At 41.5% G+C, this 60,948-nt stretch overlaps 1 protein-coding gene across 1 annotated transcript; it reads left to right on the forward strand.

Annotated features, from left to right (window-relative positions):
• Window positions 1-25,801: 25,801 nt before the first annotated feature.
• Window positions 25,802-60,423, forward strand: MTNR1B (melatonin receptor 1B). Its single transcript, XM_086481720.1, has 2 exons — window positions 25,802-26,012; window positions 59,555-60,423. Exons 1-2 carry the CDS (start codon window positions 25,802-25,804, stop codon window positions 60,421-60,423), a joined length of 1,080 nt encoding a protein of 359 aa, XP_086337846.1.
• The last annotated feature ends 525 nt before the right edge of the window (window positions 60,424-60,948 follow it).

Here is a 60,948-nt window from a genome sequence, read left to right on the forward strand (position 1 = left end):
TCACTGCCTTGAATAGCATCTCTGAACCTAACTCTGTCTGACAAGACAAAGTCACAGGCACACTGTGTGTGGTGGAGACAATAAAAATAGATAGCCATAACGGTGTGATATATCACATGGTGATAAAGCAGAGCCAACAGCTGCTTGAACCCTTCACAATGAAAGCACAGCTGTGGCCTATCAATTTTCAGATGACTTTGGGAGCAGTTTTACAATCCATAACTAAAATCCTATAGAGGGGAAACTTTTATCAGTTTGGTTTCCCACAGTTTTTGGAAAAACTTGAAACTGTAGTGTGTAGTCTAGGGAAATCTGCAAACCCACATTAAACAGCAGAGTTTATGGACCTGCTGTATGTTGCAATGCTGGGAGCTCAGAAGAAAGTCTGAGGGGTCCTCTGAGTTTGGCAACCACAACTATAGGATATTCTCACAGAAACCATTGCCTTTCAGAATCCATCCTCCTAACACTTTGTTTAAAGAAAGATAAGCTTTTGAAGACACAGGAATTCAAAATTCAGTTCTTCTGATCCAGCTACTATCTAATCTCTGCACCTAGTAGATAGGGAATGTGTCTTATTAAACAGACTGCATGTAGGTGCATCAGTCTGTGAAAATGGGTGTGATTAAGCAGAGGAATTGCATGAATTCTGCCATTGACAATACTGATCTCTTGCCTAAAGGTAATTAGGTAATCCTTTTAGCATATTAAAATATATGAGAGAACAATCCAGGATATGTAATTTGGACCTTAGCATTAAGCAGCCTCATGAAGGGATTGCTCATTGGAGCTCATGGCCCTGCTCTGAGGCATTCAGATCACTACCAAGATCACTACTTACCTCTTATCAAGGTATTCAGTCACATAGTCAAACTAAAGCATATTCAAACTTAAATACTTCTTTTCTGCAACTAAAGTATTATAGTATTTAATGCAACTAAAGTATTATAGAAATCTGCAAGGTTATTGGAGTTCTGTATTTACTTTTTCACTGATTGCAGTACCAATTGCTTAGTTGCAAATTTTAAAAACAATGGGTTTTTTTAATTGCAAATCCTGTTTATTCAACAGGGTGTCCCAAAATAAGGTGAGGTTTGTCCTTGCTAATGACATTTATTACAATAAATTCAGAAATGTCTTCATGGAGAAAACACGAGGCTGTCAGAGCAATGTTATAGGTGATGAAAAGAGCACAGCATGGTCGTGTTAATTTTAAAGAGTTTTATTAGCGATGGTGATAATCGGGAAGTCAGCAGCCCAGCTGATTATCAGAATTGAATTTGAGTTTGCAGGACTAAAAATTAGATTTTTTTTTTTTGTGGGCTCAGCAGATCTTCTGCTGAGTCACTGGGATACAGAAATATGGCACCTCTTTATTTTTCTCTGACAGTAATTTTTTCAGCCCACCCATTGTAAGCACTTAATGGATCTGATATAATGGCATTTGAAAAGGGAATCAAAACTGTATTGCAACCTGCGTATATCTTACCATTATGTTACCAAAATAAGTTTTGCTGCTCCTAGAGCAGTCAGGGAGTAAAACATTAGAGTAATTGTAGCGTGCAACAAGACAGGTGAGACTATTATTAGCATGGTCAAAAATGAAGCTAGAACATTTTTGGTGGTGGTTCAAGCCCATTAGGGGTAATATGGCCTCATTTAATAATTAATAACACAGTAACCAGTTTCACTAAAATTTATCTGCAGTAGGCTGTGAAACTGATGAAGGAATTCAAGAACCTTCAGCCATTCGTGAAAACCTATAGATTTAAAATTATAAAACTCTCTTGCCTTACTGATCAGGCAAAAACTTCACTTTTTCTTATCAGTTGTGCCACTGAAGTCTCACAACACCTATTCAGATTTGTATTGCACTGAAATACAAGTTAATCTAAAATTAACCTTCCTCTGCCATTTTTGGGCATGCTACATAAATATTAATATGTGAAAGCATTCCATTTATAATCAGTTGCACTCCCAAAACCTGGTGATCTCTCCCCACACACATCCCCTCTGACAGCCCACTGCTGACCTCACTGACAGAAAAGAAGCAGGTCAGAAACCTGCTGAAGACAGAAACAGCACTTTGCTCACATTGACTTCACTTCTCTGAGATCAAATACTAGCTCCTCTTTGCACACCTTCTGCCGCTCAGCCTGGCCATTTCTGTTGGGATGTATTTTTCATGGCAAAACCAAAGTCCAAGTGTTTGAGAGGGCACCAGTGCAAGAAAGCAGCATTTTCTTGTTCTGGTTGTGAGACAATGTGCAGGCAGGACTGAATAGCTGCCTGAAGCTTATGCACATCTCTGTGATGCACATGCTTCTTTGCATCTAGGACTGAGGCAATTCCTGTAACACTGTTGGACTAGAACTTGATTAGCCTTCTTGTGAGGATGCCACCAGTTCCCGGGTACTTGGTGGCAACTGCTTAGGTGCATTCAAATGACCCTGGTCAGAGGAGCCATTTTAGAAAGACAGGCTTGAGAAGTTCCAGATTTACCATTTCCAGACAGGAATCTAGCTACGCAAACTAGAAGGCTGTTTCTTCATTGTGAAATGTGTTTCTGATTCGTGTCAATATGAAACAATGCTAGGATCACAAGGTGGAATGTGACCCTTAACCATTCTGTTTATTCCTGTGTAACCGCAGGCTATGGGGAAGCAGGATGGTATGTATATAGTCCCTGCTTCCTGCAAAAGCCACCTAACGTACATTTTAAAATAGCAGTTTAAAATTATTTTGCTATTATCTGCGCAGTGTTAAGTGAGAGATCCTAAAGGAGAACTGAGACATTTATCATAGGGTCAAATGATGATGCGAATGGGGTGACCTTTAGTTTGTATAAATATAGGGGGTATTGAAATAATTGTATATAAGTAATTTGTCATATGCAGTTGTTAAAAGGGAAGTGTCTGTTGTGTTTCATTGTTGAACTTGCTTAAATTTTAAAAACCACAGCTTGTATTGCGCAAAATGTCGGTCACTGCACAAATTGTCTGCTGCCGCGCCCGAGCAGTAAGGGGCTTAATCCAAAGCATATTGCCCAAAAGACCCCTCAACCACTGAGGAGAGTTTGAGAAGTTTCTAGAAGAATTACTACGCCTGCACAGCCCGGAGGTGGAGAGTTTTTTGGAAGAACACGCCTATTATGAATATATAATTAATGTTAGACTATAAAAGAAGTTGCTTTTGCTTTTCACGGCGTGCGTCTTGGTGGAGCAGAGACTCCCGGCGCACCCAGCACTGTTTGCTTGCCTTTATTTGCTTGATAAATTATAAACTTTAATTGGAATCCTGTTTTAGACTAAATCATTTATCACATTCATCCTGTAAATACAAATGGTGTAAGAAGGCTAAGTAAATCTCCTAGTGATACAAAATCCAGAGCTTCCAAACCCCGTTGCTTTCCTTTCTAACGCTCCTCACCGAGGTGGGAGGTTCGGTGCGGCTGGGTGAGGATTCCGAGATGAAAACTCAATAACAACAGGGTGTTATGAAGCAGGCATTCTTTATTGCAGCGCTGGGCAGCACTGGGGATGTTCCACCGTGAGTGCTCCAACGGGCTAGCAAAACACATCAGTTCATACACACAAAAATCGTACCTATTCATCAGATTTCCTGAGAAGGGCAGTCTTATGGTGATGAGTTCCCGGAATTCGTTTACATAGTCCAAGCATGCACAGTAAATTTAGGGTTAGGGTCTTTTTATCCTCAGGTAGTCGCTCATAGTCTTTCTCACACTAGTTGAATCCTTCTTCTTCAGCACAAGCCAGGGCCCCTTTTCTGATGCAACGTTCTCTTGTAACAGGCAGTCGTGTAGATGTTTGCTGGGCGTCTCCTTAATGTCTGGCATGTGTAGATAGCTTTGTCTCCTTGATGTCTCCTTAATGTTTCCTTGATATCTGGAGCCTTGTCTTCTTGATGTCAGGCAAGATATTATCTATTTACCAACTTTGCTCAGCAAATAGCTAAAACCATCCTTGTGGGGGAAGAAAACTCAGGAAAACAGATGCAAGGGATACTAAACAGATCACAGTGAGGCCTTAGGGATTGTCAGGGTTTAGGTCTTTCATTCCCTCTTTTTCTTTAAACTTTGTAAATTCTTTTACAAAGGTTCTAAGTTTTCATACTTCATTACCTTCGGCAAAGCCCAATCTCTCATAGCCAATCTCTTTAGCTTACACCACAAAAGGCAAGTGACAACTGTTAGTGCAATGACAAACACCAGCAATATTAAAAGTGGGTGAATTAAAACATTCAATGCCTTTTCTGCAGAGGGCGAGTATCCTGAAAAGATGTCCCACCAAAGATGGGTGGTACCGGATTTAATTTGACTAGATAGTCCAACAAGTCTGTCTCCAGCTATCACTGTTCTAATGATAGACTCGGCTAGTGTTTTATTTCACTTTTTTATGGTTCTCGAAGTTCCTGGGATTGATTTAAGATCTTATTCGGTTTTCTCAGAGATAAACTTACATGACTCAATTTTAAGCTCTCATAATGCCAAAACATTGCTACTTGTTCCTCTGTATATGAAAAAAAATGAATATGTTTGTCCATGCCAAGTTAGATGCGTTATATTTTTAAGACATTCTATGAATGGGGTGGTCACGTTGTATTCTCCGACTACTGATCGATTGTTAGTTACTAAGCACACATATCTAGCATTAACCTCTACAAACATTTCAAACACATGGGGAGACAGGATTGTCCGTTTGCAATTGTTAACAGAATGTTCTAATAAGCAGGGTTCATATAATTGGGATTGTTGTCTACACAAGGCACCTTCAGAGGTGGTTTCACAAAGATTTGAATCGTATGTTTTATTATCATTCCCAATGTACTTCACTTGGAATTCTGGGAAATATTAATTTACCTGCACACCATCTATCATAATACTGCACAAATTGTGAATAGGCCTTTATCCGATGTTTAGGATGGACCCATTGTCCAAATAATTTCCTCCCCATAAACTCATTATTGTTCATCAAGTAGGACTGTACCTTATTCTTTTGTTCCAATTGCCACATAGTTTTTAGGGTGCAAACAGTCCAATCCATAAATTCTGTCAATTTTTTAAGTGATTGTACCTGGGCAATTATACTTTTATTAAAGAGATATAAGGACTCCTTATCATACTTTAAAGCCTGCATCTGAGGATTAAAAGTGGTTGGCATCCATTCAACCTGAATCTTGATTGCTCGTGCTACATCAAATCCTGCTGTTCAGACTTTGTTCCTTAAAGTTTCTAAATCCACTGAATTTATGAGTCCTATTCCAGCTCCTACACCCTCAAGGCAAAGTATCATACCAGGCTCGTTTTGCTCTACAAGGAGGTGTGACTGGAAAGGACATGTTAAAAAACAACATATGTTTTTGCCTAATTCTTGCCACATTTATACAAGTGGATGGTAATCTAATTAGTTGATCCTGATTTATGGTGGGCAGTGGATTTAACAATGTTAAGGAGGCTGCCATTCCAGCAATTCGACTAGCAGTTAGGTTTGTACACATTAGCGTGTCCCAGCCATCGGTTTTCCAAGTGTATGTGTGTGTCTCATTTATTACAGGGTTTCCCTTTTGGAGAAAGCATTTCTTTATTTGCAGTGGAGGCCCTATCCCTTTAACTGTGCAGCATTTTAAGGTGATGTTTGTTTTTACAGTGATTTTTGTCAAATTTGAACATAATGCAAAGGACATTCCGTGCCATCCCGTCAATTTACTACTTCTAGTATAGGGTTTCCATAAAGAACAGTTATCAAAAAAGAAATTGATGTCTCAGTGTTACTTCCCCAAATCCACCTGAGACCGTCAACAGATTCACTTTCTCTTTGCAAGGGCTAACTGGGAGTAAAAGCGCTTATCAGCCCGAGACTGAAGCATAGCAACATTAGTATTTGTTTCGGACCAGTCTTACAGATGTGGGTCCTATGGGTTGGGACTTCCATGATCCACTGGGCACTTTTTAATTCTTGCATAGTGGATCCAGGCAGCGTGCTTCTCGAGCTTGACTGCAGTGTAAGTCGTGAGCAGAACTTGGAAAGGGCTGCTTCACTTCTCTTTGAGAGGATCACCTGAAATATTTTTGACATAAATCCAATGCCCAGGTTTAAACAAATGCACCAGGGAATCTAAACACCATGCTCTGGTAGATATTACTAATCCATTTACTTCTTCTAATTGTTTCCCTAATGCAATCAGATATCGTTGTAGATTAATCTCTCCTACTTGGGTGAGATCTTGCCCTTGATATCTAGTTTGAAATGGTCTTTCATATAGAATTTCAAAAGGACTTAAGTTTTTCCTTAGTTCTTGGTTTGACTTGGAGCTTAAGTAATGCAATAGAGAGGGCTTGATCCCATCTTAAATTGGTTTCAGGGCAAATCTTACTCAACTCTGTCTTTATTAAGTGATTCATATTTTCCACCTGTCCGCTTGCTTGTGGGCAATACGCGGTATGCAATTTCCAATTAATTTCTAAAAATTTACTAACTTGTTGAACTATTTGTGACACAAAGTGTGGTCCTCTATCAGAGGAGATCACTTCTGGCACTCCAAATCTAGGAATTAATTTCTTTTAATAGAGTTTTTGTTACCTCCCGGGCTTTATTTGTTCTGCAAGGGAAAGCTTCAGGCCATCCAGAAAAGGTAGCAGTTAATACTAATAGATACTTATACCCCCCTTTTCTAGGGAGTTCTGAGAAGTCTATCTGCCAATTTTGACCTGGGACATTCCCTTTATCAATACTTCCAAATCTTACATGATTTTCTACCTTTGGATTATTTTTCAAGCATATTTCATATCTATTAACCATGGGTTTTATAGTTTGAAACAAATTTCTGGCTACTATTTGCTTCATAAGGGAGTTATACAAAGCTTCTGTTCCCCAATGAGTCTTGTCATGTTCTGTTTTTACTAGTTTCCGTAATATTGTAAAGGGAACTATTATTCTATTATCTTTTAATTTTGCCCAACCTAATGATTCAATCTCTGCCTCCAAGTCTTTAATTAATCTAAGATCCTTTTCATCATAATCAACCAACTCTGGTAGCGGCAAAGCTTTTTCAGGAATCAAACTTAATACCTCACGTTGTTTCGCCGCTCTTTTTGCCTCGTAATCTGCCAATTTATTCCCCATTTCCTGGGCAGTGTTACCCTTTTCGCGCCCCTTGCAGTGCATAATTGCAGCCTCCGAAGGCAACTGTACTGCATTCAAAAGCCTTAAGATCATGTCAGCATGTTTAATATGTTTTCCTTGGGCCATCAGAAGTCCATGTTCCTTCCAGATAGCTCCATGGGCATGAACTACACTGAAGGCATATTTTGATCTGTCCAGATATTTATCCGGAATCCTTCAGCAAGCTCTAGTGCTCTTACTAGAGCGATTATTTCAGCTTGTTGTGCAGATGTGCCCTTAAGGAACAGCTTTGCTTCCACCACTTGGGTCTGTGGTGGTCACAGCATACCCTGCCATCTGAACTCCATTCTTTCTAACACTACTCCCATCAGCATACCAAGTGTGGTCAGTTTGCTTCAGCGGCTCCTCCTTCACATCAGGCCTGCTTACATACACAGTCTCAGTGGTCTCTATGCAGTCATGCACAACAGTCTCCGTCTCCTGCTTATCACTTAGGAAAGAAGCAGGGTTGATAATGGTAGATGTGACAATTTCTACATCATCTTGCTCCATCAGGACTGCTTGATATTTCAGGAACCTTGATGGCGAGAGCCAGTGTCCTCCTTTTAGTTCCAAAATGGAAGTTACAGCATGGAAAGTGTGCACAATCATCTTCTGTCCCAAGGTAAATTTTCGGGCTTCTTAAATGATCAAAACAACAGTGGCCACTGCCCAAAGGCATCCAGGCCATCCTTTACTGACTTCGTAATTCTTTGAATGCCCTCTTGGCTTCATCAGTCCATGTTAATTGTCTGACGATTTCTCAAAATCTCATACAAGGGTTTAACTAGAAGTCCATAATTATAATTCCATAATCAGCACCAACCTGTCATTCCCAGAAAGGTTCGCAGCTCTTTTACTGTGGTCAGTTCTGGGGTGCCGCAGATGGCTTCCTTTCGGTCATTCCTGAGCTGTCTCTGTCCTTTAGAAATCACAAATCCCAGGCAGATGACTTCTTTCTTCAAGATATGGGCTTTCTGCAACAATACTCGATAACCACTTAGTACAAGAAAGTTTAACAAACTCACAGTCCATTCCTTACATTCTTCATCCTTTTCTGTAGCTATCAAAATAATATCCACATACTGCAAAAGGATGCCATTTGCTGGAGGTCTTTCCCAGGCCTCTAATTCTTTAGCTAGTTGACTTCCAAAGATTGTGGGGCTATTTTTAAATCCTTGAGGTACCACTGTCCAGGTTAGTTGGTTTTTTCGTCCTGAGTGAGGGTTTTCCCATTCAAAGGCAAATAAATTGCGGCTTTCGGGGGCCAAGGTGAGGCAAAAGAATGCATCTTTCAGATCTGATACTGTTGCAGAAAACACCAGATTTAGGATTTTAAGATACTACTTAGAAATCCCCTTACTTTTCCCATCTTGATTTAAATATCAAGAATTCTAATTAGTGGATAGTAGTAAAAGGGACTAATGATTATTTTCGGAAAATAAGTCTCAAATGGAATAAATGATCAAATATAAAATAGAATCTGTATTGCAAATGCTGCTGGCATACTCCTGTAAAATTCCAGACCTAAGGCATTCATTAACCAATAATCTGTTAGTGGTTAGAAACAAGGACAATATGTTGTCGTCCAAGATGTCTGCACGACAGGATTTATTACGGTACCCATTGTGTATAATCTTTGAATCATGACCGAAACAGGTACAAGCCAAGAGCCTGTGAGCCAAGGACATGTTCCTTGGCCAAACATGGTCAATTCGAGGAGTGGTCGAGACCTCCAACTCATGGACCACCTACCCAAATTCCACCACCTACTCAACAAAAGAACAATAAAAGACTACAACAGAGGCTGCACACTAATTTACATCAGAAGCAAGAAAACAAAAACCAATCATTAAGCAGATGAAATTGAATATAGTGTATAGACTGAATATGTATGAAATTAATATATAAATATTTGTTGATTGCAATGTGCAGGCGGACATCTTTGGGAAGGATCTCATGTCCCCGGTGCTTATTGTTAATAAAGGACGTCTCTACTTATCTAACTTTGTGTAGAGAAGTTTTTCTTACCACTACAGATTTGCAACAATACTGTGAACCATTCATAGATTTCTTTTAAATTAGTCAATAAGGTGTATGGGTTTGCCACTACCGGGTACAAATCTTCAACTATCTGATTTATTGCCTGCAGATCTTGCACCAATCGATAGGTTTTGCCATCAGGCTTCTTGACAGGCAGAACAGGAGTGTTATACTCTGAGGAGCATTCAATTAATAATCCAAATTTTACAAATTCTCCTATAATACTTTGCACTCCTCATCTGTCTTCCAATTTTAAAGGATATTGTTTTATCCTTACGGGTCGTGCTCCTTCTTTGAGTTTAACAACAACCAATTCTGCATTTTTAGCCTTTCCAGGTATTCCTGAGGCCCATACTCCTGGGTATACCTAGTCTTTTATTTCTTGTATAATTTCTTGTTCTCTAATTTGGGGTACAGTGAGAGCCAAACTTAAGATTTCAATCTGGTTTTCTTCTGGTATTTTAAATTCAATTTCTCCATTGTTAAATTTTATTTCAGCGTTCAATTGCTCTAGTAAGTCCCTTCTCAAAAGTGGTTTAGGAGCTTCAGACAGGTGGAGGAATTCATGAACCCCTACACTTTTCCAATTTTGAATTTTAATGGTTTCAGAAAGCAAGCCTTCTCAACCTGCTTGGTTGCTCCCACAATATTAACAGTTTGCCTACTCACAGGTAATAAATAAGGTCTAATTTAATACTGGAAATATGGCACCTGTATCTATTAAGAATTTTACAGGTTTCTCTTTTTTTTTTTCCTAGCTGAACTTTTACCAAGGGTTCCGCTAGGAAGGATTCCCTTGGTCCCAGTCAATCTTCTTCCACGTTGGCAATTGTCACTGATTTGCCCAATCTCGGGCATTCATTTTTCCAGTGCCCCATTTGCTTACAGTAAGTACACTGTTCCTTTAAAAGAGGTTGACTTCCTCTAGGTGGGGGCGCTTGCACCACTTCTTAAAGCTCTTAGCCTTATTCAAAGGGAGTTTCTGACCTCCTGCGGTGCGCGAAGCAGCTACAGTAGCGTTAGCAATTGTTTTGCCCATTATTCTCTCTTTCTGCACCTTCTTTTTCTGTCGAGGCAAATAATCCTCCAGCCTTTCATTCTGCAAGCCAACTTTTAAACATCTCTGTCCAAAGCTACATGCCGAACAACACCTTTTTATTTTCTCTTTTTGCTTATTTTTCTCTTTTTCTGTCGCCAGAACCATAGGATCCCGGGGCACTAGATTGATTCCACATTCCTTTTCGGTGTAGAAATAACATGAGTTGCAACAAAGTGTTATATTTCAAAGTTCGTTAAAAGGCCATTTTTCTCCATCATCTAGCTTATATAAAGGCCACCACTGATTACAATATTTTATCAAGGTTTTTACGAGCCACACTCCCTCCAGGTGGTCCTCCGATATCTTTCCAGTAAGCTAAAATGCAGCCCAAAGTGCTCCTTTTTAAAACTCCTCCTTGTCAGTTCCCCATTCTAAGATTTACACAACACAAAGACAGGAACTAGGGCACCAACACCACACACAGCTCACAATTACTACTACAGATGCAATAACAACTTCTATCCCCCAGATAACAAACCTCAACGTAAGATGATCAAATATTTTCAAATATGCGTATACCAGACATATGAGTGCATCACGCACGCATATGTAAACCAAAAACAGATACAAATGCACAAACAAAGGCCTGCGCTAATGAAATGATCAATACAACCATGCAACGTAGCAACCAAATGACCAATACAAATCGTACATGCAGTTGTACGCCACCCGGCGGGGCTCTCACGAACCGCGACTTAATGAGCAGCTTCAAATGACCGGTCCCCAAACCCAAACAGAATGCCTTTCTTACCAGTGGTCCTTGTCTGCCCCCGCACGGAACTGCCAAATCGGGGAGTCCCTCCAGAGAAGTCTCCGGGGCCGGCCAAGGGAGTCTGCGACTCAGGGGTTCCTGCAGCCGGACAGTGTGTCCCATCTGGGTTGCCAAAACTGATACAAAATCCAGAGCTTCCAAACCCCGTTGCTTTCCTTTCTAACGCTCCTCACCGAGGTGGGAGGCTCGGTGCGGCTGGGTGAGGATTCCGAGATGAAAACTCAATAACAACAGGGTGTTATGAAGCAGGCATTCTTTATTGCAGCGCTGGGCAGCACTGGGGATGTTCCACCGTGAGTGCTCCAACGGGCTAGCAAAACACATCAGTTCATACACACAAAAATCGTACCTATTCATCAGATTTCCTGAGAAGGGCAGTCTTATGGTGATGAGTTCCCGGAATTCGTTTACATAGTCCAAGCATGCACAGTAAATTTAGGGTTAGGGTCTTTTTATCCTCCGGTAGTCGCTCATAGTCTTCCTCACGCTAGTTGAATCCTTCTTCTTCAGCACAAGCCAGGGCCCCTTTTCTGATGCAACGTTCTCTTGTAACAGGCAGTCGTGTAGATGTTTGCTGGGCGTCTCCTTAATGTCTGGCATGTGTAGATAGCTTTGTCTCCTTGATGTCAGGCAAGAGGTTATCTATTTACCAACTTTGCTCAGCAAATAGCTAAAACCATCCTTGTGGGGGAAGAAAAACTCAGGAAAACAAAGACACAAACGAAATTAAACAGATCACAGTGCGGCCTTAGTCAGGGATTGTCAGGGTTTAGCTCTTTCAAGCCAAATAAGAGCACAGAGGTGTATGTGGGGTTGAAAAAGTTGTTAGGTTTTGTCTATGGTTTTCTGAACAATAAGGCAGACAAGCCCCAGGTTATGACTAGGTCACATTTAAAAAAACTGTTGTGGATAGCTTATCCCTAGGGCTAAGGGTCTGCAATTTTAGGATCTATAATTGCGGAAGACAGTATAGAATAAATTAAGAGCTTGGTTAAGAGACACAGCAGTGGTATGGGAAAAAGTAAATGATAGTAACATAAGGAAAAAAAACTAGGAAGAGGAATGATTTAGAAACTATACAGACTGTAACCTTTGACAGTATAACTCCCTGAAGTGGCAGAATAGCATAACTCTTGAGGTAGTGATAAGAAATAACACAGCAGAAAGCACTCAGCAAGACCAGATATATAGAAAGTGTTTCAGAATGATGGCTACGATCTGAATTGCTGGGATAATGCCCCAACAAGCATTCTGCTGTAGTGCTTGTAGGAGATCTGTGCAAGGGAAGAGGAAAGTGGGCCCTGTATCCTCTCCCTCCTAGCGATAGTCTTGGGAGTCCTGTCCCTCCTCTTCCCATGGCTCGAAGTCAGATTGGAACTGGATCAGTGGAGAAGGCCCACCGTTCTGGTGGAGCTAAGGGGTGATCAGGAAACCAACTGCCAGGTATGAGCACATCCATCAATGTAACAAAGAACACTTGAATACCAGGGGCAGGCTGTGCCCAATGCAATCATGAAGCTACTCTGATGGAAAAAATGCAAGAACCGGGTGAGGTGCTAAAGGGTTGTTTGTGGATTTTTTACAGAAGGAGCTACAAAAGAGAAGTTGAATATTCCATTATAATCAGCCAGGCTGCTGATCCCTGCATCCTTCTGCAGGGACTGACCACAAAGGATGAGAGAAACACACCGGGGCCCTGTAAGCACCGTTTCAAAGTCATAATGGGTTTGTTACAGCTCTTTGGGAGACCCGGGACACAAGGATGAAGTGAGACAGAGCGATCCAGAGTCATCCAGACTAGGGACTAATAATAATTGTGCTGGGGAATCTGGAAAAGAACAGTTACTCAGCATGCTATGCATTGTAAAACCAGCTCTGCAATATAGACAGATGTGCAGAGTAAACCAATGGCTCTCTTAATCGTCAAGACTGTAGTAAAAGGGCAGGGCTAGAGATGTAAAAGCAAATTGCTGTCACAAGGAATTGAAGTCCCAGACAGATTAAAGCAATAACAAAAATGACAGTGCTCTTTAAACGGGGATACCTCTGTGGAGTGATGGCTTAAATGAGAGAAAACCCTTGGGATGGCAGTATGGGAACCTAGCTTGAGCAGCAGCAACCACTGAATCAGACTGGTGACCATTTCTTTGGTTGGATTAGCACAGAGGTTCCCATAAGCAAGGTAATTTTTAAAGGTAAACAAAAGGCTCAAAGGGATAACGAACACAGGAATGAATCAGGGCTTTAACGTTTGCTAACAATGATCTCCAGCAATCGGACCTAAGAAAGAATGATAAGAATGAAGCATTGTGTAAATAGGAGACCCAAATACAGCATGATCCCCAGAATTAGAAAGCAAGAAAAGAAAAGGCAGCATCAGCTTTAAGGCTTCTCTAACATGCATTCTGAAAAGTTCTGGAAGAAAGAGAACCACAAAACCAAAAGAATACCTACATGGTAAAATAGGTAAAATGTTTAAAACTGCAGAACAAGCCAAATAAATGCAATACAATTAACATGAAAACAAGCGGTTCAAGCTCACAGATAATGTTGAATTCAGAGAAGCATGTGAGTATGTGCATGAAAGAAACCTTGAGGGGGGTTTCCATTGCCTACAAAATCAGCAAAGAAAAAAAGAGAAAGACAAAGGACAAGTCTGAAAACAAACACCAACCAAGTGCTACTAGCATCTAAGTATTTAACACTTGAAAGACTGGTGGATTAGGTGTGACCCTACTAAGGCAGAGAGAGAGAAGTATCAGGTATTTTATTGAACTAGAGAGACCTAACCCTTGAAAAATGAAGTTAACGCTATAATATATGATTTTAAGTGATATGTGAGAACTAGTATTTTTTTTTAGAGTACAGAGAAGGAAATGGAAAAAAAAAAAAAAAAACAAAGCAACAACTAAAACAAGGAAAGATGGTAGAAATCTATGCATAAGTAAGAACTGCTAATTTAAACTAAACCAAACTTATTAGTTACAAATAGTCAATAATAGATGGATAATAAACATGAATTGAGAACTTATAAATGATAATATGAGGATATTAGCTGATGAATTATATGAAATGAAAAAAGCAAAAATGCAGTTAATCAGGCCTTTAACATCACTAGAAAATCCTATGGAGGGAGATACTTAAGCTGGAGTAACCAGGAAAACTATTAATAACAATTCTTTCTGTTTTATCTTCCAGAGGTAGGACAGAAAAGTAATCCGTTCCAACTCTATTAATATTAATTATAAGTTGCTTGACTTTATTTCATTTTAATTTAATTTTATTATCATATCTGAAATGTGATAGATATAATACTTTTATAGGTCAATTGTCCTGTCTGAAGATAAAACAAGAGAAAAACATGAACAGGTGAAAGTAACTGGGAAAAATGGATCCACATCAAAGATGTCTCTATCTCAAAACATAAAAAACTCTGTTTCTCTCAGTAATGATTGATATATTGTATTTATTAATACTGAATATGAGTAATAGATCACCAACTCATAAAAGTGTGCATGTAATATAAAAATGTACATGGATATGATTTTATCTATTTATAGAACTTAATATTTTGAGTGTTGAGAGGTAAATGTAAATCAGTTAGATACAGAAATGTATCAGTTGTATTGTAAAAGACTGCACATTTGTTTAGTCCTACAGCCAAGACATTTTAAAACAACTATGAATAAACTGAGCTAAGTAAAATGTAGCGTAGGGTACAAACCAGAGGTTTCCCAGTTATGGAGATATCAAAACACTGCATATGTGTAGAATATGCAATCTGTAGCAATTTGATGGAAAACCTTAATTTTTTATCAAGGAACTGATCAGGTAATTTTAGGAATATGTAATGATCTTTCTTCTGAGATTTGATTCTCTGCATCAATGATGAACTATGGAACAAGATGGAATTTTCTGGACAGACTCTACGGAAGGAAGACAGCGAACAGCAGGGCAAGGTAGGCATTACACTTTGGAAGATAACAGCTTTCTGCTTCAAACATGATTGAGAGTGGCTATGAAATTCTCCCATCTATTTCCAATCAATCTGTAATTGTCTATGTAGGCTACAGGTGTATTTGTATGTGTTTTGTGTCCAAAAATCATAGAATCATAGAGTGGTTTGAGTTGGAAGGGATCTTAAAGATCATCTAGTTCCAAACCCCCTGCCATGGGCAAGGACACCTCTCAGCAGACCAGGTTGCTCCAAGCCCCATCCAACCTGGCCTTGAGCACTGCCAGGGAGGGGGCAGCCACAGCTTCTCCGGGCAACCTGTGCCAGTGCCTCACCACCATCAAAAATACCATAGGTTGTCTAATTTACAATATGTATTTATGTGTATATTTAGTGTAAACTCTATGGAAGGATGTTATTTCTTACTATACACATTTTAAAGTAACACTCACTAAAGAAATGTTTGCAATTGTGTGCTATAATAGGCTAATAAATTTTGGGGTGAATTTTAATCAATTGCAACAAATGCTAAGGTTATTAAAAACTATTAGTGGGATCTTTGTTTCATTAAAATATTTGTTTTCTATAAACATGAATTTCAGACAGGTTTTGCTGATGCAAACATAAATTTTAGAGACACAGACTTTATTTCAATCTAACACTTGACTTTTTTTCCCAAACAAGAAAAGCTCTTAACAATTCAGTTTCAAATTTGCTATCTGACATGAGATAGCAATACCAGAAGTGCAAGCACACAGCACTAGCAAAGCACAAGGGTCATAGGCACCATTACTCTCTAAGTGCCAAAACCTCATTGCGATGCAGCAGTAATGGCATAGTGAACTTCCAGTATTTCTGCAGGAGTTACAAACCCAGGAAAGTCCTGTGACACAGCAGGGCAGGGATACTTCTCCCTTTCTTTTGAAGCCTTCCCAGTCCCATGGAAAACAAGAAGATCCTATTTTGGTGAATAACAGCATATCTTACAGTATTCTCCTTAACCTTTCCAATTAGATTTTTTTTTTTTTCCACTGCTTTGTCATGTTTCAGGGACAGAGTTTTAATTAGGACTGCACAAAGTAGAATAAAAGCTGCCACTCTGCTAGACCCATTAGGCTATCCTCCTCCAGATTCACCTACTTGGTCTCATGGTCTCTGAAACAATGCAGCCTCCACAATTATAAATGGAAGACTGAAACAGCAAACTTACATAACAGTGTGAGCCGTCATGATTCAAACACAGGAGGAAAGATAGGAAAATGCTTGTCATTTCAAAGGCCTCCAAAGAAGCCTTTAAGCAAGCTTTCTAAAATTATGCTGGTGGGGAAAAAGAAAAACCAAAGAAAACCCTGAGATCAAAAAGTTTTTATGCTTGATCCATGATCAGCTGCTGTGTAGCAAAGGTGGATTGGTAGTTTTCTGCTCTCACAGTTGCGGCACCAGCGTTGGCCATGACAAACTTGACGTTTACCACCCCTGAAGTTTGGCTAGCTTTAGGATGAAGAATAAGAAAATTAAGGAAATCCCTGTGAAATTATGAAAGCTTCTTCAAAGGTTGAGACAGAAATTCAGGAATGGAGAAACTCTTCACTATAAATGTAGGGACAGAAGGACTGTGAAGCCAAGAAAAGGTAATCACAGTTACTAAAAAACTGGCTGAAAAAAGAGGTCCAGTTTGTTCCAAAGGGTGGTAAAAAAAAAAAAAAAGAGCTTTAAGATGACAAGGCAGACAGACATAAAAACACATATGGATATAAGATTGCAGATACAGACACTATGGACAGGCAAATATCGCTTGGGAGAGAATGCTCTGGAGCTGCTATTCACTTTCTACTTCCTTTTCCCAGAAGATACAGTAAGTCAGCTCAAGGCTCACCAACCCTTCTGTTATAGACCCTCAAGAAGACATCCATTAACTGAACCCCACCATGTTCCCAGACCATAAAGAGCTGCTGATGCATCCTATGGAACTCAACTTCTTGGACCTGAATTTTAGGTTGATGTCATGCTGTCCTCGAAGTTACAGGGGTACTCTGTAGCTCCTATTCTCCTTGAAAATATATGAGTTTTTCTCATGTTCTAACGCTGACTAAAATGTGAATTCCCCAAAACTTGCAGAGATTCCGCTGTCTCCTTTCTGTGACTGTTGCAAATGTGACCTCAACAATGCAGTTGAATGTGTTTCATCCCCTCCTTGCCATTCACACTGATCTAACGGTTCATGGTTCCACAGAAGGCTATAGGCTTCCAAAGGTCTCCTCTGAAATGGCTGTCCTGAGAGTGACTGGACTGGGTTTATGACTGGAAATGAAAGCAAAAAGATCCTGCTGTGCTCATTGACCTCAACCCATGCTAACACCCTTAAACACATAAAGGAAGTTTTCTTCACTGAGCATGGAGAGGACGAAAACCAATGCAATGAAAGTCAGAAGCAAGACATAGTGAGAGGAAACAGTAGGTTGGGACAATCTGCCAGGCCAGGCTGGTACAAGGGCCAGCCTGTTCTAGAAGCCTGGGCCAGAATTTCATAAAAGTGAACAAAGCACTAAGACAAGATACTCAGAGGTATAGGTACCTGGGGAGAGAAAGAGGGATCAGCAGCAAGGGAGAAAGAAAATGCAAGACTGATTGACAGTGGCAGGAAAAGTGTGGTGAGATTGGGAAGCCATGCAAGTAGGTTTAAGGGTAAGACAAAACTTTCACGGTAGTGAAAGGAGAACAGGGCTTTGCTAGGCAAGGAGACTCCCTACACATGAGGAAAGGGGGGTACTGGGATCTCAAAGAAATTCCAAAGTGAAGACAAGGACTGTCTGAGAAAGCAAATAGGAACAATACAATGAGGGGGATGGAAAGAGATTAGTGTAAAAACAAGGGGTGATATGGCAGAAGGGAGCAGATATGGAGGAACAGGGTAGCATAAAGCAGAAGGGAACAAATATGGGAGAAATAGGCTGAAAGGTCAGAACCCTAAAAACAAATCCTTTCCAGACTCTAGAAGAAACACAGATTCCTGAACACCTCCAGTCTTCTGCTGAAAGCAATTGGCCATGAAACTCAATAGCCTCAGGCTGATTTAATGCTGATGAAAAAAAGAGAATGACAACTAATTGTGACTAGTCATTATCTCATTAATTTGATGGGAAGAGAGCTGTAGAGAAGATTTAAATATATAATGTTCATTATCAGAGACAGCCCATATGAAGGTCAGTAAATCCTGAATGACAGAATATTTGATTTTCGGTTTTCTTTCTTCAAAAAACCTCTAGGACATGGCATATAAAGAAATCCAGAAAATTGCAGCTTAAGGTTGCAAGTCAAGGAAGTGTCAGACAAATAGCAAAATTAAGGTTGGTGAAATCTGAATTCAACCTCTTTGTGTTACTCTATGACACGGTTTTGGATGCCCACTTATTATCTGTAATGGATAGACTTGTTCCACAAGTGAATCAAGTTTAGACCACACCAACAGTGAGGAAAATGATTATTAGGCTTCTCCTGCCAAAATAATCGGTTATTGTCAATTTGCATATCTTAGTGGCCTACTTTTTTTTTTTTTTAATGTGGCCCTTCTGAGATCCTTGACTGAAAAAAACTATTTGTATTCTATTTCTGTTCATATGCTACTTCAAGGACCTTGATTTTTTAAATTGGAATTGGTTTTAGTTTTCCTTCCCTTCTGTGAAACCTTAAATGACTAACAGTTCTAATTGCCTGTTCCCTTATGATACTCTAAACCTGTTTACTCCTTCATATTAGTGCATTTTTCAAGTATCCTATTTTCAGTAATGTACTAATTAAAATACAAAAATAGAAAAAAAGGCTAGTTTTGTCGTCTCTTCCTTTCCTAATTTTCATCCATGTCCTGTACCATTTCCCTGTAACCCATACAGCCCTCATCTACTGCCAGCCAAGCTTCACTTCGTAAAGCTAGATATGCTTACTTTTCCCCTTTTGTTATTTTAAACATAGTGCCACCACAGCATGTTCCAAATTTCTTCCTGAATTCTTCATTTGATGTTCTGCTTTCAGTCATATCCTCCACACCAGCAATACCAAGTCTGGCAGTATTTCATTTCTTATTGTTTGAGTTAATAACGAAACTGAGTTAAAAAACAATTCTGAACCGCTTCCACAAACATACCTCCAGGCAGTTTGTCCAGTTAATGAATTCCAGTCAATGTATGAATAGTTAACATTTACCATAAATACAGCTTTGTCCTCTAATATGATTTTGTCCTTTGTGCTATGAGAGTGCCAGAAGAAAAGCATGATTATTACTGCATCCTAGATGAAACAGTAGTTGGAGATTCTTTTGAACCCTTTCTGAAACTGACACACTAAAATCTTGAACTAGATGTATAATTTCAACATTAAGTAGAAGACGACTCTAGTGCAGTGAATGTTTTGATACGCATAAAACCACACTTCACCTCAAAGACTTTAACAGATGAAACACACCTGGAATGAAGACCATCACAACAGCACTACTCGACTTCAGGTACTACAATAGTCTTTCTCTCTTGAACACTATTACAGTAACTGAAGTGGTCTTTAGGTGTTATGTTGACAGTCACTGAAGAGAGATACATGGCCCTAAATGCATTACCCCCAAACCGCAGCTATGCCTAGGGTGGCAGATAATTCAGTGGGTCAGCTTTTGCAATTCAGGCAAGGCAATGAATCCAGACAATAAGTTCCAATTTACACATTGATCTATTGTTCTGTCTCGCAACCCTAAGAGACGTGATCCATCTTACATTGCAACTGGATAGCACCACACCACCAGCCACTGTTGACTCACTGGTACTCTTGTTAGTTATAAAAGTGAAAGGGCAAGGCTCCTGCCTCTGAATCATAGATATAACCGTGGAAAAACAAATCCAGCTGAGCACATTATTTGGTTGGTGTGGTGGCGGTTATCAGAAAATGATCTATTTAATCAAGCAATCACCAGGTCTGACTTGCTTTTTATTCCCATGAGTCCCTCATCTTCCAGCTCCTGTCCCAGTCCTTATTTCCCCGGCATAGAAGAACCAAGCAGATACAGCACCAGGTAGTCTAGATGGAAGTGCCCTAAGTACCAGACCACTGTCACCTAAACTTCCTATGCAAACAGGACTTAAGATGATCAGGCCTTCTTTTAACGCATCTGTCCTTTTGTTAGCCCCTCCCAACAACTTTTAAATCTTTGCTAAATTCCACGAGATTTGAGTCACGGCCTCAAGCTTTGAGGTTATTATACTTCTAAAGGTTTCGTGAAAATCAGGAGCTGGCTAGAAGAGAAAGAGCCAGACTTCCACTACTCTGAGAAAAAGGCAGTTGTAACTGTGTCTTGTGCTTATTGTGTCAGCCACCTGACTGATCTCAGATGGTACCTCATATCTTAGCTGATACCTTGACACCATAGGTCAAGACAGCACAGTTCGTATTGCCTTTGGGACAGTACTGGTGGAAACTGGTGGTCAAGAATGAAATATGACCCATTTCTTTATAAAAAAGTTGATTTAAGTTGTGCACTTGTTTGATTCACCAAGTAAATTATTCCTTCATTCCAAATTTCAGCTCATGTTGAACTCATAGTCAGCCCTGTGAAGCAGACCATCTGTAACTGCTGGTATTGGCAGAGAACTACAGGCTGGTTTTTATGCAGCTTAGGCCATCCATGACAGCTTTGCATTAAATTAAACAAAATTAAATTAAATAAAATTAAATAAATTTTAAATAATTAACTAATTAATGCTCAATTCCCTCCAAAGAAGTACACAACAGTTTCCTCAGCCTCATTTTAATGCGTCAAATGAAACAATGAAATTAAGTCAGTTAACCCCAGTGCTGTGCAAATCCATGGGACAGTCGCCACTAGGACTTCAGAATCTCCTGATTGCCAGAGCAACTCTCCCTCCTCAGCCCATCTTGGCCTTCTGGCTGTGACAAAACTAGCAGCTGCTTGCAAAAACAAGCTGAAGGACAGAGATAACAGCACCTGAATGCTACATGAACAAGGGATTGTGGCAGCTCCCTTTAATAATATAAACCAATTATTTTTTTCTGGCTCTGTTTTCCATCTTAAAAAGGATTAGTCAAAGGGTCAGGTGGGATTACGGAATTAGCCTTTTACCCCTGAAAAATGTAAGTTCAAATATTAGTTTGGGTCATGAATGAAAATCAGATTCTTCCTTTCCAGCCTAGTGCTTGCATGTTAGAAAAGCACAGCGCGAATTGGCAGAACAGTCCCAGAAGTGGAACAGCAACAGTAGCTTGTATACAAGTATAGACAGAAAGTGTGTGTATATGTACATACAGTATACAAAGTACATATATACCCCTGTCTACTTACAGTAAAGATTAGGGAAGGTGCAATAGGTAAGCATGTCTAGAGATAAGATGGCTTTGAAATGTTGACACTGAATCCGAATCTTTAGCCCTGCTATGACCCCTTGGAGTTATCTTCACCAAGCCAGAGTCACCTTGAGTCACCTACCACTGAAGTACCTGGTCTAAGCTAGTGACCAAAGCTCCTCTTCAGTTTTGGCAGAAAGACGTGCACAGGTTATCTGCTCCACCCACCTTCCACACCCATCCAGTGATGACAGTACAATGAACGTACACGGTCCTTTGGAAGTAGATCCCTCTCTTAGGTTGAGATGTGCCCAACCTAAATCCCTTCCTGCTCCCCGTCTTTGTTTTGCCCAATCTATTTAAAGTCTCAAAACCAGGTGACGCTTTTTATTGACAATTCACAGCAAATGGATCCTGTTATGTGCCGTGGAAATTCAATGTGACTAAAATACCAATGAATTGTTGAGAATGAAATGAAAGATCTCATTTTATGGGCAATTTCCAGCAGGAAAAAAGGGTTGGAAAATTATGGACAATAAAATAACCCTTCCCCCACTAAGGCTTTGATTTCTGCCTAAAAAAAATATTAACATTGCATGAGAAAAGGTGAAACCCAGACCAGAAAATGTTACCGAGTGAATCTTCTGTTCCTACAGAAAAGACAGACTCTTTATTATTAAAGGAGATACAACTTTTCTGTACAGGCTCATGACAGGAGCTGACAGGCAAACAGGCTGTCATTTAAACAGTGGTTGGGCTCTAATTGACTCAAAAATATATAGAGAACTATTAAAAAAAAATCAAAATTGGATAGGAATGGAAGGGGTATAGAAGTCCGAACTCCAGCCTCTGCCATGGTGTATGCTGTGAAACCAGTTAACTCAGACTGAGAGAGTTAAAAGTAGGAACATTATTTGGAGACTGTGCATTTTAGTTCTAAGTGCCCTTTGGTCTTGTAGAAATGTGTGCTTCTTGTAGAAATATGTGCTGACATAAGAAACATAGAAAAGACGTAATTTCTTCTTCTGTTCTACTGGAATACCCCAAATTCAAGAGATTTTACCAATAGGAACATGAACCTGGACCATGCTCATGAAAGGTCTTGACTTCTATGATCAGTTAAAGATAAGTCCTTTCAGAAAATCAAATCAACAAAACACAGAAAACAAAGTGCATGAATGTATCTCTAGGAAACAGCCATTTGTCTTCAGAATGAAAAGGGGAAAAAAAAAAAGGCAAACAAGAGAGTACAGCCTCTGGCAGCCGAGCGATGCATGGAATATTTGATTGTTCTATCATCCAGGCAATTCCTGGTCTTATCCTGCAACATAAATATAGCTTGCCTTAGAAAACCTAGATTGCTTTCACAAAGAAACACGGAACAGTTATTTTTCCTAAACGTAGAAGAAAATTTCCCCAAACTTAAAAATACAAAGCTCTTAACAATCCAGCTGTGAAGAATATACCCCTTTCTTTGAGATGGAGTGCTGTCTGCAATGAGTTATTTCACATTTCACATAACGATCAATAGGCTTGAAACACGCATTTCACTTTCAAAGACAATTTAGTTAACTTCAAAGAAGGCTACTGAAAAGCTGAGTAAGAACATCCATAGATGGTTTAGTGCAGTTTAATCAATCATTTTAAAAAGCAAATAAGATTAACATTTATAACTTATCTTTTTATAGGTAACTAAATAATTTAGACCTGTTATTGATACGAATGAAGAGAGTGGGCATTCAGATCAGAGGAAGAACCTGCTCTTTACAGGCAGCTGAGGCAGAAAGGCTGCTGTTTTGATTCCTACCTACTTGTCTTCCTACTGTCAAGTGCCACTGCAGCCACAAAAGACAGACTTGTTACAAAGCCAGCGACACTTATTTTAATTCACATTTTGTAGCAGGCTCATACTTCAGGCCAAGTTCAGGCCATAGCTTTCTAATTTTTCTCTGAACAACTTGGCACACTTTTGGGAGCCACAAAACAAAATGAGTGATGATACATAACAATTGTGTGTGGCACGGCAAATACACAGCATTCCTCTGCATAGACAAACTGCAGACCTGGAGAATGCCAGGAGCAAAGCCTACCTTGAAAAGTCACATTTATGCTCAGGGACAGTTTAAGCTTTTGACAAACAGTTAAAGACAAATCCTGTAGTAATAACAGACAACAAAATGGTACAGCTCTCCTAAAAGCACTTATATAGACTCTGGAAAGATGCCCAGAAACAGTTCAAGGCATGAAAATAAAGATAGTATCTGTAAGTTTTCCGTAATAAGTCAATGAGACTTGAGTAGTACACAGATAACGGGCAGTGAGGATAGCAACTTTCTGAAAAGGGAAATTGGAACAGAGGGAGATAAAGGGAGACACTGTAACGCAAAAGCTCTTCTTAAATGTAGATTATTCTTCATTGAGAAAAAGTCTTCTTTGCACCGATGAACACAGAAAATAGGCATTTCCTTGGATAAGCTTCCTTTTAAACTTCTGGAGAAAGAAAAAGAAAAACCAAGTAAACTTTTGCTTCCATCAAGAACGAGCCTTTTCTGTCAAGTGTGCAATTATTACTTTCCTATGGCAGAACTCCAAAATAACTATTTGGGAGTGATAAATCTCAGAAGACAGTCCTTCTTTGGTTCAAGCCCTCATAACCCCATCTGCAGTTTGAAAAGGATCATGATGCCTTACATATTGCCTACATTAAACAGTATCTGAGGTGTGATTATTTTTTAAAAATTACCGTAAATAAGACTGGTGCAAAAATGCACATGCACGCTTTTGTGTTTGCTCCAACCAGGACTACTTTAGTATATCTAAAGTTGATTAGGAATACACTGAAATTGAACAACAATAAACTATTTCTAATTTAGAAAAAGAAGTCCACCCAATAATTTGTAGTATTTTGACTACACCACAGCACATTTATGTAGAGGTAAGTCTCAAAGAAGCAATGTGCCATAATAAATTATTTGCTGTTAGAAAGGACAGAAACTCACCCCAATTTACTCAAAGAGGAAGGCTATCTCAAGATCTAATTCTTGAAAAACTATGAGGCATACCTTTCTCTGTGCTGAACAGACACAAAGAGGCAGAATACAGCTGCACAGTAAGCTCTTTTGCAGGTGTAGCTCCTACATCATTCTCAAAAATGGGGCAAAACCTGGAAGCAGGACAATGATCCAGTGTGGCCTGGTTGACCTGAAAACGATGCAAAGCAGGACACAAACCCCTTGAGTCACGTCTGCTGTGAGCCGCCCTAATTGCCAGCACACGCTATGTGAACCCACTGATTCACTCTCGGTCGCGCCTGGTAGCCATGCCAGCCGTGCTGGAAGCCAGGCACGGACACATGCAGGGTCTGGCCTCCTTTGTCGCATGCATCTTGTTTATTTAATGGAAACGAGTGTATGGGATCTCAAACGAAGCAATATGTTTCAAACTTAATTTCAGTGAAGTCCATCGATGCCCTGCTGTCTGCTCCTGCAGCTTGAAAGGAAAAACCTCTGAAAGGCACACATTTCCCAAAGCTGATATCGGCTGGGAGCACGTCCTGGCCGTGACTTTTGCCACTATCTCCCTACGGGCATTGTCCTTAGTCTTGATCTGACCGACTGGCGGCGATGTCAGTGTTAAAACCTTCCTAGACCTCTAGCCCAGACCGAAGGAGCAGACAAACGCGCCTGGGCGCACCGGCCGCGTGGAGGCGTGAGGGGAAGGGGTGCCCCGGCCTTGCGCTGCCGGGAGCGCAGCCGACCGAGCCTCGGGGAAAAAACCCCAAGCGTTTGCCCGCCGCTGAAGGGAAGGAGGTTGCCGGCGGAGCCCGGCGGCGGGAAGCTGCCTGCAGACAGGCGCGGCCGGAGGCTGCAGCCGGGAGCAGCACTGAAGGCGAGGGGCTTCGGCGCCGGGCGCCCCCGCCGAGCCCTTCTCCGCCTCTGGCGGCTGTCCCCGCGGTTCCCTCCGGCTCTCCAGCCACGCAAGCCCTCACCGGGGATGACCGAGCGCGGCCGCCTCCGCTGCCCGTGGACCCCCCCGTCGCCGCCGCCGCCGCCCGCCCCTCAGCGCCGGGCGGCGCCGTCCCGCCGCCGGGGACCCCCTCACCCCGCCCCCCTCCCTCAGCAGCTGCCGCGCGCCGGGGCGGGGCCGGGGGCGGGGCCCAGGCGAAGTGCCCGCCCCCGGGCTTTCCCGTACGGCCGGGGGGGGGGGCTAGCCCCCCCCCCCAGCCCCGCCTCTCCGGCTCCGCGGGCGAGCGGGAGGGGCCGCGCGCCCGGCGCGGCCGTTAAAAGCCTTCCCGCCCTCCCGCGCGGACAGTCAGAGGGGCTGCCGCGCCGCGGCCGGGGTAGCGGCCGGTCAGGGGGAAGGAGGCGGCCGGAGCGCAGGGCGGTGCGTGGCGCCGGGACTGGGCATCGGCGATGCTGGAGAATGGCTCCCTGAGGAACTGCTGCGACCCGGGCGGGCGAGGCCGCTTCGGCTTGGCGGAGCGGGAGGCGGCGGGTGTCCCGCGGCCCGCCTGGGTGGTGACGGTGCTCTCCAGCGTGCTGATCTTCACCACCGTGGTGGACATCTTGGGCAACCTTCTGGTCATCGTCTCCGTCTTCAAGAACCGCAAGCTCAGGAACTCAGGTAAGAGGGTCGAGCCCCGGCGGTAACGACCTCCCGGAGCCAGGTTCCAGCCGCCCTGGCCCTGGTTCTGGCCGCCCTGAGGGAGCGGCCCGCTCGTGGGGTGCGGGCGGGCCGCCCCCCAAAGCCAGGGACCAGAGTGCCGCTCGGTCGGTGCTTGCCCTGTGGGGTGTGCAGGGACCTCCAGGCGCTCGGTCCCGTGGCAGCCCTTCCGAGCACGCCGCCCTGCGCTCCCCTTAGCCCGCGCCCTGCCGCGCCCTGGCCCTTGAGAGGGAAGGCAGGTCGTTAAGGGGCTCTTAACGAGGCGTTGTGTAGTCTCCATGGAGCTACTGATGAGGGGAATCGGTGCCGTCAGCTTAAAAAGCCGGAGACAACGCGTACCCGAAACAGTCGGAGGAAGAAAGAAGGAACTTTGAAACTCGCTTTAAGAGTACCCCTGAGTGTGAGGTGCTGTGCAGGCGTGTGAGAGCGTCTCAGCCCATGCTCCGGAATCTTCGTCGGAGTTTGTAAAAGCCTTTCACGAAATCTTTTCTTGTCTCCTCACCGAATACCTTTCAACCAGAGAGCAGCAAATAAAGCGGGGTGTTTTCTCCTGATTTCGTGTGTATGGTTTTTCTTCGTGTGTGCTAGAATGTGGCTCGGTGAGGTTTATTTGCTAAACTCGCTTTCTCATCTTTGCTGGGCAAGATACACGTGTCTCCGAACTACGAAACTCCGTAGTTGGCACCAACTTCTCGGAGTTGCCTCCGCAGCGCGGAGTTCGGAGGCTGCTGGCATACAGGCGCTCGGCTGGCATACGGTGCTACCCCCGGAACAGCGGTGTTACCTACTAAAATTCTCAAAGCACCGAGCAGTTCCCGAAACCGCTTGCTCTTTCGAGTCCGGAATGCCACCGCTTTGCGATGCGTGCGCGGGTCGGGGGCACAGGACTTGGCGGAGAGCTGGGGCAGGTGGATGCAGAAGGTCCCCTGGAGCCAGCGGGCTCTGCGCCGTTCCGCTCCGGCTCCACAGCCAAGAGGCAGCGGGGTGCGCCCTCACCAAGGGGACGGAGGGAGAGCTGCTGACTTGTCCCTCCCGGCTGGTGTTTGTTTGTTTGTGTTTGTTCCGAGCGCTGCCCCAGCGCTATCGCGTTTCACGTGCGGTGGCTGAGGCTGCTGCTAACGAGCAGCAGGCGCTCCTTCGCCCCTGCTTTAAATTAAATGATGCTTAGGAACATAAGCAGTTTACAGAGGGATGAGACCTTCTCTTCCTAATCACTGCACGTCTAAGTGCGTGCGGGGGATGTCGGGGGGATTGCCCATTTACGTGGGGCTGAGCAGCGCCGAACTTGGCGTCTGGAAGGGAAGAAACGGGGAGGGAGCGGCTCGGGGCGCGGTCCTTTGGGCTGTGCATGCAAGGGAACCGAGCCGCTACCAAGAGCAGCAGAGCCGCGCTGAGGTCTGTGAAGCCTTGCCCGGTGCCGAGCCGCGGGGGGCGGCACCCCCCCCCCCCCCCCCCCCCCCCCCCCCCGGTAGCCAGCCGTGCCGGGAGCCGGAGCACTCCGTTCCCCGGGCGGCGCCGGGCCGGGGGAGAGCGAGCGGGCTCTGCGCCGGCCGGAGCGGAGTTGTGCGCGCCGCCACGGCGGGGGAGGGAGCCTACCTGGGGAGCCCCCCCGGCCCCCTCGGCGCTGGGCGACGGCGTGTTCCCGAAGGGATTCGCGCCTGGGCTTCGCGGGGGCGAGCGCCCCGGGAACAGGCTCTCTGGCCCTGAACAAGCATCAGATCCCGGCCGAGGGGGCAGCTAGAGAGAGGACCTCTCTTCTGAACGGCTTCCTTCGTTCAAACCACACCAGAGGGGAGGGTTTAGACTGGAAGAGGGCCATGCCTGGAAGAACAAGTTTCAAGATACTGATCAAAGTGCTCTGTGGCATACTAAGACTGTTGAAATAAGACGTGACCTTCTTACCTAATTCAAATACCTACTAATTGATCTCCTTCTAGGATCATCCTTACTGTGATGTCACTGACCCTGTCCCAAGGATCTCTTTATCTTTGATAAGTACCATAAAGAATAACAGGGAGGTCCTTCTGCATAATCTTCGTAAATTTAAATACATCTTAAATTCCTCCTAGAAGGTATTCTAAGGCACATGGAGCACAGGGACATGATTCAAGACAGTCATCATGGCTTTACTAGGGGCAAGTCCTGCCTGACCAACCTAGTGGCTTTCTACAATGGAGTGACTGGATCAGTGGACAAGGGAAGAGCTATGAAAATTGTCTATCTGGACTTGTGCAAGGCCTTTGACAAGGTCCCCCGGAACACCCTTCTCTCTAAGTTGGAGAGATACGAGTTCTACGAGTGGACTGTTTAGTGGATAAGGAATTAGCTGGACGGTCACATCCAGAGAGTAGTGGTCAATGGCTCTATGTCCAGATGGAAAACAGTGAGTGACAAGTGGTGTCCCTCAGGGGCCTGTACTGGGACCAGTGCTGTTTAATATCTTCATCAATTATATTGACAGTGGCATTGAGTGCATCCTCAGTCAGTTTGCTGATGACACCAGCTGGGTGGTGCAGTCGATATGCCAGAGGGATGGGATGCCATCCAGAGGGACCTGGACAGGCTGGAGAGGTGGGCCAGGTGAACCTCATGAGGTTCAACAAGGCCAAGTGCAGGGTCCTGCACCTGGGCTGGAGCAACTGCTGGTATCAATACAGGCTGGGAGAAGACATCCTACAGAGCAGCCCTGTGGGAAAAGACTTGGGGGTACTGGTGGATGAAAAGCTGGACATGAGCCACCAGTGCGCAACTGCAGCCCAGAAGGCCAATCGCATCCTTGTGGTAGAAAGTGAAATGGTGAGGAAAAATAGCATGAAAGGAGTTAGACTTGTAATAAAGGATGTCAGAGAGGGACAAGACGAAGCTGATGGAACGGTTGTGACAAGAGACAGGGGGTACAGATGACCAAAGAGAAAAGGAAGAGCTATAGCATGATGAATACTCGATTCTCTTTGAAGAAGATAATGAGAGATTTTCTTGGATAAGAATGAGAGTTTGGGACTTCAAATAAGACACAGGTGGATGAGTAATAAATTAAGCAGCTCTGCCCACTTCTCTAGTACAAACAGTAATCTTCCCTTCAGAAAGCAGAACAGGGCTTTAGCATATTTCCAGGATTTATCAACACCAGGCTTTACAGAAAAATTTGGTAATTGCAAGCAATGTAATTATGCATCACACTCCTTAAAATTAAAGCATGATCAAAAGCAAATCTATTTTAAGGCTGTTTTATAACATGAGGCACAGGAATGAGGTGAAATAAAATGACCTGTTAGCCTTTATGGTGGTAAGTATTATGCTCAGCAGGAGAGAAATGGAGAATGTACCCATTGTAGGATTGATGCTTCCAGAGATTGCTCATTCGCTCCTTAAACGGTGGGAATTTTGCCAGCCTTACACAGAAGGATCATTTCATAGCATACAGAAGCCTCTTTCCCACGTTTAAATTTGTTTTTGGAGGGGGAGGGGAAAATTTGTGAAGGCTCTTCCAAGTAATGCATAGCATAATTGGTATGAATCAACATGATTGTCTTCTTACATAACTGCATCCAGTCTTTCTGTGACAGGCTGAGCAACTTCTGATCTCTAAAAGTGATTTCATTTACAGAAATTGATGCTTTTATCATTTCTAATTTGTGAGGTTTTGGACTTGGTGATTTGGACTTTGTCCACCACACTACAAAATTAAATAAAACTTTATATATAGAAATAATAAAATAAATTAGCCTGTCTTTATATTTGAAATGTCAAAGTGTTCTGAATTTTCAAGTGATTATTGATTTTGGGTGTCTTCAATTAAGCATGGCCAGTTGAAGGCAGCTTTTTAAGTGCTAAAGTTTTGAAGTGCTAAAGTTTTGAAGTGCTAAAGTTTACATGCGCTCAACAAAAACTGCTGGATGGTCGAGTATCCTGGAGGCTCATCAAGTCAATCAAAACCACTAGATGCTTTTAAGTACTTCAGATACACTTTTGTATAGCCGTAGCTATAACCATAATATTATGGGCTGGCATAAGATCCCAGTAGGAAGGACTTCAGAAGGTGGGAACGGGCGTCTCCTACAGGAGGGAGATAAAGCAAACCATTTGTATTTCCTTGGCCTTAAAGCCAGCATAAAATCAGTGAGAGGTGAGAATTAGGCACATTAACTCAGTATCATTTCAAAGAGTAGTGAGGACTTGGGACCCTTTGGCTTTTGGCAGAAGGCTGAATATTAACCTTGGTGCACTGCCAAAGAATACATTAGTAGAAAGTGATATTTTTAGTGCATTGTGTCAACCCTTTTCACTCTCTCCACTGTTTTCCTTTCTATATATAACAGCTAACACAGCACAATGAGACCTGGATTTCCATTTGAATGGCAAGGTGCTGCTGCAACACAAATGAATTCAAATTTCGTGTTTCTTTTACCTGTAAGAACATGTGTGTATTGCATGTTTAGTTCTATCTAATATATGTGTGGCTGTAGGGATGCACAATTCTTCTCATATGTACAGCTGTACAAAATAAAACATTCCTGCACATAAAACTAATTTTGGTTCTCATTTGTCTACTAAATAAACATGTTCAGGAATATAACCAAGTCTTTTTACTCTTTTTCCATGCTATTTTCCTTTCCGTAGCCTTCATTCCACACCTCTGTAATATAGCTGAGGGTATTTTTTCTCCATTGTTATATGCTGTTTTCAGTTACTCTTCATCTCTTTGGCCACACCAGTTCTCTTCCTCTCCTTTATTCCTTCCCTATTATTATTCCTGTCCACTGGGATAGAGGACAGTTGTCTCCAGGGGTGGAATTAAACTCTTAGAAGACCAGAGTGGAGATACCTGTTTCTGAACTTCTTCCCTTGGGCTCCCTTTATAATCAATGGAGAAAAACAAGCATTTTCAGGGCATAGTTAATCTAACTTATTTTTGATGTCTACATTAGGATGACATGATTCAGCCCATAAAAGTGTTTCTATCCATTAAAACCAAAGAGAATCAAGAGGGACTATCTCAATGTAGTCATCTACATTTAGGTGAGAAGAAATCAACATATGAAGTCAGAAGTCATCATATAGTTCCTCTAGTAACTTATCAAGTTCTTTTTTGAAATTTGCACATATTCCTCCTCACTGCCTGTCCTCCAAGAGATCATACTGATCCAAATAAGACTGACATAAAAAACAATCATTACTGATACAACTGAAATGTTCAATATGCTTCCCGGGTCCTGAAACCACTTGATAAAATTGTATATCAGCACTGATGCTGACTAGAGTATGTTTTGATGAGCAGAGCATGAGATCCTGTTCTTACAGTTTCAACTTTTGTACTCCTGGACTTCCTGAACCTTGGATCCACAGACTTCTTAGCCCTGGGACTGTGTGTGTTTGGCTTTCACCTTCTTTCTCACATTCAGGATCTCTAGCCTTGAAGCTGCTCAATACTAAGAAATTCATGGGAACATGACTTCAACATTCACAAAAGTTCCTTGAACCTGACACTTGAAATAAAGCTCTTCTCTTTGCAATAATACTGTGGTTCAGACTTTTTTTTTTTTTTTTTTTTTTTACAATTGTGCTTATTAGTTGCTAATATATAGCAGATATTTGGTCGTTTAACTTGGATGGATCATTTATCTACCTGGTGAGAACTCTTGTGCCATATTAATGAAGAACAAAGACGTTTACTTCTCAACCTTTGTTTTTCCATGGTAAACAAGCCAAACACTTTGTTTCCTCTAATTAACCAGGCTCTTCATTTCCCTGATCGTTTTAGGCCTTTCAGTTCAACTATCCCAGCTGAATTATTCTGTCTTGAGCAAGAGAAAACTGTTCACAGTAATACAGATAAAATACCACCAATACCTTCAAGAAAATAATATTAACATTCTATCCTGTTCTTTCCTTCCCTGGATGGACAAAACGGACCTAGTATGCCTTGGAGCCACATTTTACTTTTATATGATAGCATCATATAGATGGCTTCTCTTGGTGCAGTCACTTGCTAATGCAGCTCTTCTTTTTCTCTTGCTTTTTCAGTCCACACAAATATTATTCCTTCAGTATCTGACCTCATACCTCATGCTATTATACTGTATCCACCTGCTGCTCTTTTAGTCCTCAAGGAAAATAAAGATCTTGACATTTCGCTGTATCAATGTGGGCTCTCAACTTTGTATTATCACAAAATTTCATTAGTTCTCTTTGTGTTTTGTGACATAATACTTATGAATCAGACAAAATTAATTCAATGTAGGTTATCTCCCTCTGGTCCAACAATTTTCTTTCATCACCATCCATGCAGTGGTAGCAACAGACTATGTGTGGTACCTTAGCAGATCTGCTTCCAAGGCCAGATCAGTTTAGAGCAATCTCCCTGGTACACAAAGTCCAAGTCCAGCTTTTACTAAGTAAAGATGATGAGATTAGTTGGTACAGCCACTTTGTATAAGCTCACACTGAATTTTATTCCATTTGTCTTTACCTGCATCTTTAATTTTCCTTTCCTTCCAAATTTGTTTCTGCAGCCTCATCTACAATTAAGATGAGATTAAGAAGCCTGAAGAATCTTGAAGGTTCTTCCTTTGCAGCCAATCCACCACCATACAAGTGCCATGTTAGCACATACTCTGTGGTAGACAAATGAATCTCTCAGAGGTGGCAACACTGTTTTAGTTTTCTCATTACTCCCTGACTAATTGTTTTTCTGACTTACTGCTAGCACCATTCATGCAAAAAGAAACAGCAGTTGTGCCAGCACCATAGCAAGGGAGGAGGAAATGGGTAGTAAAGTGTGAGAGCACCACAGCTGCAGGTGAGTCATGGTAAAACTGCTCTTTGGGATGCATGTGGGAGCCAAGCTCTGTGCCACAAGCTGAGAGAAATAAGCACTTCCCTACTGGAGTGAGGACCAGAGAACACGTTCAGCCTCTTTTTACAGGTCCCACACGTATCTCTGTCCCTTCAGAACCCATGGCAGTATCTCTGAGATAACAGATGTCCAGAAATTCCTGCTGTCAAGTATATTCAATCTCTGTGACATTTTTTCTTTATTGTAGACATGTTAATGCCTCATCTGTCAGTCTGCCTTGTCCCCAAGCCCACCATTATTGTCCTTATTAAATACTGTAGCAAAATCTTTCTCCAGATCAGCAGCTATTTAAAGTTGATTTTCAGATTCGCCCTCCCCCAGCAACTCCTCTTTCCTTTTTTCCTTTCGTTAATGTGGTGAAAGGGCATTTTATTAATTTTAGAGGTCTTTGCAAAGCCAGTGAAGTTTAGGGGTTTTGTCAGTCCCAATTGTATCCATTTTTGTTCTCCCTAGCAGTTTTCTTCGATGAACATATCTTTTCCTGTTCCCTCTAGCCTCATTTCTTGCCCCTGTATCCTTGCTGAGACAGCTTTTCCTCTAGCTAGATATGGAACCTTTTCTCCTATTTTTTCCCTCTTTTTGATGCAAGTTCCAGAGAATATTTTTGTATCCTTAATATGAAGAAATGCCAAGCTTCTTCTACATTCAAGTCCCTATGCTCCTCAATACAGTTGACTTCACTTTCCTAATTAGCTTCTTTTATTTTTCAAACTGTTCAAAATGCCTTCTTAGTTATGCCTGTTTTGTTTGCTCTTCCATTTAATTTAAACAAAATAATCTCATCTGCTTTCAGTACAACCTTATTTTCTATGGTGGACTCTTCAAGGATGTCTTTGGTCTTTATCAAAAGAAAGGCTGGGGTATGTTGGCAAATAGACTCCGTATTGAAGAAACCTAGTGGGTGTATGTCCAGAACTCAACAGCTATTGGTGCGCTTTATTATCTCCTTTACATATGAGGAGCTGCAGTGTCCCATTGTTAAATTCTTTCCATTAGTATTTCCCTACTAAAACCAAGGTGATCTCATCCTACTGCAGGTTTCTGTGTACTTCCCTGCACGTTGTCTTTACAACTCTTCCCCAATGTAATTTTGACTTTTACCAAGATGTCATACTCTCTCCCTTTTTTTTTTCTTCTTTGTTTAATGAAGACTATAAACCTGTCAGTTAATATTTCTCTTCTCTGATCAATGGTGTGATTTCCATTCTAACAGAATTATTTCCATGAAGTTTGATTTGAATTTCTCACTGGTTTTGGATCCCGTGTTTTGTTGCATAGGTTCCTGGCATTCTTTTACTGACTCTGATGCTTTTTTTATTACCACTCCAGTCAAACTCCTCAGTCTTTGAGCTCCTATTTTCTATATTTGTTGCCACCATCTTTCTGAAGCCAAAATTCCTCCTGCCCTGGGTGTTAAATGAAGAAACTATATTATTCCTTCCCAGGCTCTCTTCCCATCTCTCAATTTCAAATTCTTCTTATTCGTTCTGCCAGCTTGGATTGCAAGCTGGTATCCCATATGCTTAGGTGAAGTCTGTCCATGAAGATACGAAACCTCTTCTCAGAGAATACCTTGAAATGATCAATTCTCCAAGTCTTTCTGCATCACTTCTAGAATTATTCAGTCATGTGCCCATGACTCATCTCATACTTCTAATTACACTTCTATTCTCTTCTTGGAGAGGAAACAAAGTAAGTTCATCATCAATTCCATCTTCTGTTCTGTGAGACTTTGTTCGAGGAGTAACCAGTTGAGAAAACAAATCTTCAAGGTTACTTATAAAATAACAACTTTAAACTTTCTTAACCTGTTAATAATTCCAAAAGTAGAAAAGCAAAGCGAAAAGCCAGTATTGTTCATTTGCAAATTAGGAAAATTACTTTAACAAAGGAAGTTTGTCCTTCAGCAAGAGGAAGTAAACCTTGCAAGTAAATTTGGAAAAAGTGAAAATCAGAGATATAAGAATGTTCTAGATGAGAAGAAATCTAGAGAATGCAGAATTTTAAAATATTGTGGAAGTAGAAGGTTTGTAAGGAAATTATCAGCCTAAAGGGATTGAAAGAAGCATTTAAGAATACAGAAACATCATAAAGGAGACGAATAACTTCTGTATGAGTCCGCATCACAGGGAATCCTGAGGAGATAAACTATTTCTTCAAAACCAATAGGAGATGGCTTTATATATTACTGTGTATAAAATAATGGATAGCCTTAGAGAAGATAGACTAGAATGATCTTTTTTTTCCATCATCTTAGAGAATCATGACACAAGACCAAGGACATGTTCAGCATAACCTGAAGATGGAGAATACTAAAATGGAACTCACTTTCTCAAATGCTAAGTAAACTGTGGAAGTCAGCAATTTGGTAAATTTGAAGAACTACTGGGTCTTCTGTGAATATTTTGAGTGTTCAAAGTCATAATGGCTAATGCTACCAAAAAATAGAAAAAGTGTGGAATGTATTAGTGGCAGGTGAAACCCAAATTCTGGCAACTAAGGATTAGGGTAAAAATGTAATCTAAGGCAGGTTATTCTACAGCTGTAGGGTACTTTTTATCCTCCTTTGAAGCACCTGGCAATACCCTGTTGGATGACAGCTTCTAAATTATAGTTTTCTTTTATCCTGTAGAGGTAGTAATCAATTTATTGATAAGTGATAGGAAGTATATCACCAAGATCAGCTGGAAGACACTTTTATTTTAGAATATAATGTTAAGTTCTATTCCATTTTGTAAATGGTGCTATTAGTGTGCTCATCTTTAGAGGAAATAGAATTGTAAGCATTTAGTGGAACTGGAGAAGGATAAGGGTTTTCTTGAACCTGTAATGAAAAATCTAAGGATATGTTTACATTGTGTATTTCATTTTGCAAAACTTCACTCTAAACATGTTCTGAGCAAAAGGAAAAGCAAAGGATGATGTTAGTGTGATGTTTTGCCTGTGACACCATACCCAGGGTCTCCATAGGTACAAGTTGAACACAGTCGAACAGCTTTTTTTTTTCAACTCAGAGTATGAGTAAGTTTCCTTTCATCTCCCTGAAATAATCAATGTAAACATACCCTCAGACACTGGAAATTAGAAGGACCTCTTAGCAGCTGTAGTATGGCAATGCCAATGTGCCTCAGCAGCACTGCCTTTGCTGCCAGATCTCTCCTGGACTCTGGACTGGAGTTTCTTTTGCAGGACTCACTGACTGCGTGAGGCATGACCTCTGCAGTAAAGCTCTATTCTTGAATGAACCAGCAGAAGCACTTCAAGGATTCATGGTGCTCTTTGACACAAGCAGCCAAAGAGCTAAGAGACCAAATCTACCCACAGAGAGCCAGCATATCTCATTTTGAAAGACTAATTTTTTCAACTACTCTTAGCAGATATATATATTCACCAGATGACTTGAACTATTCTGTTGAGGATGTTATAGGAGACTACATTCATCTCATTAAATCAATGATAACCTGTTCTCTGCCTCCAGGAGTAAATTCTACTCCTACACTGATTCAGATCTATTCTGAGTACCAGTATCTTCAGATATGCTCCAGATTTTAGCTTCTTAGAAGTTACCCTTTACAAGCACATACTGGTATCTTGATGTAGACTGTCAAGTACATTGCTTTGTTCCCAAAAATACACATGAAAACAGCTATCTTACCCTGAGCTGATAGTACAAAACCAATTTTTCCTTTGCAGAAAGGAAGAAATGCTATGGTAGTTTTCATCTTCCTAAAAATCAGTCTGAGCAGTTGTTCTAGTTTTTTAACTCCCACCTTGATATGGGCATGAAACAGATTCCCTGACAGCAAAAGCTAACAGAAATACGATTAAATCACTGTGGGTGCAACTTCGTTGTCCTCCTTAATAACGGTAGCTGCTTTGGAATCTTCTGGTTTCCTTTTGGTCTCAGTGCTGATAAGGACTGAGCTGTATCACAGAGTCAGCATTTCCCTGATAGTTCAGCTGCGTATGGGACAGTCACGTCTTGACATGACAACAGATAACAATAGCCTAAACACATTCATCAAATGACTAGGATCTTGATTGCTGGGATTCTTTTTTATTATTTATTAATTATAAAGATATTTGATTACACTGTTTAATAAATGCTGCTTAAATTATGTCTCAAGAAAAAAACCTTCTTACAAAGTTACTAATTTTTTTCAGCTGTTTTTTATGGACTTGGCTCATTTTCAATGTTTAAAAACCTGTATGAAGTTTATAATAACTTTACATGACACTTCCACAAACATTGTAATCCTTCTTCTATAGAAAAACATCTGTTTATCTGTTGTTTTGGATTGCCATCTTTCTACAAAGAGGGCAACAGTTGTTGTCAGAAAATATCACATACAGCCACTGGAGCTAGCAGTCTGACTAACAGGAAAAATACCTGCTTAATATATCAGCCTTGTAACTATAATGATGTTAACTAATTATAAGTTCAGAGCTAGCATGCAATCATAAAATATAACACTACAAAAAAGTCAGGGACCTATAAATGACATTCTTATGTCTGTAAGATCTGTTCAAATCCTACCCGAAATTCTCAGTGTCCTTTCATCCTAAAGCCAGTGTAATTTTTCCAATTACCTCAGTATACACAGCATTTCATTTGAGTTCAAATAGGGAAAAGGACTTAATGTCAGATGGCTATCACCTATGGATGTATGTAATCTAATAAATTTAGGTATTTTTATTTCCTAGTTTTCATTCAAGTCAGAATAATCTACTTAGTGAATATTATCTGCATGGTATAAACACACCCCCCACTCCCACCCCGCCATGTCTATTCAAGCTGGTTATGCTGTGCAGATCCTGCCTATGGTGAAGCTGATCAGTGTTGTAGTCTTTAGGACTTTTTAAAGATGTTCTTGGAAACTGACAACTCTATTCGGCTTTTCTACTGACAAGTGAAAGGAAGTTATATTAAAACATGCTGCTTTGCTTCAAGACAAGCAAAGACATGCAGGTGGCATCACTACGTGCCAACTGGGAGCTATCCCATTCCTCCTTTCTGTGAACTACAACTTATGGCTCTTAAGACTCTCGTGAATCTATGTTCAAGAGACTGAGCATTCCAGTCACCTCGTTTGAAATGAGACGTTACTCCCTGGAATGCACAGGATGTAACTTTTGGATTGTTACAGAGGAAAAGTTTCACACAACACCTTAACTGGAACTCCCACCTTCACTCAGACAGACCTTCTGGTCTGCAAATTCAAGACAGCGTGCAACTTTAACACACCTTTGTACTTTCTTCCATGTTGCCCTTTAAAAATAGAGGCCCATCGTTTTTGGCCTTTCAGGTAAAAGTTAATTCCTCTGTTTCTTAAAGCACCTCAGCAAAACCCTTCTGGTGTAGTAAACTACCCAGCTGTTACTGCACTGCTCTGAAGTGAAGCCACCCATTCCTGAGGGCATTTTTAGCCTCGTTCGTTGAGGCTGTTAACAATGCTGAGTTCAAACTTAAGGACTGCATCTTTCATGAATCCAAGAGCTGCGAAGAATGGTGGGTGTTACCCACCGTACTGAATACAGAGATATGCAGAAACAGTCAGCATGCCATTACTTCTACATAAGCATGAAATGAAAATGACAGATTTCCCAAAGTGTTCACAAGCCAAAGAACTTTTGGGCATCAAGCTGTTCAGAAACAGCCCCCACTTTACATCTATGTGCAAAATTACTTAATTCCATTATCTACAGAGTTAGAATTCACAAAAAGCTGATGTGAATCGCTTTACATAATGAATATCTGTGTACATTCTGAAGCAAATATATGACCTATCCTGAAGCTTTCCTACAGGAACCAGCTGGCTACACTATTAACATTTAGCTAACTACTAGATAAAATTGGTAACTTCACTGGTAGCTACACTAAACCAGGTAACCAGTTAACTAACTAGTAACGACACTATTCAAAGTTCCACCAAAGCTGATCATGCATTATCTTCTGAGTAAAATGCTATGTCTTTCAGATCACCAGTGCTTCATTCATGAAATGTAAATAAAATTTGTCTGCAAAGGACAGAGATAAGTACTTTGGTAACCGTAAGAGATTCAGCTACGTATTCCTTCTTTTTAGCTCCAAACACTGCCAGTAGCATGGAGGCCAAAATAACTTATTTGAGGAGTTGAAATGCCTTCCACAATACTCCCAGAAATTTTATATATAATTTATTTTCAAGACAGGATTACAAGCCTGTGGGTAGCTTCAGCCTATGAGAATGTGACATGTTTCCAATTAGTGTCTCATTCTTGGCTATTGCTTTTTTAGATTAATTATATCATAACCTAAGCAAAGTTTGACTTCATTAATGGTTAGAAGACAAGTAGTCAATAAAATTGCAGGATGCTATAAGAAGGTATCACTTCTGATTCATTAATAAGGTAATGAATAGTTGATAGAATGACTAATCCTGGAAACCTTTTCCAAAAACATGAAAGACAAGAAGGTGATTGGTAGTAATCAGCATGGATTTACAAATGGAAAATCATGCTTAACCATTTAGCCTTCTACAAAGATATGATTAACTTGGTGAATGAGGGGAGAGCACTGGATGTTGTTTACCTTGATTTTAGTAAAGCTTTTGACACTGTCTCCAGTAACATCCTCATAGACTAGTTGACAAAGTAGGGGTTAGATGAGTGGACAGTGAGGCAGATTGAAAACTGCCTGAATGACTGGGCCCAGGGGAGCTGTCATCAGTGGCACAAAGTCCAGTAGGAGAGCAAGCCACTGACGGTGTGCCTCAGACATCAATACTGGGACCAATACTATTTAACTTTTTCATTAATGACCTGGATGATGTGGCAGTGTGTACCCTCAGAAGTTCATAGATGATACAAAACTGAGAGGAGTGGCTAACGTGCCAGAAGGTCATGCTACCATTCAGAGGGATGGGGACAGACTGGAGGAATGATCTGACAGGAATGTCATGAAGTTCAACAAAGGGAAGTGCGAAGTCCTGCACCTGGGGAGGAACCACCCCAGGCACCAATATATGCTGAGGGACACACAGCTGGAAAGCAGCTTGGCAGAAAAAGACTTGAGGGTCCTGGTGGACACCAAGCTGATCATGAGTCAGCAATGCACCCTTGCAGCAAAGAAGGCTAACAGCCTCCTGGGTTGCATCAGCGTTGCCAGCAAGCCAAGGAAGGTGATCCTTCTCCTCAGCACTGATAAGGCCCCACACTTAGAGTGCTGTGTCCAGTTCTGGGCTCTCCAGTGCAAGAAAGGACTTACTGGAGTGAATTCCACTATAGGCCACTAAAGTGATTAGGGACTTGGAGCATCCCCATATGAGGACAGGCTGAGAGAGCTGTGACAATTCAGCCTGGAGAAGAGAAAGCTCAGGGATCTTATCAATGTCTATAAATATGGGGTGGGAGGGATTGAGGAAGAGGCAGCAAGACTCTTCTCAGAAGTGCCCACTGAGAAGACAAGAGTTAATGGGTACAAATTAAAACCTGTGAAATTCCATCTGAACACAAGAAATGTTTTTACCTGTGTGGGTGGTCAAACACTGGAACAGGCTTCCCAGAGAGCTTGGGGAGTCTCCGTCTCTGAAGATACTGAAAACTCAACTGGACACAGCTGGGCAACCTGCTGTCGCTGACCCTGCTTGAACAGGAGGGGCTGGAGTAGGTGATCTCAAGAGGTCCTTTCCTACCTAAAACAGTCTATGATACAGTGATTCTGTAAGACTCCAGCCTGACATCATAATTTACTTTAAAAATCTTGTATTTTAACCTAAGTACTGATGGAAAGATTTTCATTTGACATAATTGGCAGACATCTGTTAACAGCACTGGCTTACTGATGCATAGGTAGGCTTTGACTCATCCTGACTTCTAAGATTCCCGATTTCTGAAAAACTTGCTTTTTTTTTTTCAGTGCGCATATGTTTAAAGGTGGTAAATTTCCTGTGCCTTTAATCTGGTCTTTTATTGCTTACCGCCACTAGTTTTCCATTTGTTTGTTGCCCCAGTTCAGAAAAGACGGAACAGGAAAAGAAAGTGAAGCTGGAAATACATTTGTATGGTTAGTAGTACTATTTATTAGTAACATATTGCATTATTATAATAGTACTATTCGTGTCTTTGGTTGCATGTAATCTGTTAAGCAAGGGACAGCCTTTTGGTAAGTAATAGGAACAGAAGTTTGTGTTGGCAGAACTCTGTATTTGCAGTATACAATAATACTGAAAACAGCTGGGAGGTGACTCTCATGAATCTTCTGCACCAGCAGGTCCAACCGTTAACTGAAACACAAAAATAATTTTCCAAAAGAAAAAACAAAGCAACACATTTTCTCACACTTTTATCAGCACAGTTACCTGATATAAAATGCTATATTTAAAGAACTTTCTGTTAAATAGAAAGGCCTAATACTTAGAAAATGCAACAATTATTTGATTAGTAGGTGACTGGTATCTTTATATGTCTTTGTCTTGTTACGTTAGGTTATGGTACAAAGAAAATTTAAATTTCAAAGGCCCCTGCAAAAAGTCAGGTATTCCAGGTATTTTACAGGCATAAAATGTAGTGGCAGAAAGTGACTGTTGTGTTGTGGAAATACAAAGCAGTTCTACTCAAGGACACAAAGCCTACCTGTGAGCCAACTAAAGTGACTGCAAAAATACTTGTTATTAGATCCACAGGTGGAGTTAGAGCCCATGGACAACAGATTGTTTTTTGAATAAGTTTTCATGTTAAGCAAGATTTTCCTTTCTTTTTTTATGCTTTCTTTTGCAGTCATTAGAAGCTAAATGCATAAAATGTTAATCAGATGTTGAAGCAGGCCTTGTATAAAGATGGTTTAACCGTAGTGATTTGCCTAGAAAAACTATCTACTGGTAAGCAGGTTGAAATAGTTTAAGATATTTTACCTGTGATTATGGTCCTGGGTATGAAACATTAACTATGCATCCAGAGTCTGATTTCAGTGCTGGATATTTGTTGCTTCAAAGCTGGGCAAAAATTAATTTGAGGTCCTGTAATTATGCATTTAGTTAGATAATCGCAAAACAATGTAATCCTCTTTAGTCACTCTTGAAACACCTGGTAGGCTAGGACTATAAAATTTATAAAACTTGCTGTACAATCAGCTTCCCGGCTAAATATGAAGCAAGAATATCTGGTCTGCTTATGGAAAGCAAACAAAACAGTGAAGTACATGAGCTTCAGACATAACATGCTCATGTAATACATAAAAAAGTTATTTCCTTTTGAGCCTGATTTAGTAAAAATCACATTGGTTTGACCAAGAGTGCGGGTGTATTCACCCAGTAAAAGAGGTGTAACTCGGTACTTCGCACAGACAGAAGTCACCCACTGCTCTTCCTGGACCACAGGCCACCAGGTAGCCCACTCCGGTTACAGCTAGGACTCCCACAAGGAGTTAGTCTGAATGGCTAGTTGCAGTTCACCATGACAAGAATCATCAAAGCAGCACGTGTAAAAGGATTCTGCAACCTGGGTAAGATGAACCTGGTATTTGAGTATCTAGATAGGGAGGGAAATTCTGGCCTTGCTAAAGCTAGTGGGAACTGGTTTCCAAAAATATTTTGGCTAAGATCTGGTTCCTCTTTCCTCTTTCTGTGCAGCCCTCACCACACTCCACCCTCCACCTCCCACCCCCGAGGTCTGTAGGCATTTGTTGGTCCAGATTATCCATTTCGCTCAGACCCTTACATCCAGTCAGAGACCATTCAGATTCCGCTGCCACAAGGAATCTGAAGTCACAAGAAATCTGAAGTCACAAGAATTAACAAAACAAAGCCCCACCTACTCTAATCTGCACTGGGACCTGTTCTTCTGACCAAGAGACTCTAGCTCACTGTTAACGACCATGTCTTTTCTCTACCTGCATGGTAGCAGGTATGATCTTAGATACAGTATGCTGTTTAGTAGATCAAGTAGAGCCCTCATCCATTGCAAAATCAACAGCATCTTCCCCATATTCCCTAGTGAAAACAGTAAATTCCCTGTGTACCCATTCCTTACTAGAACAGGTCACACAGAGATGCTGTTGAGTCTCTGTGGCTGGAGACAGTAAAAACCTGACTGGATATGTCCCTGAACAACCTGCTGTGGTTAACCCCTCTTTGAACAGGAGGGTTGGACTAGATCATCTCCAGGGATCAATTCCAACATAAATGATTCTGTGGTTATATTGGTTAATATCTATGCCTGTCACCCTTCATTTAACTATATCTCACCAATACCATGACTCACAGGTCCAGCTAGAACAGTTTTTGTCTGGTCGTTTTGCAAGGCTTTTACTGGCTCTTAGAAAAGATGTTAATTCAGGAAATGATCATGACACACTTTGTCTGTATTGAGTTGAAACACAAACCAGCCAATACTTTAGAAGAGAATACACAATTACTTTCTGTAAAAGCATTATATTTACCCATCTGTTTACAAACCTATGAGTATCATTATAAGATGAATTGTGTCAGTGTACTTTACTTTAAGACCTTGTTTCCAAGAGCAGCAGATGGCACAGACTGACAACAGTTTCTGAAGACATTCATCTCCCTATGCATGTACATTGATGAGGCCTTCCAAAAGCTCAGAACAAAAAGGGTAAGACTTTTCCTCACAGAAAGGTTATAATGGCCATTTTTATCAAGTATCATCTATTTTCTTCCTTGGTGAAATAGGAAATTTCAAGAAGAGAAGGGAAAAGAAGATCATAATGAAGGACTCCAGATCTTTCGAGATCCCTTGTGATCCCTAATATTCTGTGATTCTGTGATTCTGTGAATGTTGGAAGCATTGGCAACTTGTCAGCTTAAGTGTTCCTCATATTAGATGTTCCTATATACTGTATTTACTGCAATGTATCAGATCCCATTTTATAGAATTTCAAGACTGACTTAGGATCCACCACTGTGCCTGGGGGAACCTCTAAAAGAACATAGCAGCAACAGTGTTCTTAGATTTGATTTCTTTTTGCAGCTGTAACTAGTTTGTATGTACATACTTTGCATGTATTTTTTTCTGGTTGTATAGCTGTCACATGCTTCCAGTCCTTCATCTGAAGCCCCACAGAGCAGTTGAGTAAATCACTGTGGAAATTACCACTTGCATGTCTTCATTTCCATAAGAGGAGATCCCAACATTTGTTCTGGTCAAAATGCCCTGTTCTGTTTAAATGGGTCTACAGGGCAAAGCTACAAGGTGCACCTTATCGTAGCTAACCAAATCTCTAGGCTAACTGGTGCTGAGTACATCTCATAGTCTGCAATATTCCCAATTTTATTCATTTGATATATCTGCTGGGTATTTTGAATATCTTCTGTAATATCTTGAGTCTTATATTTCAAAATAGAATTATTTTATATTTTGGTGTTTGTTGTTTTGTATTTTTTTTAATTCAACTGATCTGCTAGTGAATATTAAAAAAAAACCACAAACCAAACAGCTTAACAAAACAAAACATGGGTTTTGTTTGCACAAAATTATTTTCATTCTTCAATTTCCTGTCCTCCTTTCTAGAAGGTGGAAGGTAAGTTATTCTAAGGACCTGAAAGCTGGTTTAGTTGCTGTCAGAGAGAAAAACACTCCAACATAATTTCCTTTCCCCAAATTCAGGCTAAAGACAGTTGCAAAGATGAAGATAATAGAAGGTAATAGTGAAGGTAATAGAAGATGAGCTAGCCTTTCACACAATACCAATTAGTATCTGCCAGGATACAATAAAGTTTAGCCCAGAGTTTTTAGCAATGAAATATCCTTACTTTGTTTGCTTCCATGCTCCACTTTTTTGTAGGTGATCTGAACCAAGTTGTAGGGGTTTGTTTTGTTTTTTAACAAAATAACATGCTACAAAATGCTACATATTTCATTGATTTTTCTACAAAATGCAATATAAGTTTTGGGAGACTGAAGAAAAATAATTAACAATAATGGGTTGCCTGGCTATTTATAGGACCTGGTTAGACTGCACTTATTGTGTTTTATAGCTTTTCATAGTAGCCTCTTTGTCAGCAGTAAATGAGTTTTCATACTTGCAGTTGTGCATGTAGGTTTCCTATTCTTTCTTGGTTGAAGCAATCAACAGCTCTGATTACTTCAAGTGAAGAAAATTAAGCTGATATGTACTGACAGATACAGGAAACACAACTTCTTTCATGAATTAGTGGAAAAACAGCCTGTTTTTTGTTATTCAAGTGATTATGCTCAGCAACTGGAGATTTTGAAGCTGGGCTGTCAGTGGTGCCCACAGTGGTGAGCACTCAGACTAAATGTCTTTGCTTCATTCCCCACATCAAAAGCAATAGTACCCTAGCTAGAGACATTCTCTCAGCAGCAACAAAAGCCTTTCACCATTCTAGACTAGCCTGAAGGTAAGATCCTGAATGCAGTGTGAGGGCATTGGTATAAGGGATCTTCATCCCAGAGCCTGCTGCAAAATACAGCTCAGTTGCAGGTGGCTAGACATACAGAACCAGGTTATTGCCCCTTCAAACGTTTGTCAACAAAACTGGACTGGTTTTGTAGAGGAGTAACTGGCAAGGACCTGAATGAGAATGTCACATGGTACCACTCAGATCACCACAACAGGGGAGCCCGAGAAGGAGCCATGCTTCCAAATGGAGTCACTGAAAACTACTGTCCTCATCATAAAAGCAGTTGTATCGGTGCAGACCAAGCGCATAGCTGGCCTCATACTCTGTCTTTAACTGTAGATATAAGCAGGCATTCAGGAAAAAGAAAAGAGAACAGAGCAACCTTATATGACGTCTCCTGTATTCTCTCAACTCGTGATTCCTTCCAGCTCAGGGGATTTCCTGAACTTAGTATGGTATGTCTGTTTAGTAATCTTCAATTGATGTTTCTTCCCAGTATTTTTCCGGTCTTTCCTTGAATTCAGGTAAAATTTTTGCATCTGCAAAATCTGTTAAGGTGTTCCACAGATTTACTACCTATCACAGCAGCCACCCCCTTTTGTTTGCTTTGAATTCAACTAGATTTGCTTAATAGCTCTAGCTCTTTTATTGACTCCATCCCTCAGTACCACTATGCCACTATGGTGTCATTTTGGAGCAGTGAGCTGGACAGGCACTGTCGTTTTTTCCAGTGCGCCTAATAGAGGTGGTATTATCTAATGGAGAAGAGCAATGCTGAAGAACCTAGAGTGTTCTTCCTGCTTGGGAGAGTCCTTGCACTTCTCTATCTCAGTATCCCACCTGTTAAATCATGAGAAGGATTTTGTTTTCTTTTAAGCATACTGATGAAGAGCACTCTACAATATAAGTGACAACCTATGTGTACTGGTTCTAGGGTGAAATTCTTGAACATAACCTAGAAAGAGGCAAACAGGCTAACCCCAGAAGAGCAACAGGGCTGGTGAGTAGGGCACTCTCTTGGACTATGGGACACATAACCTCAAGTCCTTTTTCAAAGAAAGGCTCTTCTGCCATGTAAGTGTCCTAACCTCTAGGAGACAGTGAATTCTCTGGAAGAGCCTGTCTTGATTCTTCTGGAAGAGCCTGTCTTGCCCTTTTCTCTCTGAAAACATCCAGTACCAGGAAACTCAGCAAGCTCAGAAAGCGTCAGAAGCCCAGAAAAGTATTTATCACCCCATAAACATACTATCTGTTTAGTGGTCAGACTTTTGCTCTGGAAGAACCAACCGCTTCCTTTTTGCCTGCTGCCCTGATAGATGGTGCGATGTATTGTCTCCGTTGTGGCTGGTGCACTAGGTGGCAATAGAGAGTCATCACTGTCCCTACTCGCACCAGAGGAAGCCACAGGCAAGCAAAATTGTACACCTGGAGGATACAAATCTCAAGCCGTTGCTACGTTTTTAGCAGCACAGCACTAGAAATAATTTTTTTTTACACCTGCAGTCTGTCATGAAACGCATGGCAGCAAACTCACAGCAAGTACCGGTGCTCCCATATTTAACCACAGGAAGAAGAAGCCTGAGCATACAGGAAAGCCAGAGTCTTTGCCCACTGGTTTTATCCATACCTAGCTGCCAAGCATGCCAAAATCATGATCTCAAAACCATATTAATCAACAGTGCAACTTAAGTGCCTCTTTTCAGCAAAACTATGTTGACAACTGAAAGCTACGGCTTATAAGTCTAAAATTCAGCTCCTGCAAATGTAGCTTCCAGCACCAATTCACAGTTGCAGATGTAGGGCCAAGAATACAAGTCTGTCCCAGTCCTGTAAATCACTAAGCCACAATCACAAGTTCCTTTTTGTATGCTGAGCTTCTGTTCCTGTGAATCCTGCATTCTTTGCATTGCTGTGCAGCTTGAAAAAGGGGTGTACAGAGCATTCTCCACTAAACTATCCCACAGTGGGGTGGTTGTATCATCTTAAAATGAAAAGTTCCTCTTCTCATATTCTGCATGACAGCATAGTGCTTTCATCCAGAAAGTGGATGACTAAGGTTTAAACCCTATTTAGTCTGGATTCTAGACTTTTCTGTGAAAACACAGGTGTCTAACTTTCAGGGTGCCTAGGCCTGCTTTCCTCTGAACAGAATGCTCTCCCAAAGCCTTTGGGTAGCTAAACAATAAAAGCATAACTGCCACAGTATATACTCCCCTTCTGCTCTCCATATAGTACAGTCCTGAAGGGCAAAGGAGTCCAGGAAGGCTGGACATTCTTCAAGAAAGAAATCTTAAAGGCTAAGGAGCAGGCTGTCCCCATGGGCCAAAAGACAAACTGGCAGGGAAGAAGACTGGCCTGGCTGAACAGAGAGCTTTGGCTGGAACTCAGGAAAAAAAGGAGAGTTTATGGTGCTTGGAAGAAGGGGCAGGCTACTCAGGAGGACTATGAGGATGCTGTGAGGTTATGCAGGGAGAAAATTAAAAGGGCTAAAGCCCAGCTAGAACTCAATCTGGCTATCACTGTAAAAGGTAACAAAAAAATGTTTCTATAAATACATTAGCAACAAAAGGAGGGCTAAGGAAAGTCTCCATCCTTTATTGGATGTGAGGGGAAACATAGTGACAAAGGATGAGGAAAAGGCTGAGGTGCTTAATGCCTTCTTCGCCTCAGTCTTCAGCAGTAAGACCAGTTGTTCTCTGGGTACCCAGCCCCCTGAGCTGGAAGACAGGGACAGGGAGCATAATGAAGCCCCCGTAATCCAAGAGGAACTGGTTAGCGACCTGCTACACCACTTAGACACACACAGGTATATGGGGCCAGAAGAGATCCACCCAAGGGTATTGAGACAGATGGCAGAAGTGCTTACCAAGCCACTTTCCATCATTTACCAGCAGACCTGGATAATCAGGGAGGTCCCAGCTGACTGGAAATTAGCAAATGTGACACCCACCTACAAGAAAGGCTGGAAGGAGGATCTGGGGAACTACAGGCCTGTCAGTCTGACCTTGGTGCCAGGGCTTATGGAGCAGATCATCTTGAGTGCCATCATGTGGCACTTACAGGACAACCAGGTGATAAGGCCCAGTCAGCATGGGTTTGCGAAAGGCTGGTCCTGCTTGACAGACCTGATCTCCTTCTACGACAAGGAGATGTGCTTAGGGGATGAGGGAAAGGCTGCCATTGTTGTCTACTGAGAATTTGGGAAAGGCTGTCATTGTTGTCTACCGAGAATTCAGTAAAGCCTTTGACACCATTTCCCACAGCGTTCTCCTGAAGATATTGGCTGATCATGGCTTGGACAGGTGTATTCTTTGCTGGGTAAAAAACGCTCTGGATGGCTGGGTGAATGGAGTTCAATCCAGTTGGTGGCTGGTCACAAGCAGTGTTCCCCAGGGCTCAGTATTGGGACCAGTTCTGTTTAATATCTTCTATCAACGATCTGGACAATGGGATCAACTGCACCCTTAGTAAGTTTGCAGATGACACCAAGTTGGGTGGGAGTGTTGATGTGCTTGAAGGTAGGAAGGCTCTACAGATGGAGCTGAAAGGCTGGATAGGCCAAGTGCTGGGTCCTGCACTTGGGTCATAAGAACCCCGTGCAATGCTACAGGCTTGGGGAAGAGTGGATGGAAAGGTGCCTGGTGGAAAAAGAACTGGGGGAATTGGTCAACAACCAGCTGAATATGAGCCAGCAGTGTGCCCAGGTCATCAAGAAGGCCAACAGCATCCTGGCCTGTATCAGAAATAGTGTGGCCAGCAGGACCAGGGAAGTGATCGTGCCCCTGTACTCAGCACTGGTGAGGCCGCACCTCGAATCCTGTGTGCAGTTTTGGGCCCCTCACTGCAAGAAAGACATTGAGGTGCTGGAGCGTGTCCAGAGAAGGGCAACGAAGCTGGTGAAGGGCCTGGAGAACAGGTCTGATGAGGAGCGGCTGAGGGAACTGGGGTTGTTTAGTCTGGAGAAGAGAAGGCTGAGGGGAGACCTGATCGCTCTCTACAACTGCCTGAAAGGAGGTTGTAGTGAGGTGGGAGTCAGTCTCTTCTCCCAAGTAACAAGCAATAGGACAAAAGGAAACAGCCTCAGGTTGTGCCAGGGAAGGTTTAGGTTGGATATTAGGAAAAATTTCTTCACCAAAAGGGTTGTCAAATATTAGAACAGGCTGCCCAGGGAAGTGGTTGAGTCATCATCCCTGGAGGTATTTAAGAGATGTGTAGATGTGGTGCTTAGGGACATGGTTTAGTGGACTTGGCAGTGCTAGGTTAGTGGTTGGACTTGATGATCTTAAAGGTCCTTTCCAACCTAAATGATCCTATGATTCTATGATTCTATTCTCAGTGATGGCAGAGAATTTTCCTTTTTCATATCATAGGATAATTATACTCACCAACTGTTTTAAACATTTTCATAGAACATACATTTCCTAAAAAGAAGTAACCTGCATGTTCCATAGATCAAAGACCAGCCTTGATTCATTGTCTGTAACATTTTTTGCTAATCTCTAAAATACTGCAATTCTAGCAAAAATATATTGCCTGTCCCTTTCCATTACATCAAAGTCTGCAGTATATCCTACTAAGATCTTAAATCATGAAACATAACAACAAAGGAGCGTATCACCACTTTTAAACTGTCATATTCAAAGAAAACAAAAACCCATCTGGCACTTCTTCAGAGCATTCTGTTAAACCTACTGTTAGCAACACACTGTTGAACATTATTCTAGATTAACATGTCTTGGTAAATCAACGATTACCCTAGATCTTGGCTTGTAGTGTCACAGGGAATTCAAACGTCAGTGTGTGAAAGACTTAATTCTCTGCTCTACCTGCTGATGGTGTCCACTTCTGGTGGCTTCATTCCTGCTGATATGAATGGAGTTTCGTCTGTATCAGGCTAGCAGGTTTTTTTTTTTTTTTTCTCATCGATTGTTAGGAAAAAAGTTGACACAGGTGATTTTAAACAGATTTAAAAGTTATCTATTTAAACCAAAAATCAAGAAGAAAGAGGCAGAAAGAAAAGGCAGGGACTGGGAGAATGAAGAATTGCCCGCTGTAGGAGAAGATCAGGTTTGAGACCATTGAAGCAACCTGAAGGTGCACAAGTCCGTGAGACCTGATGAGATGCATCCATGTGTCCTGAGGGAACGAGCGGATGAAGTGGCTAAGCCACTATCCATCGTATTTGAGAAGTTGCAGCAGTCTAGTGGAGTTCCAGCTGACTGGAAGAGGGGAAACCCCCCCATATTTAAAAAGGGAAAAAAGGAAGACCTGGAGAACTATAGGCCAGCCTGTCTCACCCCTGTGCCTGGCAAGATCATGGAATGGATTCTCCTGGAAACTATGCTAAGGCTCATGGAAAATAAGGAGGTGATTTGTGACAGCCAACATGATTTCACCAAGGGCAAATTGTGCCTACCAAATTTGGTGGCCTTCAATGGCGAGGTTTCAGTATTGGTGGATAAAGGAAGGACAACTGATACCATCTACCTGGACTTGCGCAAAGCGTTCGACACTGTCCCGCATGACATACTTGTCCCTAAATTGAAGAGACGTGGATTTGATGGAAAAACCACTCAGTGTATAAGGAATTGGATGGATGTTTGCACTCAAAGTGTCATGATCAACGGCTTGATGTCTGAGTGGAGACCAGTGATGAGTGACATTCCTCAGGGGTCGGTATTGGCACTGGTGCTGTTTAACATCTTTGTTGGCAACATGAACAGTGGGATTCAGTGCACCCTCAGCAAGTTTGTCAACAACACCAAGCTGTGTAGTGCAGTCAACATGCTGGAGTGAAGGGAGGCCACCCAGAGGGACCTTGATAGGCTGGAGAGGTGGGCCCGTGCAAACCGCATGAAGTTCAACAAGGCCAAGTGCAAGGTCCTGCACTTGGGTTGGGGCAATCCCAAGCACAGACACAGACTGGGTGATGAGAGGATCAAGAGGAGCCCTGTGGAGAAGGACTTGGGGATGCTGGTAGATGACAAACTGAACATGAGCCAGCAATGGGCACTCACAGCCCAGAAAGCAAATCACATCCTGGGCTGCAAGAGAAGAAGGGCAGCCAGCAGGTCAAGGGAGGTGATTCTGCCCCTCTACTCTGCTCTGGTGAGACCCTATCTGGAGTACTGCATCCAGCTCTGGGGCTCTCAGCATAAGAAAGACATGGACCTGCTCGAGTGGATCCAGAGGAGGGCCACGAAGATGATCAGGGGGCCGGAGCACCTCCCCTATGAGGACAGGCTGAGAGTTGGGGTTGTTCAGCCTGGAGAAGAGAAGGCTCCGGGGAGACCTTATAGAGGCCTTCCAGTGCTTAAAGGGGGCCTACAGGAAAGGTGGGGAGGGACTTTTTATCAGGGAGGGTAGTGATAGGATGAGTGGTAATATTTTCAAATGGAAAGACGGTAGATTTAGATTAGATATTAAGATGAAATTCTTTACTGTGAGGGTGGTGAGGCCCTGGCACAGGTTGCCCAGAGAAGCTGTGGCTGCCCCCTCCCTGAAAGTGTTCAAGGTCAGGCTGGATGGGGCTTTGGGCAACCTGGTGTAGTGGAAGGTGTCCCTGCCCATGGCAGGGGGGGCTGGAGCTAGGTAATCTTTAAGGTCCCTTCCAACCCAAACCATTCTATGATTCTACAATCAAGAACTACAAGAGCTTAAATACTGTAAAAAAATACTAATCAAGGAAGTCAAAACTAGAGACAAAAATCCGTAGTGAGGAAGTAAGAAGCATCAGCCTTTCTCCAGGAGCAGCTGATGTCTCACTGCATACCATTTGAGCCATATTCACTAAGCCACTCTGAAAAGAGAAACAAAAACCTACCCAGTTCTAAGTTCTGTGTGCCTACCTGGTGCCAGTTCTTCATTCTCTCCGGAGTCATGTTTTTCTTTCCACAATAAAGAGCAAACCTTAAGGAGAACCTCCACAATCAAGCCTGAAATGAACTGCAAGAATTATAGGAACTGAAGCCCAGTGGAAAATGTGATAGGTCAGAAAATGTACGTGTCACTGGCCGCATCAAGAACCAGCAAGAAGTTGTCCAAGCCTTCCATTTAAAATCCACCACCTGAAAGTTTAGCTGAAGTCCTGGCTCTGAAAGCATAACCTTCTATCTTCTTATGTAATTCTTCCATAAAATATTCCAAAATTAACTGAAATTTTGGGAAAGATAATCAGGTGAATAAGTAGTAAGTATCCATGTGTACACAGACATATACAAAATGAAGAAGCTTCAGGAGCGGGACCAGCTTCACAGTTCCATCACAATAATCGCCTGTTTTGCTAAAGTCTTGAACTCTGAGCTGTAAAACTGCTCATACCTTGCTCAGGTTTGCATGCAGGCTTGCACTCAGAATCATCTGCCACTTAAATGGCTTGGCTGAGCAGATTGGTCCTTAGCTTCAGTCTTGGTTATTCTTATACAACCAGGAGTGGAGACATAAACACGTGAAGACAATTTTATACCAATTTGCTCTTACTTGAGTATGCTTCTGTTTTATCTGGTCCAGACCTTGAGACTCATTTTAATGGGGATTCAGTAGGGTCTAGAGCCTGGAAATTATGTTTAAGCCTGGTTCTCAAAAGGTGATGTTACACAAGAAAGTTTAAGACAATACTTCATTAGAGCTGCATAGTTTTGATTACTAATTAGTAATTATAGACAAGGGGAGATTAAAGAGGGAGAGTCTTCTTGACCGAAGGACTGATTGCTTTCTTCAAGCTGTTATATATGCCTCCATGTTGGTGTAGACTCAAACATTAGATCCAATAAGCCACTTGCTGTAGTGAATCCTGGCTAACATGCCTTGGGATGAATGCACTGCTATTTGTCTTCGTCTGAAGGTAAGATCTGCTCTATTAAAAGTTGTAGGAACTCTGAAAGGGGTTTAGGCTTTGATTTTTGTCATTTTACGTCCAAATACCATTCAAGTGCTTCATGTTTTTTCATTGTTGTTATACGGACCAAATGCTTTCAGCATTTCCCATTCTTGTTAATAAGAGGTCTTTTTTTTCTTATATCTGATCGATGTCTCCTTTAAGCCTATGGCAATTCTCTCATTAACTTCAGCAGTCATTAAAGAGGCTTAAAAGGCAGATAATTTACACTAATATATAAGATAAGATAAGATAAGATAAGATAAGAATATTATATAATATAGTATAAGACAATAACGTTGAGGTTAAGACTATAAAAATAACATTTTTTTTCTACAAATTTCTGGTAGTCAGAAAAAAAAGTGATAGGCCGCCAGCAAATTCCATACCAAGCCTAGTATCAGGATCAAGGTTACTTTTATTAGAGAGGGGTGATGCCACAGCTGAGGAAGGATTTTGTATGCAAGCGGCATATCCCTTGCAGAAACTTGGAATTACGATCGAGATTGTAAAACTTCTTTTTCTTTTTTCCGTTTAATGACTTACAGGAAAGAACTAAAAGATTAGCCTCGCCTCATGTATTTTGTGAAGATTTTAAAAACTAGAGCAAGAAAGCATTGTGTATGTGTTTATATAAAAGTAACAGAAAGGATGACACTATGCATCCCTGATGTAATATCTTGTGTCTTTGACTATAATGCTGTCTAGAAACTGAGCCCAGATTCTGTCTTTATACATCAACCACAACAAGAAAGCTATCGTAAGCCTTCCAGAACTCTCTTTTTAAAGTTAATTTTGAGTACAGGCACTACAGGAGTCTGGCAGAGGAGTATAAAGGGGGCTGAAGAGTGAGTTAGCACTAGAGAAATACCTATTGTGTATAAACAGACAGTCTGTCAATCTGACTTCTCGAGCGTGTCTATTACTGTGAACTCTGCAGAGGAATGATGGCTTCATTTCATAGAATGGTATAAGTAATTTATTTTATTAAAGTCAAGAGCTTGCTCCTTTTCCTTTAGTACAAATAAATACCTACAGGTAGTTGTCAGAGTGATATCATAGAAAAATTTTAGTTCTTATAATTCTCAGCCAGTATAAAAGGCTATTTATTTATAATTAACAGTAATGATTATTAAAGGGGATTTTAAGCCTTAAGCCCAAACAAAAAGCTTTCCCACTTACATTCCAACAGAAGACATAATGAAGTAAGATATCTGCAAGAGTAATGCTGAGTTTTCCCTTAAGGCTAGAATATGGAAATGGAAGAATAAAATAAGAATCCTGAGTCATCAATCCTTGGCATTTAAAAAAATCTGCCAATATATGATTGTCATATTCATTCACTTTCTGCCTTGCCTGTCCCCACTCTTTGTATTTTTTTGCTACACAACGACCCAAGCCTGAGAGTAAGAAAGGAGGGGACAGATTAAAATGCAACAGTCTGCACAATAGGCTGCGTAGAAACAATTTTCCTGTCTTGAAGGCCTTTGTATGCTAAAGAAGGCAAGAATAATGGATGCAGAAGAAAAGCACACAGGGACAAATATTATTTCAGACACAGGGAAACAGAGCTAAGAGGTGATGTCTGTATGCAACACATACGACTTGTTGAACAAATGTGTGACAACCAAAACACCATCCCATAAAAAATAAAACACCATGATATATAATTAATCATTTCAGCCAGTTTGAAACCAAAGAAAGTAGCAAAACCTTTAAAAACTGTTTGGTGATTGCAACTGCTTCTGCTTTCGGTAGAGACATTAAAAGTCAATTGTCTTTTCAGAAGGCAGATGCCTTAAAGTCCTGACCTTACCAAAAAGTTTGTTCTGTGATTAAATTCCTGCTATATAAAATCATATCAAGATTACAAGAGGATGTGAAAGTACCCTTTTTGCTGTTAATTGGAGTAATAAAACCAATATGTAAGAATGCTTAATGAAATATTGATCTTGTTCTGTTTCACACAAAGCCAATATCAGAAGTAATTTTCTTTTTTACGTGCCTAACTATAAATGTTTAAAACAGCACAGATGTGTATCTTTTTGAGACCCTGGCTAGATACTTGGCTTTGAACAGCTACTGCTTGCAATTAAGGGGTATTTTCATTCCAGTGAGGAAATGTGTTTCTTATAAATGAATATAATCTTCTGTCTGATGAAACTGAAATCTAGGAACAAAGTCCACCAGGTAAATTATGGAAATAATGATAATAATTACAACTAGAAGGAGCATTTGGTCATTTCTATTTTGTTACAGACAGCAAAAAGTTACCTCGTTGATTGTCTTATGAATATAATTATAGCCACTCCAAATGCTGTGTCTTAGGTATATCAAGGAACATTTAACTTCTCCAAGGACTTGAAAGATATCTAAGACCCTTGATTTCTCAGAATGTTGATTATATATTTTTTATGAATTAGAAAAGTTTCTCTCTACTTTTCTCTACTTGTACATCATTCATTGTGGTAATATAATATTAAACTTCATTCCACAGTCAGCCACATAGAAAGAAAAAAAATCATTGGACCTTACTTTGCAGTGCACAGTGTCAATACCCAACCCTGTAAACAGCCATAAAAGTGACAAATCGCTTGAGGCCTCTGGAGATATTGTGCCATTTTTCTTCTGTATTGTAAAGTGGTACATTATGTTTTTGACAAGTTCATTGCTAACTGTTGTTATTCATTGCAGCTGGAATTTTCAAGAAGTCCTAAATTACAGACAGAATTTTGAAATTCTCTTGCCAAATGTACTTCACAGTACATTTCCAAATATGATTGGAAGAGCTGAATGCCCATTTGATTTTAACTGAGCAACTACATTTTAGGTATAAACTGATTCCGGGTGGCCTTAGAGATTAGATTAATCTTAGCACACATCCCAGTATAAACTCTCATCTTTCTCCAAAAGGCATTCTAAATCAGAAAAAAGTATTTCTTTCCTTCCTTCCTTCCTTCCTTCCTTCCTTCCTTCCTTCCTTCCTTCCGCCCTTCCGCCCTTCCGCCCTTCCGCCCTTCCGCCCTTCCGCCCTTCCGCCCTTCCGCCCTTCCGCCCTTCCGCCCTTCCTTCCACCCTTCCTTTCGCCTTTCCTTCCTTCCTTCCTTCCTTCCTTCCTTCCTTCCTTCCTTCCTTCCTTCCTTCCTTCCTTCCTTCCTTCCACCCTTCCTTCCTTCCTTCCGCCCTTCCGCCCTTCCGTCCTTCCTTCCGCCCTTCCTTCCGCCCTTCCTTCCGCCCTTCCTTCCTTCCGCCCTTCCTTCCTTCCTTCCGCCCTTCCTTCCTTCCGCCCTTCCTTCCGCCCTTCCTTCCTTCCACCCTTCCTTCCTTCCTTCCTTCCTTCCTTCCTTCCTTCCTTCCTTCCTTCCTTCCTTCCTTCCTTCCTTCCTTCCTTCCTTCCTTCCTTCCTTCCTTCCTTCCTTCCTTCCTTCCTTCCTTCCTTCCTTCCTTCCTTCCTTCCTTCCTTCCTTCCTTCCTTCCTTCCACCCTTCCTTCCTTCCTTCCTTCCTTCCTTCCTTCCTTCCTTCCTTCCTTCCTTCCTTCCTTCCTTCCTTCCTTCCGCCCTTCCACCCTTCCGCCCTTCCGCCCTTCCACCCTTCCTTCTGTCCGTCCTTCCTTCCTTCCTTCCTTCCTTCCTTCCTTCCTTCCTTCCTTCCTTCCTTCCTTCCTTCCTTCCTTCCTTCCGCCCTTCCGCCCTTCCGCCCTTCCGCCCTTCCTTCCGCCCTTCCTTCCGCCCTTCCTTCCGCCCTTCCTTCCTTCCGCCCTTCCTTCCTTCCTTCCTTCCTTCCTTCCGCCCTTCCGCCCTTCCGCCCTTCCACCCTTCCTTCCGCCCTTCCTTCCGCCCTTCCACCCTTCCTTCCGCCCTTCCTTCCTTCCGCCCTTCCTTCCTTCCGCCCTTCCTTCCTTCCGCCCTTCCTTCCGCCCTTCCTTCCGCTCTTCCTTCCGCCCTTCCTTCCGCCCTTCCTTCCGCCCTTCCTTCCGCCCTTCCTTCCGTTCTTTTCTGTCATTCTCTGCCTTTCTGTCTTTCCCTGCCTTTCCTTCTCCTGCCTTTTCCATCTTCTCATGTCTAATACAGTAAGAAAAAACACAAAAGAAATTCTTGTTGCTGTGATGTAGATACATTCTCATAAGATGCTCCTGCTCCTTTGTATGGTTAGAAGAAGCCTTCAAAGTCATCTTATCCTTCCAAAACAGGGATCAGCTGTATCTAGGCTTGTACTAACAAATGTTTATTTCACTTTTCTTACTCCCTCCAGTGGCAGACTCAAAGCAAGATGTTCCAGCACTTCCTTCTTCTTGCCATTAAAATTTTTTCTCAACATCTAATTTGAAACTTCCTTGTTGTGACTGAAGCTTGTATATGTTCACCACAGTCACAGGAAAGGATTATATCCTTCCTGCTTTGCTTTTTTCAAGTTGTCGTGTCCCCCTCAATTTCTCCCTAGTTTGTTCATTCTTTTCTCACGGATCGTAAAACTAGTAGATATTTGCTTTGCTCTAGATTAGCTCTAATTAGAGTTTGCTTCTTTCTTGAAGTGTGACGTCCCAAACTGGAGGTATTTTTCTAATGCCTTAAATAAGACAGAGAAATTACTTTATACAGTTTTGCAGCTGAAAATTATGTTTACCTTTTTCACCACAGCATAACATGACTGAATTGTATTCAGTATAGTGCATATAAAGTCGCAGGAAAGGTCTCCTTGTGCAGCTCCAACAACATACTCAGATAGACCCCCTCGACCCTAAAAGTAGGGAGTGACTGTGGCTTGGGAGGGCACAAAACCCGACACAGTACTATTGGTTTTGTATCATGCCTCTAAGACAAATAGCATGAAATTGCCCTACATCCAGTACCATGTCAGTGAACTGTAGCTATGAAGACACTTGTGTGGCCTTTAGAGTACAAAGAGAATGTGAGACAGGCTGCTAAATATATAATGAGGAACCATCTAGGATAAGTTGTACAACACTCTTGAGATGAGCCATGTGTCTGTAGCCACAGATGGGTGATCCCGCTTTCTGTTAAGTTCACTAGCTATTGTGCAAATTCTGACGAGCATGGTCTTCACCTAAAGTGTACGGGAGAAAAAGAGTCCCCATTCCTTAATTCAGGTTAAGCAAGCTACTGGTGCAGAGCAGGTGGAGCAAACAGCATACATGTGGACTTCTGCCATTTTTTGAGGAGTTTAGCCCTACATGGTTGTTGGTTTTACGGCTCCCAGCTAATGACATCTTTATCCACGGCACTGTTTCTGTACTTAAAATTAAATAGAGAACTGCTTTCCTAGATGAGGACTAGAAAGTTCAGAATTTCTAGAACTGAGTATCTAACTGCTGTTTTAAAAAAATAATTATGTTCCACACACAATTTTAAAAGCTACTTGGGTCTTTTGCACAGCTATTCATGCAGTGAAGTACTTTAAGCAAAAAAGTGAGTATGCAAACCAGAAATGTCTTTTGTGCTACCTAAATGCCAAGAATCTAAAGTTAGTACCTCTATTTTCTATCTCCTGGGAAGTTCCTAGAGAATGATTTCACATTTAATTTTTCAGGAATATAGTTCACTATCTCGCTATTTTATTAAAGTATGCTTAGATACGACGGCCAGAATTTTCAGACTGATGAAAAATACACTGTTTAAAGAAAGACAGTAAGCCTCAAACTTATCACTAAAATTTCTTTAAACATCATCAGCAGAAAAGCGTCTACAGGCTCCTTCCATGAATTTGAATACTTTCTCTTGCATTCATGCATTTTTCCTTTATATAATCAAATATGTTTTTCTACAGAGGATGGTGAAGGCAATTCATTCTTCTTTAGTCAATCCAATGCGAAAATAACAGCAGTATGGGTAGGCCTTTCATGCAGAAAATATCTGTACCACTGACTATTGCGTAGCAGTTTAGAATATACTTAGAACAACACATCCTTCTAATCCCTATAGATCTAGTCTTTGTATATCCTTCTCCTTGATACCTGTCAAGCCCGTTACTATTCCAGCAGTAGGTTAGGATGGCATAATGGCTTGTCTACTTAGCACAATTTAGACTTTTTTTCTTTTCCACCTCATTCGATCCAGCTGTAGAGTTAGCTACACTGAAACAACTCAACACATGCTTATGTAATGGGTCACTGATGGTTATGTTTATTAAAGATTAAAATAAAAAGGAGGATATAATTCAGTTACCAATAGAGTTGAAATATCTTGTTGCTGCAGATATTTGCATGGTGTTCTAAGCTGAACTGTAAAATTATTTCCCATACAGACATATTGGTCCTATATACCTGTCACTTGCTGACATCATCGGTACTATAGCATTGCAGATATTCAAAATAATAAATAGTATTTTCTTCTCATTCACAACTATCCTTGCTTTCAGACTTATGTCTATGTATTTTTCTTTTTCCCCAGGTAATGCATTTGTGGTGAGCCTAGCTTTGGCTGATCTGGTGGTGGCCTTGTATCCATACCCACTGGTGCTCTTAGCTATTTTCCACAATGGATGGACATTGGGTGAAATTCACTGTAAAGTGAGTGGCTTTGTGATGGGACTAAGTGTAATAGGCTCTATTTTCAACATCACTGCAATTGCAATAAATCGATATTGCTATATATGTCATAGTTTTGCCTATGACAAAGTGTACAGCTGTTGGAACACGATGCTGTATGTCTCCTTAGTCTGGGTATTAACAGTAATTGCGACTGTGCCAAATTTTTTTGTTGGCTCTTTAAAATATGATCCACGCATCTATTCATGCACGTTTGTTCAGACTGCAAGTTCCTACTATACGATAGCTGTTGTGGTAATTCACTTCATCGTCCCTATCACCATTGTGAGCTTCTGCTACCTTCGAATTTGGGTTTTAGTGCTTCAAGTTAGAAGACGAGTCAAGTCAGAAACAAAGCCAGGACTGAAGCCAAGTGATTTCAGAAACTTTCTTACCATGTTTGTGGTTTTTGTGATTTTTGCCTTTTGCTGGGCACCTCTAAACTTCATTGGACTGGCTGTAGCCATTGATCCTATGGAAATGGCACCAAAAGTTCCTGAGTGGTTATTCATTATAAGCTACTTCATGGCCTATTTCAACAGTTGCCTTAATGCAATAATATATGGACTTCTTAATCAGAATTTTCGGAATGAATACAAACGAATTTTAATGTCACTGTGGATGCCAAGGCTTTTCTTCCAGGACACATCCAAAGGAGGAACTGATGGTCAGAAGAGCAAGCCTTCTCCTGCTTTAAACAACAATGACCAAATGAAAACTGATACCTTGTAAATGTGTAATAGTCAGTGCAAGAGCTTGTCATGGAGAAACCCAAGAATATAGTTGTAATATTCTGGTCATTCTTGCTTACTTTTGGGGGCTTTTCATTTGAATGCGCTTCGTGACTGGAATACTGTCTTCTTGATAAAGCACATTACTCTCAATTCATGATTTATACAAGATATCAATTGAAAATGCATTTCAGAAAATGCATTAAAGCAACAGGTGAGTGCAAGCTGTTTTAGTTCTGAGAGCTGAATTCTGCTCCCAGACATATGAATGAGACTTTTTATTACTTCAGTGGGAGTTTTGCATTCTTTGTACAAGATCAAGATTCATTTCTTAGAAGATGTAGTGAAGGTACTTGTCTATAGGCACAGCAGCTCATCAAGGCCATGGAGCGATATTTTCCTCCCTCCTGCATCTGAACAAAGACGATGAAGCAGATACTCTGTTTTCTACACATAAGCCAAACATCACATTTCTGTGTGTGTACTGGTGGCAGCAGTAGAATCTGTGAGTCAAACTTGTAAATTG

The sequence above is a fragment of the Leptosomus discolor genome, chromosome 1, assembly GCF_034619465.1.
Source record: "Leptosomus discolor isolate bLepDis1 chromosome 1, bLepDis1.hap2, whole genome shotgun sequence".
In the NCBI taxonomy this organism is placed as follows: domain Eukaryota; kingdom Metazoa; phylum Chordata; class Aves; order Leptosomiformes; family Leptosomidae; genus Leptosomus; species Leptosomus discolor.

What these genes read in the sequence shown, in the direction of transcription:
- MTNR1B (XM_086481720.1), top strand. Translation starts at nt 25,802, where the DNA reads ATGCTGGAGAATGGCTCCCTGAGGAACTGCTGCGACCCGGGCGGGCGA. An exon ending in CCGCAAGCTCAGGAACTCAG is followed by an intron (nt 26,013 to 59,554) that starts GTAAGAGGGTCG and finishes CTTTTTCCCCAG; the next exon opens with GTAATGCATTTGTGGTGAGC.